Source organism: Gossypium raimondii, chromosome 2 (assembly GCF_025698545.1).
Source record: "Gossypium raimondii isolate GPD5lz chromosome 2, ASM2569854v1, whole genome shotgun sequence".
In the NCBI taxonomy this organism is placed as follows: domain Eukaryota; kingdom Viridiplantae; phylum Streptophyta; class Magnoliopsida; order Malvales; family Malvaceae; genus Gossypium; species Gossypium raimondii.
The window spans coordinates 38500662-38572750 of NC_068566.1; the positions used below are offsets into that span (position 1 = coordinate 38500662).

General features: G+C 33.0%; 2 protein-coding genes across 6 annotated transcripts in view; one reads left to right on the forward strand and one right to left on the reverse strand.

Annotated features, from left to right (window-relative positions):
* Positions 1 to 29657: 29657 nt before the first annotated feature.
* LOC105788671 (protein ROOT INITIATION DEFECTIVE 3) lies at positions 29658 to 33562 on the reverse strand. 2 transcript variants are annotated; one of them, XM_012615658.2, is made up of 8 exons: positions 32993 to 33562; positions 32118 to 32231; positions 31704 to 31837; positions 31470 to 31614; positions 31171 to 31373; positions 30873 to 30994; positions 30527 to 30748; positions 29658 to 30002 (listed from the first exon to the last, which is right to left on the reverse strand). In XM_012615658.2, the coding sequence occupies exons 1-8, from the start codon at positions 33227 to 33229 to the stop codon at positions 29839 to 29841; spliced, it is 1341 nt and encodes a 446-aa protein (XP_012471112.1). In that variant the 5' UTR covers positions 33230 to 33562; the 3' UTR covers positions 29658 to 29838. The 2 variants fall into 2 exon arrangements, with proteins under 2 accessions (XP_012471112.1, XP_012471111.1); XM_012615657.2 differs by having other exon boundaries at positions 30519 to 30748; positions 32993 to 33555.
* A 31661-nt stretch (positions 33563 to 65223) lies between these two features.
* Positions 65224 to 72089, forward strand: part of LOC105788673 (hypothetical protein) — an 8968-nt gene continuing 2102 nt past the window's right edge. The window contains exons 1-15 of one of the 4 annotated variants that reach the window (XM_012615662.2): positions 65224 to 65560; positions 65901 to 66129; positions 66404 to 66527; positions 67354 to 67410; positions 68541 to 68732; positions 68816 to 68893; positions 69432 to 69614; positions 69714 to 69794; positions 70278 to 70343; positions 70416 to 70508; positions 70791 to 70916; positions 71343 to 71456; positions 71613 to 71708; positions 71794 to 71891; positions 71969 to 72089. The exon at positions 71969 to 72089 is cut by the window's right edge and continues 328 nt beyond it. In XM_012615662.2, the coding sequence (XP_012471116.1) occupies positions 65455 to 65560; positions 65901 to 66129; positions 66404 to 66527; positions 67354 to 67410; positions 68541 to 68732; positions 68816 to 68893; positions 69432 to 69614; positions 69714 to 69794; positions 70278 to 70343; positions 70416 to 70508; positions 70791 to 70916; positions 71343 to 71456; positions 71613 to 71708; positions 71794 to 71891; positions 71969 to 72089 (1764 nt within the window). In that variant the 5' untranslated portion in view covers positions 65224 to 65454. Of the gene's footprint in view, positions 65561 to 65900; positions 66130 to 66403; positions 66528 to 67353; positions 67411 to 68540; positions 68733 to 68815; positions 68894 to 69431; positions 69615 to 69713; positions 69795 to 70277; positions 70344 to 70415; positions 70509 to 70790; positions 70917 to 71342; positions 71457 to 71612; positions 71709 to 71793; positions 71892 to 71968 lie in introns of those variants that run through there. The other 3 variants (XM_052627477.1, XM_012615661.2, XM_012615663.2) reach the window with 3 other exon arrangements.

Consider the following 72089-nt stretch of genomic DNA (forward strand, 5'->3'; position numbering starts at 1 on the left):
GGGTCTTGATGTTAATAAGTATAATATAGTTACAATATTAAATGATAAGGTCGTTAATATAAATCTAAGAGATACAAAGTTTTAAGTTTTAATATAGGAAATTTTTAAAAAAATGAATTTAAGTTGATTGAGTCTTAGTTCGATGGGTATCGGTATTGTTCTAAGTGCAAGAGGACGTGGGTTCGAGTGCGCTGAAGTGCATTATCCTCCTATTTAAGGGTTAGAGAGAAATTATGAATAGTTCTAAGCAATCTATAAAAACAGATATAATAAAAAATTATAATTAATGTTTAAAAAAATGAGTTAAATTTGATTGCTTTGGGTGTTGTTATTTCTTTTGTTTTTGTTTTACTTAGTTGTCTTAATTATTGGATGAGCAACATTTACCAAACTAGATTTAAGTTTCAACGAATTTCTCATATAATAAACACTTATTTTATATATCTCAACTAAAAATAAAATAATCTTATTTTATTTTTATATATTCTAAAATTTACAAATAGAATTAAAAATTGATACACATATCATATTTTTAAATAAAAATAATATTTAACATTTTAAACTTTATATAATTTAGAAAATTATCTTCAATGAATTTGGACATTATGCTGTCCAGGTTCACAGTGATTCTAGACAATATCATGTCCAAATTCATTTTGGACTTTAACTTTAAATGATTTTTATTAATTTTAATTTTTTGAACTTTTTGAAATTTATTTAATATTTTTATAAAAAAATTTTTTACAAATTTATAGCTTTTAAAATTTTTTAAATTTTAATTAAAAATTAAGTTTGAAATAAATGAAATGGACAACCATTTATCCAGTTCATTCTAGTAAAAAATAAAAAAAATATTTCTTTTAAATTTTTCTATTTCTTAAAAAAATTAATTTTTTGCTAGTGTGGTAGCTAGCGTGGCACTGCCACGTCAACAACTGTCGCTGACATAGAGTTTTATGTCAATGTTATTAATGGCCACATCAGTGTTGTAACAATCAAAGATGGAAAGCGTTAGTCAAAGGGCTTAACTGAGGCAATTTGAGAATTTGAGGGTTTAATTGAATTTTTTTTACGGAGAGAATTGATTTTTTTCGTGAAAATTCAAGGGTTTATATACCCCTTTTGCCTAATATTTAAAAATATACATTATGAGTTGATTGAATCATAGCTCGGTTAGCATTGCAAGAGGACATGAGTTCAAGTACGCTAAAACACTTTTATATTCTTATTTAAGGGTTGAGGAGGGATTAAGCTTAGCTTTAAGAATTGTATCAATATTAGAGGTGCTCATGGGCTGGGTCGGGTCTAAGCATGATATTAACATACTATACGTTTGCCCAAGCTTGGCCCAACCCAAAATATGGGCTTAAAATTTACCGAAACTCGCCCATATTTACAAAGACTGACCCAAGCCTATTTTAAGCCTGTCCATATTATTTTTTAAAAAATATTTATTTTATTTTATTATTTAATAATTTTATACATTTTTTATTTATTGAAATTTTTTTATATATAACATTATTTTAATGTTTACATTAGATTAGTATTATATATTTAGTATATGTTTATTTTTTTAATGTGTTCTAAATTACATAATATATAAAAATAACATAATATAAAATATTATAAACTAAAAAATGGATCTGGTTGGGTCAGGCTCGGGTCTTGAATGTTCAAGCCTGAGCCTGGTCAATATTTTAAACAAGCCTAATTTTTTGCCCAGATCCATTTTTTAGGCCTAATATTTTTGCCCAAACCCTCTCAAATTTCGAGCGAACCTTCAAGCCTGGACAAGTAACTCGACCCATCAACATATATTGATTCGATATATACATTATTAAAAAATGATGTAAAAGCTTTTTAAGTAAATAATTGTCTTAAAAAAAGAGTGAAAATTGTAGTTATATACATAAGTAATTATCTTTGAAGACTATATTTTATTAGAAAAGTGAATAATCTTTTAAAAGAGTTATTACTATTTAGTCTATATTTTATTGTCTTTTTCTTGAGATAGAATCCATCCACACACTACTTTATTAGTAATTATCTTTAAAAAAAAAAAGTGGGAAGTTGTAGCTATTTTATGGATAATATCTTTAAAAAGTGAACATTATTTTAAAGGAGAAAAAATTTGAAGTACATAAATATCCTGACTTTATTATAATTTATCGATTTTGTTGTCTTTTCTTTGACTAAGTTTGTATCACTTGATTTATGTTTATTAGTATATATAATTAGGTTGAAAGAGAGTGGGAAGTTGTAGTTATATACATGGACAGTATTGTTAAATTTAACTACATAAATATTTCTGTTATGAATATCTTATTAAGTAGATGTTCATCAAGATCAATATAAGGTCTGTTTGATTGCTAGTAAAATATTTTCCGTAAAATGATTTCGGAAAATGTTTTACTTTTCTGTAAATGATTTCTTGGAAAATATTTTACGGTGTTTGATTGAATCATGTAAAATATTTTCTATTGTTTGTGATTTCGAAAATATTTTTCAAAAATTGTTTTACATATATTGATATATATTAATAATTTTTATATTTTAAATTATTTTTACATATATTGCAATGATTTATTTATAATAATACTCAATTATTAAGCCACAATATTAATCGTTATAAATTGAAAAAATTTAATATCAAATAAATTATTTGTAATTGTGTTAAAAAAGTATTGAATAATTAAAAAACAAGTTCTTGGAAAATCGATAAATAGAAGTAATTTTCTACCGGAAATGAAGGAAGGAATGAAGGAGGCGATAGAGAGGAGAGCACGGAAAATGTCTTACGAAAATTGAAAGGGTAAGACATTTTCCCTAAAATGTAACCCATTTTCCCTTGTTTTGGAGTTCATTTTCCAAATGGAAAATATTTTCCGCCAATCAAACGCTGGAAAAGTTGGAAATGATTTTCCGGAAAATCAATTCCTTCAATCAAACAGACCCTAAGCTTTGTAAATATTTTGATTGATCAATAAAATACATTCTCTATTGCTTCCCATATTTTCTTTGTTCTTTTTCCCTCTATCTCTATTTTACAACACGTTATCAGCATGATTTTGCTCAAAGTGATAGTTCTTTTTATCAATGATCAAATTTATTCTCCGTGATTTTCTTTTATTTAATATTTCATATTTGATTATTTTAGCTAATTCATGATCAATTATAATTATTTTGATTACCTTATTTTATTTTTATGTTATTAAGGATGGTGAAGGATTTGATATCGCTATCTATATGAAATTGTGAAATAAGATCTATTCTCAAGTTTGCTATTGATAAATTTTGATTGGATTCAAAGTCCACTATTGGAGTTTAAATTTGCTTACTTGTTGATGAAATCAATAAGACTTCGTTGAACAAGAAAGGTACATCAACTTAATTAGATCTCTATCTTTACACTTTCTCTCCATAATAGCATCTTTAGATATTAAATTAATTTGATATATGGTTTAAATATTTGAGATGATTTTATTTTAAGCTTTAGTTCCATGGGTTACTTATGGTTTCAAACATCTTATTAGTTCATGATTGACTTCTTTATCTCGCTATAGTAGGTTTTATAATTAAATAATGTATTTGGTTAAAAACATATTAGTATGTAAATTTGTGTAGATAAAACTATGAAATTTATGATTATTCGATTTGATTTAGTTCGTATATAAATTACGTTTCTTTAATGTCTCTTATTATTTTGGTTATACAATTTGAAAATCTTCAATACTCATACATGCGTAGTTCTAAATGCAATTTTCGAGGAATGTCTAAATTGATTTTTGGGTTGGTTCTAATATTGAATTTCAAGTTTAATTGTTGTCATTTGTAATTCTTGAATTATTTTGGTTGAAAACATTTTATAAACTTAAAAATGAGAATAACTATATTAATTTGACCATTTGCATTTCTATAAATCTCATTTGTATTAACCAATTGTTGTTTGATAAGAAGCATTAAAACAACTCATGTGGTTTGATTTTATAAATGCCTTATATTTTTTTACTATACAACCCTGAGAAATTTGTTATTTTCATAAAGTTGTCAGGGGTGTCAGAAAGTGCATTCCTGGGATTCTGTTCTCATAAAACGGACTCATAAATATTTTTAATAAATATTTACGAAGCTAGTTGTATAGTTAATTAGGTTCCAGTTAAGCGAATTTGCTTGAATTAGGAATTATTATAATATAAGGACTAAATCGCGTATAGAGTACAAGTTGAATTATAAATTAAAAATCAATTGAGGGATTAAAGTAGTAATTATACCTTTATATTGGGTAGTGGACGGCATTAATGGGGTATTTATATATATAATAGTTAATATATATGATATAGATTATGAATTATAAAATGGAATTAATATGTATAAAGATTATAATAATAAAAGAAAGAATAAAAAAAATTAGAAAGACATGCAAAAGTTTGAGAAAGAAGAGAAGAAGCTTTAACGTACAACCTAAGGGCTTTTAGGTTTCAAACTTCAATTGGTTAGTTAATTTAGTCATTTTTCTTGTAATTTTATATTTTTGGAATCTCGATGTTTAGTACTACCTGACCCATGTTGTAATTTTGCCATTGATTAAGATTTTAAATGTTGTTAGTATTAAATAGTTTTAGTATTAGGGATTAAATTGATAGATTTTAAGCTAGAAATGAAAAAGGATTAAATTGTAAAACAAATTGTAAATTTTATGTATTAGGGACTAAATTATGAAAAATTCAAAATTTAGGGTTTTAATCGAAAATAGAGAGTTAAATTTAGTTTAAAGTGAAATTTGTATGAAAATATAGGGTTAATTGTGAAGAATAAAAATTAGTCTTGATTTAGGGACTAAATTGGAATTTAGGCAAATATTGAGTAAAAATTGAAATATTCAATATGAAATTGAATTGTGTTGTATTGATGAATTTTAATTGTTTTAATTGCGTAACTAACGTCGTACCAAAATCCTTGACTAAAAAGGGGAAGGATAAGATCGACGTCGAATAGCTCGGAATCCACAGTTTGTATTTCTATAATCAGAACTTAGTTGTTAATTGTTGTAATTCAATTTAATGCATTTGGTAAGTGTTTGAGGTGAGCATTTGACATTTTGATAGTTGATTGAAATGGATTGAATTGGTATATAAATTATGAATGTATTGATTATTGATTGAAATGAATGTATGTGCAAATGTGAAAATTGGATATTGATTATTTTAGATTTAATTGAATTCATGTGTATATGTGATTATATGAAAACTTGATTTTGGATATTAGTTGTATTTGAAATGTGAAATTAAACTCTATTAATTGTATCGGGCTGAGTCGAATATAGATAGCATGCCATAGGATAGGAAGAGTTCAGAGATTTCTTCGACTTCGAGTCGATGAGGCACTGGGTGCCAATTTGCTTCGGTTTAATCGATGAGACATTAGGTGTCAATGTATATAGTGCTGGGCGCAGTTATTACTTCAGATTTATCCGATGAGGCACTGGGTACCAAACTGGTGTGTTGGTTGGGTCCGTGTATCCATCCGAGTCCGAGTCTTGTTAATAGGGGTAATAAAATAAAACGGTTCTATAATTTATATTGGATGATATTGTATGTGAATTAAAAATGGAATAGTGATTTGAAAAATAAAAATGACATATGTTATGACTAAATGAGATACATGAGTTATGTACTCATGAATTGAGTATTGAATGGCTAATGCCCATGTATAATAAATGTGGTTTGATATGTGAATAGCTATTTATATAGTAATTGTATGAATTGGGACATTGTTAACCAAATGATATATGATAGCATGTGTAAATTGAATATAGTATGAAATGATGTGCTAATATGTATGAATTCAAAAGGTTGGCATATGATAGTTGTGATCTTAGTCATTAATATGCCTTTATAATTCAATTGTGCATCTGTATTCTGTTGTCTTTAAATGTTCGGATTGTAGAAATATCACTGAGTTTTACTTAGCGTACGATTTTGTTTTTCCGTACGCAGGCTAGGTACTTCACATTTGATCGCCAATTCAACATCCAGCAACGATTTCGAACTCAAATGTGGTGATGTTTATCATTTGTGTTAGCATGTACCTAGGATGTCTAGTTGATAGTTATTTTATGGATGGATTGTAAATAAAGCTATAAGTGTAATGTTGGTTGGTGTATATGTAATCATGTGTTTGTGTTTGATGCTATAATATGGTATGTTGAATTGAACCAAGATAGGTTAGGTGTTTGTGAATTTTAGTTGATGTTTAAGTGGTTATGAACTAGGCTAAATGGAGTGATTTTGGTATTTTTATAATTTGGATTTGAATGATGCATTAATGATATATTTTGATGATATACATGTGGTACCAATGAAGGTACATTGGTTAGACACTTAGGATGATTGTTTTGACATGTTTTGAGTGTGTTTGATCGTGTTTGGAATAGGTTAAACGAATGGTTTTTGAGTTGCTTAATGCCCAAGCAAGTAGGAAATGGTAAACTTGTTGTTTAAGGCACATTTTAGGTCCACACGGCCAGACACACGGGCGTGTGACTTGGTCGTGTGAGACACACGGCTAGCACACGGGCATGCGAGGCCATTTCAAAGGGTACACGGGTGTGTGGCTTGGCCATGTGACCCAAGCCAATGAGTTACACGGGTTGGGACACAACCGTGTGTCCCGTACTTCGAATGCCCACACTGCCAGACACACGACCCCTGTGTATTATAATGTTATTAGTTAGTTTATATGTCGATTATGATTAAATCAATTGTTTGATATGTTAGTAATGCTTGTGACCCTAAACCTCGGTGGAGAGGGGTTAGGGGTGTTACACCTTGAAGCGAATAATGTCTATATAATCTTACTGGTAAGGAATATGATATATACTTACATTATTGTCCGAATTTTTTTTGCACATTCTTTGAAGTGAATGTTTGCAATAAATATAAAAAATTGTATAATCACTTTTGATTATTAATGTCAATTTGAACATTTGATGATTTGAAGATTTTGACATATTCCTTGAAGTGAATATTGCAAATAATTGTTTGCAAATTATATTTCTTTTATTGAGTTAATAACATTATGGACTTCATATTGATGTAGACATTCCCGAAGTAAATGTTATAATATTGCTTATATGTGAAAACAAAATAAAAGAATGACATTAAAATTATCAATTATTAAAATTTATATTGACATTATTAGTACAATTAAAAATATGTTAAAGTAAACTAGAAGTTTCTTGATACAAATACATTTACTATTTAGCGTGACCGGTTAGACTATCCTGGATTATATATGATGCAAAGAAATAATTGAGAATTCACATAAACATTTATTAAAGAACCAGAATATTCTTTAATTTAAAGAATTTTCATGTGTTGCTATTTCTCAGTGATAGTTGATTATTACAAACTCACTGGCTAAAGTAGAGATTTAATGTCTTGCATTTCTGAAATGAATATGGGTCTATTCATCCACCATGTGGATGATTTTGATATTATATGATTTTGGTAGATGCATCTATAAAATAATCACATGCGTTATCAACTCGCAACCTGTTGTTTGCGAGATTGCTTGTTTAAATGATTAATTTCAGATTATGCAATTAAAACAATTCATCTTGCTAATGTTGGTCAGTTTATATCCCAAGCTTTCAATAATTATTGTATGTCAATTAAGATCAAAGTTGAATCTCTTGTAACTCATGTTCACACATAAAACGATTTAGCTGAATTGTTTATCAAATGCCTCCAATTAATAGCTAAACTATTACTTATGAGAACAAAACTTCTATTTCAGCATGAGATTGCATTGATTTGCAGGTTGTATGCATCAAGCTAATAAATTATAAATATTCCACATTACAATTGATTTTTGGTCAAGAACCAAATATTTCCCATCTTACAATTTTTGGATGTGCAGTGTATGTTTCAACTACTCCACCACAACGCACAAAGATGGGTCAGCATAAAAGATTGAGAATGTATATTTATATGAGTCTCCTTATATTATTAAATATTTTTGAGCTATTAATTTGAGATTTAGTTATGACATGAGTTGTCAATTTTCCCAACATTAGGGGGTAAGAATAAAAAGTTGGATTAATAAAGTACTTGAAAAGAATTATCAATGTCTAATATCCTCGTACAAAACAATATGAACCAGAAGTTCAATAGATAATTCATTTTACAAATTAACTGCCAGATAGGGTAAATTGTTAGTGTAAAAGAAAGTAATCCACACCTGAAACGTGGAAGACCAATCGGTTCCAAAGATAAAAATTCTCATAAAAGAAAAGGAGCAAACATTCAAGATGGTCATATAGTGGATGTGGAGGTTCCACATATGATAATATGTTTGTCACATCATATTTAGAAATAGCATAACTTAACTTGATGAATTTAATAGTTATCATTCAATGAGAACTGAAATTTTAAAACTTGAAAAATATAAAGACTAAAAATTATCAAATTAAAGAATATGAATTAAATTCATAACTTTCATAAAGTACAAAGACTAATTGAAAATCTTAACCGAAAATCTTAACCGAAAATCTTAAAAAAATTAAATAGGAACAAATATATATATATATATGCATATATATAGTGATTGATCAAGTTTATTGTCATTTCACTCATAGACACCAAATCTATAGTAAAATTATATTTTAAAAAAAGTCCCAAAAATTTGTTACAATTGGAGGTGTTCATGGGCCGTGTTCGGTCGAGTTCGAGGTGGACCTAAGCATGAGATTAACATACTTAATGCTTGCTCAAATCCGGCTCGAAATTTAGGCCTAAAATTTTGCCCAAACACGCTCATATTTGCAAAATAAGAACCCAAACCCATTTTAGGCTTGTCCATATTATTTTTAATTTTTTTTAAATACATATTTGTATTATTTTATTTTAATATTTAATACTTTTATACATTTTTTATTTATTGAAAATTTTTATATAGTCATCTTAACATTTTTTTAATGTTTACATTAGAGTTGTATTATATATTTAGTAGATGTTTATTTTTTTAATGTGTTCTAAGTTACATAATATATACTAATAACATAATATAAAATATTATAAACTTAAAACGGGTCGGGACGGGTCAAGTTGGGCTCAGGCCTTGAATGTGCAATCCCAAGCTTGACCCATATTTTAAACGGGCCTAATTTTTTTTACACAAGCCCATTTTTCGGGCTTAATATTTTTGCCTGAACTCTCCCGAAATTTTAGGCAAGCCTTCGAGCTTGAGCGAGTAGCCCGAGTCATGAACAGGTCTAATTACAATATACTTATCAAATTAGAATAAATATTTATTTTTTAGAAAAAAAAAGACTATCATTACAAACAACCATTATTTAGAAAAGCTATTTATTTTAATTTGAAATATATTGAAAATTCATTAAAAAATAATTTAAATTAAGTATATTAGAAAAAGGAGTGATTAGTGTATATATTAGAATTCCAGAATGGGAAGGTATGTTGGAAGATAAGACGCTTTTGAATGGATATCCATACATAAATTCATGAGAATCTAATCCACTTGGTGTATAGAGGCCTCCAGAAGGGATCATCAAATTTTCACTTCTGACCTGTAATCGCACATTCCTTCACTAATTACCTCGTTTCCCATGACCCAAACCCCATCCACACCGAAGATGCTCTTTTCCATATCAAGCAACTTCTCTTTCTCTTTTTAATTTACTTTCCACCTCCATCATGTAAAACCCTACACCCAAACATCTAACTCATCACACTTGCTTGTCCTCCAACTATATTTGGTAATTCATGAATGCATCCTGTTTTTCATATTATCCTATTTGTATCATGGAAGTTTCTGTACTAAAAATCGGATTATATTTTGTCCACTTTACTAAACAAATAGGCAAATTAGTTCTTATACATTATATCAAAGAGCAAATTGATCTTTCTGCTAAAAATTTTATCCATTTTTGTTGTTAAAAGCTTATCTCTATATATTAGCATAAGGTACATGTGAAATGGCATGTGTCACTGTCGGATTATTTTGTTAGCCGCACCACTTTTTAACAATGTAAATAGATGAAATTTTTAACCGAGATGACTAATTTGCTCTTTGATCTAACGTATACGAATTAATTTGCTCAGATTTTTTAGTAGAGGAAGCAAAATGCAATCTGACTTTTAGTACAAAACCTCCATAATACTTTTACCTTTTTCATATTTTTGGCATCGTGTTTATATTTTTCGTCAATTTGGCCATTGTTCTTTTTTTAAAAGCTAAATTTGGCTATTAACCTTTCAAAAAAGAATCACGTCGCTTTTTTAAACAAAAATGATGACAAACATTAATTTTTAACGTTATTGGTGTGGCAATTTGCATGACAGTCTATATACACATCATACTAACAAAGCATCATTTATCTTATACATAATGTCAATAAATAATTTAAAAATTATAAAAATAAATCAAATTCAAAATTCAAAAAAATTAGCATGGAGCATACGTGGATTGTCATGTAGGTTGTCATATCTAAAAATTTAACATATTAGTTAGAATTCTCGTTAAAAAATTTTATTTCGATTCTTTTAAGAACTTTTTTAAAAGATCGAAAATCAAATTTAACTAAATAAAATTAACAAAAAAAAAACATAAACATTAGGCGTAATCAAATTTATGAAAAAAAACATAATCAAAATTTGGTAGCACGTTGGTAACGTGTAAGTGGAGTGTGTAAAAAGAGCAATGTTGGTTGTCTTTTGTTAGATTGAATTTCAGAAAGATTTTGGTTGGAATATAGTTTTAGGATTGGCTGGTTAACACTCAAACGTCATCCATTCCTATCTCATTACTTTGGACAAATAAAGGATTCAATAAAGCAAGTGATTTCAATATTTATTTATTTTTATTTTTATTTCAATATTCATTACGACCAATTTTTTTTAAATAAAGAAAGAGGCTAATTTTCGGATTTTATTATAGAGCAAATTATTTCATAAGTTTTTGGTTTTGGTACCATACATAAAATTTGCAAAAAGATATTATAGGTTGGAATTATTTTCATTTTGGTCTTTCACCGTTACTTTGGGTTAAGTAATGTTATCGTACACTCATTTTAGCCACCCGGCTTTAACTAAAATACAAGTTCTTATTTTTAGTAAATGTTGTTCAGGTTGCTCGGTAGCGGCATTAAGGATAATTTTCTACTAGGGGATTAAAATTTGAGATTTATATGAATGAATTTTCATTAAGTTGGATTTTTAAATATTCAAATTTTGAATTTGGTAGCTTAATTTTGTAAATGTTGTGTAATTTGACTGAATAGAATGTGACAAGTTTTTCTATTTATGTGATTCTAACTAGGTTTGTGGAAATCTTAAAGATGAGCTAAGTTGTTCAAAAGAAGGAATTTGAATAGGATTAATTTGTGACTTTTGGTTCAGTTTAAGGAGTTTTAGGTAAGTGACTTTGGTATTTTTAGCACCCCAAAAACCAGCTTAATCTTTTCTAAATTTACTCTATGCTTAAAAGTTAAAAATTGGTTAAATGCGCGGTAAAAGTAACCGAAAATTTACTAATTAGGGGAGTATGTACATTCCATAGGTTTGATATTTTTTTATGACAAGAAGTAAATAAACTGAAAACGTTATACTAACCCAACGAAACAAACTCAAATTTGAGAGATAATCGAAATAATCGGTCCAACACTTCCCTCACCTCCACCTCCAACTTTTACTACATCTTCTATCATCTCATTCATTTTTTTCTTTCACTTGTAAGTTAATAGACCCCCAATTAAGTCCACCTGCATCAACATCTCGTCTTCTACCATTGTTTCCAAAAAGACAAGTACATCACAACTAAGGGACTGATGTTTAAATTATTTAACATTTGAGGATTGGAAGAAATGAAGCCCCAATTTAGGTTTTCAATTTTAGGGATTTTTTTTTTAAAATTAATTATTGAATTGGGTTTGGGTTTGATTTTTTATATTTGGGTTGGGTTTTTAGTTTATATTTAATTTTTTGGTTGGGTACTTGGTTGGACTAGATTTATATTGGGTTGGGTTGGATTGGATATAATTACAAAACTATAAAAATGTTTAAAAATTGATTTGTTCTATTATTTTGGTTTAAGTTTTCAAAACTCAACTAAGTAAATCAATATAACTAACCGAATTAAGCTAAAACTGATTTAACCAATTTTTTTTTATTTCTTTGATTTGGTTTAATCGATTTAACTGATATTTTGCACACCCATAATAAGTATAATTATATACATGTAATTATACATACATACATACATACATACATACATAAATACAAAATATTTCCATAGCAGAGCTGATGCTAGGAGGAGATATAATTGTTCTGAGGCTCTAAAGATTCATAGGGATGATTGGTGCTATGATGCGGAAATCATTAAGGAAGAAGCTAATCGCTTCTTTCTCCACCTTGTTTCGATGGACGGCTCATTGTTGGTTCACAATGTTTTTTATGGTTATTTCTTCAGTATTATGCGAGCGGACCTTGACATGCTTACAATGGAGGTCACTAAAGAGGAGGTGAAGCATGCTTTATTTAGTATGGCTCCTCTTAAGGCATCTAGTGTCGATGGTCTGCATGCTCAGTTTTTCCAAAGTTAATGGGAATTGGTAGGGGAGCTTGTTTTCGCCATGGTCAAGAATGCGTTCCTCTCAAGGGTGGTGGATCTAAGACTTAATAAAAACTATTAGTTTTAATCTCAAATGCGCTGAATCCGGAGTGTTTCAGCCATTCCTGACTAATCAGTCTATGTACTAGCTTGTACAAAGTGATCACCGAGACTATTGTCAATTGTCTCCAAAGGATCATGCCTTATATTGTTACCCCGGAACAAGTTAGTTTTGTTGCGGGAAGACACATTACAGATAACATTCTTATAGAGCAGGAAGTTGTCCATTCGATGTGGGTTTTGTAAGAGGAAAGTTAGATGGATGGCTATAAAAGTTGATTTGGAAAAAGCATAAGGTAGGGTCAATTGGAACTAAATGAAGGACACTTTGGAAGATGTTGGATTTCCCAACAGATAAGTTATGCATATCATAAATTGTATTTCTTCCTTGTCCATGCAGATTATCTGGGATGGCTCATTAACAGATTCCTTTAAACTGACGATGAGAATCAGGCAGGGGGATCCATTCTCTCTATACTTGTTTGTGTTGGGTATGGAACGTCTTGGGAATATGATCCAAAATGCGGTGGTGGAAGGGAGGTGGAAACCTATACAGATGGGAAAGGATAGTCCTAGTTTGTCACACCTATTCTTTGTAGTTGATTTAGTCATTTTTTTTATCACGCTTCTATGGACCAAGCTTTATTGGTGAGAAGTATTCTGAATGATTTTTGCATGTTGTCTGGACTTAAGATGAATGCTAGGAAAACTCAGATTTTTTTCTCATAACACTGCTGATGATTTGGCTGTGAATATTAGTCGCACTCTTGGATTCCAACGCGTCAATGATTTGGGTCTCTATCTAGGCATTCCGCTTTTCTATCAACGTGTTATTGGAGTACTTTCCAGTTTATAATTGATAAGGTTAAGAGTCGGTTAAATGGGTGGGACGTGAAGCTTTTGTCTATGGCGGTACAAGTTTCCCTTGCTAAATCAGTTTTATTGGTGATCCCTAATTATTTCATGCAAACGACATTAATTACTGTTTGAGTTTGTTATTATGAAATTGAGTGGCTTGCTTGTAGTTTTGTTTGGGGCTCATTCCCTAGCACTCACAAGGCACATTTGGTTAAGTGGGATTCTTTATGCCAACCTTTAAATGGGTTCCGAAAATTGGATAATCAAAATTGGTCATTGCTGAATTTTGCATTTAATGTTCTCATCAACAATGATAAACTTTGGGTCAAAGTTTTGAAAGGAAAGTATAAAATAGGAAATGATTGTTAGACATCTATTGAACGGTCTTGTTGTTCGTTTGTTTGGTGGCCTATAGTGAAGGTGTGAAGTCAACTCTATAACTACATTGCTTAGTCAATTATTAAATGGGGCGCAGGTTCGGTTCTGGTATGATGCTTGGGTGTCGGATTTGCAGCCTCTAGTCACATACTGTAATCGGGAGATGGATCATATAAAAGACGTTAGGGTTCAAGACATGGTATCCTAGTGGAAATATGAATTGGGACCTTATTGCTACTTTTTTAAGTTATGATATCCTCTTACGCGTTGTAGGAGTAAGACCATCGAATGGCCAAGTTGGGGAAGACACGTGCATTTGGAGAGGTTCAAATACGGAACAATGTTTTGTTTTGAAAGCCTACACAACTTTCACTGAGAGTAAATAGGGACCTTTGAATAGTACTTGGAAATCTCTTTGGGGGCTCAGGATTCCACCGTAGGTTAAACAATTCCTATGGTTGGTAATGAAGGATCAAATTCTTACGACTAGTGAACGAGGGTTGTCCGGTGATGATATTTGTCGACTTTGCGGTAGAAAGAACGAAACTACGTTGCATTTACTCAAAGATTTCCAATGTCTGAGGACGGTCTAGCATTTTCTAATCCCAAACAATAAATTTGCCAAGTTCTTTTCCCTCCCTCCTTGAGACTGATTAACCTTGAATTTCATAAATGATTTTGCTGTTGTGTTTGAGATGGTGGATTGGGAGTCTCTTTTTGCAATCCTTTAGTTGAATTTCATATTTGGTGATGGTAACTTTTGTGTTGATAGCATCTTAATGCACGAATGGACTTGGGCGAAACATGTTAAAAAAACCCTAAACTCTAACACCCGTAAATTTATTAGACCATAAAATCAATAATAAATTAAAATTGTATACAACTGATTTCTTGATAAAGAAATACGAAAAAAAATAGATAAAAAAAAAAAGAAAGGTTGAGTGATGTTAGAGAAAGTTGAAATAAGAAGAATGTTGTGATATATTAATTTGAGCCAGGGACTAAATTATAAAGATGTGAAAAGCTTTAGGATTCAAGTATGATAATCCAAAATTTGAAGGGTTGAAATGTAAAAATGAGAAAAATTGAAGGACCAAAAGAGAAAATAACCCAACTTCTTATGACATGAAATTGGTGTGTAGGACCAAATTGAATAAGTACAAAAGTACGAGGGAATAAATTGTAATTTTACCAAAAGTGAGAAGTGATTTGATGATGAATTTTTGTAGAAACATGAAGGTTAAAATGGTCATTACCCAAAATAGATAATTATATGGTGTAATAATTAAAGAAGAAAGTTGATGAAATATGATTGGTTGTATCTATTATGAAACATGAAGAAAATTCTTCATGCCTCCAACGTCACTTATATATCTACAAAGGGATTTTCATTTCTTTACAACTTGGTCCCTTACCATAAAATCTCAGTTTTCTCCCAAATTCCTTGAAAATTCTCATTGCCACCCAAAAGGAGAAGTGAAGTAAATATACTAGAGAGTTAGAATATCATCTTGAAAGAAAGAAATTGAAAGTGGAAGTGGAGAAAGTTGTGGAAAAAGTGAGGAGATTAAAGAAACAAGGTAAGTACTTCAAGAATTTTACTTTATTTAATTTTAATCAAAGTATAGGTTATGCTAAATAGTTGAATTATTTATGAATAAGCTAATCTTATATAATGAATTGATTTGATATATTGAAATAATAGTAAAAGGACTAAATTGTAAATTGTAAGAAAATTAATGTGTGAAATAAAGTATTACGATAGAGAGCTTAAATAAATGTTAATTGTTAGAGAATTAATTACAAAGTGATGTTAAGGTGAAATTATAGTAAATAATGAATTTTCATGATGCTAAGGACTAAATTGTAAACTTTGTGAAACTTAGAATTAAAATATTTGAAGTGAAGTGCATAGGATCGGATATGTGATGTGAGAAATTATAATGAATAATTTGATTAAAGTGTTAATGAAAAGAGGAATTAGAAGGACAATTATAATAATTACCGAGTTTTTTAATGTTAAGGACTAGATTGAAAAATAATTAGAAACGACTACAATTATTAAAAACATGAGAACGTGATTTTTAGTATAAGTATTTATTATGTTTTAATGTGTTCATAAAGTGAGAAAGAAGAAAATGTAATGAAAATATTGTAAACTATGAAAAGAAAGTGATATGAATTATAGTATATAAAGTGAAGATGTACTTAAGTTTTCATGTAAGTTTTAAGAGACTAAATAGAATAACAATAAAAAGTATAAGAATATAATAGTTTGATAGTGAAATAAGAGTTAAATGTTGATATAAGTGATAATAAGTAAAATTTTATTAAAACAATTTAGAATGACAGAGTCCAACTTTGAAAATACACACAAAAAAATTGTATAAATCGATTTAGAGGTTGAATTAAATATGGCATTAAAGCTTATTAAATCTAGTTTAGCATAAAAATAGTGTAAGTAAAGGAATAGTAAATCATGAGATATATTATTTTTTACGAGATAAGGTCGAATGATTTGATTCTCTTGTTTTGACTTTGAAAAATTATTTTAAATTGTAAAAATATTTATGAGATAAAATTTATATGTTTAAAATATCGATGAGTCTACTTTTAAGGAAACAAACGAAAACATTATACAAGTCATGTCTTGAAAGATAATTAATTTTAGTGAAGAAGGGTAAAAGTTGCCTAGCAACAAAACAGAGGAAACTAAAACAATTTCTTGTATTAATTTGCATAAGAGGAAATTTTAAAATTTTTAAGATAAAAGATCATTGAGACTAGATTCAAAACAACAAACATGTCTTAATTTGAAACACTGTAGATCAAGACATAAATAATTTAGTGATTGTTACTCAAGTGGATAATTTTGCTAAATCTATGTGAATAGTAAATTTAAAATTAATGTTGCATATAGGCATACAATACAAAAGTCATAAATTCTCGTCTAATTACGTGTACATAAAATATGAGAAATGGAGAGAAAGAGGAGGAGGAAAAATAGTAAAAGAGTGTGATGCTAAGAAATTATTAAAATGATAGAATTATTAACACATAAGAATAGTTTAAATGAATTGTTAAGACATTAAGTGAATAATTGTAATATGATGCATTAATGGATTTATATGTAAAACTTTGACACTTGTATTAATCTCATATATTTGATCTAGAAACATATGGTATAGAAATTGAAAATAGTTACATGTGGATGATATGTAGAGTAAAATTGGTAGAATTGTGGTATATAAATTTGATTGTAAGTGATAAGAAATGATAGAATGGAAATCAATTGAACACAGAATCGACGTCGCGAGGACAAGTTCACCATGTCGCGATGAGCAAAGACAGTGAGTGACTTCGCAATGTGGAATCCCCAACATTGCGACGACTGCTCGAGGTTTTGTAAACTTTGTAATTTAGTCCCTATTCAATTACAAATTGTTAAGAGAGATGTCGGAAGCTCAAATTAAATTTAGATAAGTTTTTAAATTGAGTTGTAAACATTAATTAATATTAATAGTGTAATTAAAATAACAAATGAATTGAATTTAATAATAGTTACTTCGACAAGGAATGTAACACCTTGGGGAAATGGTAATTTTGACCATTTTACCTCACTCTAAAAAAATTACTCTATTAATTCTAAAAATTTAAAAACAAACTCATGATATGAGAAATTCTTGAACTTCTAATAAATTCAATAGATCAAAATTTCTAACTCCACCATCATGAATGAAGTCCCAATAATCTAATAGTAGAGAAATCAGAAAAATTCAAGGTGTTACACATATCTTATACAAATCCTTATATCCAGTACCAAACGTGATATATATTTCTATTGACATGTCAATTACATCATGACTAAGTACCACTAATATGCTAAGGTTACTAACAATTTCTCATATCATTTATAAATATTTGTAGAGTGTGCCTCGCATTTCGGATGAAATAGAGTCGACGTCGAAATAAGAGTTGACATCCCGACGACACACCATGTCCCAACGAGAAGAACCTGTCGTCTCAATGAGCCAAACGTGACGTCACGACGTGGCGACATGTTCCCCATTTGACCAGGTTTCTTCTCCTAGTTAAACTTTGCTATCTTTTACCAGTTAAACTCTGATTACTTCAGGGATATTTTAGTATAATTAGAACTCTAATATTAGCCTATTTAAAGAGACCATTGTGTCATTGTTTTGTAAGACAATTAAAGATGTAGTACTACTGAGCTTTTTATTTGGGGGTGACAAGATGTAATCGCGTATAAGTTTTGGTGAGAGTTTTGTGATAGCTATGGAGAGAATTTTGTTCCCCAATTAAGACTTTGTTTTCAGGGTTTGAGTGTATAAGTTTAGTACATTTAGGTTTATTTTCTCCATATTGTACTTTTATTTGTTTACTCATTCAGTGAAAAGCAGAAGCATCCTTTCTCCGCGGTTTTTATCCTCTTCGAAAAAGTTTTCCACGTAAAATTTGTATATTCGAACTTCTTCACCTTTCTTGTTCATTGTTTATAAGGGTTGATCCCGAACAATCTCAATCAACATAACATATATTCATTCCATTTATGATATCATTATCCACATCGATTCATAATATAGAGCAAACATACATATATGTACCATTCGTACTCAATCATTAATATCAGAGAGTAAATCTCAATAATTTATTTGTTATTTCACAATCCATGTTCTCTACTCAAGATTCAAGATCACTCATTTAATCACTACTTCATTTAGCATTTTCACTAATATACACATTTTGAATTTTCATATCTATCTTTCACGTATCACAATCGATTTTTCTCTACTAACCAATTCATACCTCAAACATCTTTATTACTAAACATTTAACTATTTATTATTCCTGTTAGAGTTGTGTGACCCAAATTCTAAAAGATTGATTGCAAGTCAAGTTAAACAAAATATATATTCTTTCTAGAAGATTTAGTATTTATGAGTATAATATATTTAGCATTTATTAACATAACATATTTGACTTTGATTAGAATTACGTTTTTTCAACCTATAAATAGATGTAGTCGAAACTCCTCTTATAATCATTTGAATTTGACATAGTAAATTTTCTTCTCCACTGCTCGTGGTTTTTTTCCCGAAAGAGTTTTCACGTAAAAATCTGTGTGTTCTTTATTTCTCTTTTCTTTGCGATATATTGTCAATACCGACATTTTATTTTTACAAATTGGTATCAGAGCTTTCGGGTTGTTCATTTCGATCACGGTAATAGCGTCTTTGAAGTATGAAATTTCGTTGTTAGATCGCAACACTAGATTTGTGTTGTGATAGATTAAGATGCAAGCAGTTCTTGCGCATATAGATCTAGATGATGCCCTACTAGGGATAAATAAGATGCCTTCGACATTAACAGATGAAGAGAAGAAGCGTAAAGATCGAAAGGCGTTAACAAAATTACATCTGCATTTGTCTAACAAAATTTTACAGGATGTGATGAAGGAGAAGATCGCCACTGCATTATGGAAGAGGCTGGAACAAATATGTATGTCGAAAACTCTAACCAACAAGTTGCATATGAAGCAGTGTCTTTATGCTCATCGTTTGGAGGAAGGAGCGTCTGTGCACGAACACTTAACAGTGTTTAAATAAATTCTCTCAAACTTGGAAGCCATGGAGGTTTAGTATGATAAGGAAGATCTAGGGTTGATTCTACTTTGTTCGTTTCCTCCGTCTTATTCAACCTTTAGAGACATGATTTTATATAGCTGTGAGTCTCTCACAATTGATAAGGTTTATGATTCTTTAACCTCGTATGATAAGATGAAGCATCTTGTGGTTAAACCCGACTCTAAGGGAGAGAGTCTTATTGTTAGTGGGAGAGAAGAATAGAATGCTGATGATGATCGTGGAAGGACACAGGAACGAAATCCTCGCGGTAAATCTAAAGGTAGATCGAAGTCTTCAAACAGAGGTAAAACTTGTAACTTCTGTAAGAATAAATGACACATTAAATCTGAGTGCTATAAGATACAGAACAAGATCAAAAGGGAGGCTGCGAATCAAAAGGGAAAATACTACAGCAGTGGTGAACTTCTAGTCGCTTCTGTCAACAATTCTAAAGTGAGCAATGAGTGGATCTTTGATTTAGGATGTACCTTCCACATGAGTCCCAATCGGGATTGGTTTACAACTTACAAAACAGTGTCTGCAGGTGTTGGAGCAATTAAAGTTAAGGTGTTTGACGAAGTTGTTGAGTACTCTTGATTTAATTTTGTTCCAGAATTGAAGAGAAATTTAATTTTGTTGAGTACTCTTGATTCAAAATGGTACATATACACAGCTGAAAGTAGGGTTTTTAAGATTTCCAAAGGTTCCCTCATTGTGATGAAAGGGCAAAGAAAGACTGTCAAGTTATATGTTTTGCAAGGTTTTACTATTGCTGGTGATGCAGTTGACACTTCTTCTTTCTTGTCAGATTATGATATTACTAAACTTTGGCATATGCACCTAGGGCATATGAGTGAGAATGACATGGCAAAATTGAGCAAAAGAGGACTTCTTGATGGGCAAGGAATTTGCAAACTAAAATTTTGTGAGCACAGCGTTTTTGGGAAGCAAAAAAGAGTTCAATTCACTAGAGGAATCCATAACACGAAGGGAACGTTAGAGTATATTCATTATGATCTGTGGGGGCTGTCCAGAGTGCCTTCAAGAGGTGGAGCTAATTATATGCTAACTTTTATTGATGATATTTCCAGAAAAGTTTGGGCGTTCTTATTAGAAAAGCGGTGTGTTTTTCGCATTTAAGTCTTGGAAAATTATGATTAAAAAACAAACTGGAAAACAAATAAAATACCTCCGCGCAGACAATGGCTTAGAGTTCTGTTCTGATGAGTTTAATAAACTGTGCAAGTCAGAAGGGATCGTGACACACTTGATAGTTTGTCATACTCCACAGCAAAACGGCGTTGCAAAACGAATGAACAAAATGATCATGGAGAAGGTTCGATGAATGTTGTCAAATGCCAACTTTCCAAAGTCGTTTTGGGTCGAATCAGCCTCTACTGCATGTTTTTTGATCAACCGATCACCATCCGTTGCCATTGAGAAAAAGAATCCACAAAAGGTATGGTCTGGTAATCCTGCTGACTATTCTAATTTAAAGATCTATGGGTATCCTGCGTATGCTCATGTTGATAATGGAAAATTAGAACCGAGATCCATTAAATGTGTTTTTCTTGGTTATAAAGCTGGTGTAAAAGGGTATAAGTTATGGTGTCCTGAAAATAGAAAAGTTGTGATTAGCAAAAATGTTGTTTTTAATGAAACTGCTATGCTACCTAACTTATCTCTTAAAGACTCTTCCAATAAAGAAAATCAAAAGCAGGTGGAGCATCAAATTAATCCAGAATCTACAACAAAGTCGACTCCTCAAGCCAGTACAAAAATTCATAATAGAGTTACTTTTTTACCACAATACTCTATCGCCAAAAACAAAACTAGAAGAGAAATTAAACCTTCAAAGAAGTATGCCGAGGTTGATTTAGTTGCTTATGCTTTAAATGTGGCTGAAAATATAGATACAAACCAAGAGCCATCTAATTATTCTAAGGTGGTTAGCTATGAAGACTAAGAAAAATGGATGTTTGCTATGTAAGAGGAGATGGAATCACTCCACAAAAATAGAACATGGGATCTTGTGAAACTTTCTAAAGGTAAAAAGACTGTTCATTGCAAATGGGTGTTTAAAAAGAAAGAAGGGACTCCAAGAGTTGAAGAACCTAGATATAAAGCAAGCCTTGTTACAAAAGGTTACAGTCAAATTTTAAAAGTGGACTTCACAGATGTGTTCTCCCCAGTTGTGAAGTATAGTTCAATTCGAGTTTTGTTTGGTATTGTGGACATGCATGATTTGAAGCTTGAGCAGTTAGATGTAAAAACTACATTTTTGCATGGAGATCTTGAAGAGGATATTTACATGCAACAACCAGAGGGTTTTACAGTCTCAGAAAAAGAGGACTATGTTTGCTTGCTGAAAAAGTCCCTTTACAGTTTGAAGCAGTCACCAAGACAGTGGTACAAAAAGTTTGATTCCTTTATAACTTCTCATTATTTCAAAAGAAGTAGTTTTGACAGTTGTGTTTACTTTAAGAAAAATAGTGATGGTTCTTTTGTGTATCTACTCATTTATGTTGATGACATGTTGATAGCAGCAAAAGATAAAGGAGAGATAAGAAAGGTCAAATCCCAACTAAGTGAAGAATTTGAGATGAAAGATTTGGGACCAGAAAAGAAGATACTTGGTATGAAGATTCTCAAAGATAGAAAATCAAGTAAATTGCACCTAAGTTAGAAGAGGTACATTGAGAAAATTCTTTGCAGGTTCAATATGCAAAGTGCTAAGCCTATTAGTACTCCTTTAGCAGCCCATTTCAGACTTTCATTGGCTTTGTTTCCATAATCAGATGATGAGATTGAGTACATGTCACATGTTCCATACTCTAGTGCAGTGGGATCTCTCATGTATGCTATGGTTTGTTCACGTCCAGATTTATCATATGCTGTCAGTGCAGTTAGCAAATACATGACGAATCCCAGTAAAGAACATTGGAAAGCAGTTCAGTGGATTTTAATATACTTACGAGGTACTACTGATGTTTGCTTACAGTTTGGAAGAACTAGAGATGAAGTCATTGGATATGTTGATGCTGATTTTGCTGGAGACTTTGATAAAAGAAGATCTCTCACAGGTTATGTCTTTACAATCAGAGGTTGTGCAATTAGTTGGAAAGCCACTTTGCAAACTACAGTTACTTTGTCTACCACTAAAACTGAGTATATAGCGATTACTGAGGCTTGTAAAGAAGCTATTTGGTTGAAGGGACTATTTAGTGAACTCAATGAACACCTTCAAATTAGTACAATATTTTGTGACAATCAGAGTGTCATCTTCCTTACAAAAGATCAAATGTTTCATGATAGAACAAAACACATTGATGTTCGGTATCATTTTGTTCGTGATATTATTGCTCGTGGTGGTATTGTTGTAAACAAAATTTGTACTCATGAAAATCCTGCAGATATGGTGACTAAGTCACTTCCTATAACCAAGTTTGAGCATTGCTTAGACTTGGTTGGTGTTCATTGTTGAAGTTAAACCCTTAAGAGGTTTTATGGAAGAGGTGAAAAACTTGTTCGTTGAGAATTTGTGTCAAAGTGGAGATTGTTAAAGTTGTGTGACCCAAATTCTAAGAGATTGCTTGCAAGTCAAGTTAAACAAAATATATCTTCTTTCTAGAAGATTTAGTATTTATGAGTATAATATATTTAGCATTTATCAACATAATATATTTAACTTTAATTAGAATTAGGTTTTTTCAACCTATAAATAGATGTAGTCGAAACTCCTCTTGTAATCATTCGAATTTGACATAGTGAATTTTCTTCTCCTCTACCCGTGGTTTCTTTTCCCAAAAGGATTTCTACGTAAAAATCTGTGTGTTCTTTATTTCTCTTTTCTTTGCGATATATTATCATTACCGACATTCTATTTTTTTACAATTTCAACTAAATTTAGACATTAGGTGTATTTCTACTTTCTTATTTAATCGACCATTTAAACACAACACAATGAAATTCCATGGAGTATTTACACTTAAGTTTGACACAAGATAACTTCTTCCTACTCAAATTTCAACTATTATTACAAGTCTTGTCTAATCGTATACATAAAATTAAAGATTAAGATCCACTTGAAGATTTAGAAATTAGACTCAATTACCTTTCTCTTGTAAAAATTTCAGAATTTAATAGTGAGTACAAAAAGTGCAACAATTTTTCAAAGTCAAAATAAGATTGTTGTTAGGTAGTTTCAAGTTACCTTTACTAAAATATTTGTATGTATCAATGCCAAATTAGAATACAACTTCCATTTGTTTCTTTAAAACTAAATTAAATAAAAATTTTCAACCATGTAGGATTCTAACTCAAATTATACAAATTTTGATAAATTTTAAAGTTGCAATCATTGCTCTTATGTCACCATAGACCAAATTCTTACTCTTATAAAAACTAATTACTAACATCATGATTCACTTGTTTAAAGTTCTAAATCAATTATCATTTGCTACAAATCCTTTATTCCTTTTTATGGGATTTAATAAGTAAAAATTCAAGAAGAAATTTCTTACTTTTCTCCTCTTATTCAATTCAAATCTATCGACCTCTCATTTATCAGTTCACCCTTTTCATTAAACCTTTATAATTATTAAGATTTTCATAACTATGGTAGTATAAGCTCAATAAAATTTATATCTTTTCATTTCATATACATATCATCACACTTAAGTACATTATATCAATTCATAGTATTTTCCATTGCTTGTCTTCTAGTAATTTTTTTCTCAAATCCTACTACTTGTTAATGATTTCATTTCTCAAAACCATTCAACCCATTGGTAATGCACAAGTCCTATATCATTTTGTCACTTCTAAAAGCATTAGTGATACGAGTCTCAAAGGCCCAACCCAAGCCCAAACAAGAAGACAAACCATGCTTACTTGAAAATCAGGTCAAATTGTCAAAGTGACCCAATTTGTAAAGTTTTATTTTTTTTAAATACTTAGTTTAAATTTTCATGTAAATATTCAATCCAAGAGGCCCAATTAAAAGCCCTTGGCCGAATTTCCATTTAAAATTAAAATAATTAGGAGTTTGTTTAGTTTTAGTTTTCTAATTAGATTAGGAAAATATTTGAAAAACCTATATAAAGGCTTGGACAGCCACCGTGTTAGAAACTTCTCAATTATATCAAAAATTTCAGATTTGTTTAAGTGCAGAATTCTCTTTGAGTTTTTCTCCAAGGATTCTCTCTTGGGTTTTCTTTAGAAGTTGTTTTAACAATCTTTTGATTGTGGGAGCCATCTTCAGCCTTCTTCTTGCCATTGATATTCTTTGGAGGGGAGATTAGAGCCGTTTGAAGGGAGTTGTGAGATCTTTCGGGATTTCAAGGCTTCTCAGGACTTATCTTTTAATTTCTTGCTGTCAATTCTTTCTTTATTTCTGCTTGTGCCGAATCTTTATCTAATTTATTTGATGTTCTTATTGTGTTTTCAGCCATTTTTTTCTATCTTAAAGAATCAGCCAAAAATCCCCAATTTCTAGGGTTCTTGCCGATTCATCCTTACTCTTTTGGGGTGAAATTAGATTGCCGAAATTTGGGGGAAACTATCTTGGTGTTCAATTGGGCAGAATCGTAATCTCATTTAGGGTTTCAAGAACCCTTATTAACACTTATTTCTATTCTCAATTTGATTCTTTGCTGTTTTGGGGATTTTATTCAGATCTGGAAATTCAAAGTTCTAATCTTTTAATTTTCTATTTCGTTTCAGATCTAATTGTTTAGGGTTTTCGTAGGAGTTTCCCGTGACTTGGCAACTCGATCTTGGTCCGCGCGCAACCCCCGTATCATTTGGTATTAGATTTTGGGCGTTTTGGGTGTTCTTGGTTGATTTCTAAACTATCTCTATTTTTTAAAACTACAAACAACAGTTTTACCCAGAAAAATTTTTCGAAAAAAATCCATTTGAGTGGGTAAACGTTGTCCGATTGATCTGAAATTTTACATACATATTTGTGGCACTGTGATTGAATATATAAAAAAAATTCCCCTCAAAAAAGTCAGTCGAAAAATTCAAAAGAATTGAAAAAGATGAAATTCAATAAAAATTAAAAAAATATTCAGCGGGTTGAGTTTGGTGACCAAACTTTCCAGATCAAAAATTCAATATTTAAGGACATTCCAAATTTAATTTTGTGATTTTTGGAGATCGGGAACACCTCGAACGAAGTTGTCAAGTTACTCCGCAGTTTTTCGGGTTTTCTGGTTTTAGCAATTTTTATTGATTCTTAGCTGTAGGTTTTCATTTGTTTGCTTTTTATTCTCCCTTTACAATATCTAACACCTTCTTGTTTCTTGTGTTACTAGGATTTAAACGTGTGCACAATCCTTCCTTGGTGCAACACGAATCAACTGGTGTTTCGTCAGTCTTTGGCATCCTAGTGCAAATTAGGATTCTTTGGTAGTCCGGTTCATACACTCTCTAATTGGTTGATATAAACTCTACTAAAGCACTCACAAGACTGAATTCTACCTCATTGAGAATTTGATTTTTCTTTTTGAGTGATTAACAGTGAGGTTTGCTAACTTTTATTTTTGAGTGTTGAGTGTTTAGTTTTTGCAGATTTTTGAAAATGTCCAAAGGTGATAATAATGATGACACATTTAAAAAATTCCAACAACAGTTGGAAGAACAGGCTGCTGCACTTCGAGCGTTGACTGCTACTATCAATGAGGTGCGGTTGAATCAAGAGCCTCAATATCGAGATCCAATTAAAGACAATGTGGATAACCAGCCTCCTGCTCATAGGCGCGCTCCTCGGCGTGTCCCTAGAACTGATTATGATCTTCATGATTGTGGACAACCCTCTTTGGAAAAACCAAACAGCGAGCAGCAACGAGAACATCTCTTTCATACTCACTGCCATGTACAAGGTAAGCTTTGTAGAGTTATTATTGATGGTGAAAGTTGCTCGAACGTAGCCAGCACGACGATGGTGGAAAAACTTTGCTTAACCACTACCAAGCATCCACGACCTTATCAACTACAAGGGCTTAGCAACGAATGCCAATTTAAGGTCACTCAACAAGTGCGCATCGCCTTTTCTATCGGTAAGTATCAAGACGAAGTCGTGTGCGACATAGTACCTATTCAAGCCTGCCTTTGTTGCTAGGAGAACCATGGCAACTAAATCGAAAGGTCACTCACGATGGTCGTACCAATAGGTATTCTTTCAAGCATCAAGGAAGGAAAATCACCTTAGTGCCGCTCACTCCGGAACAAGTCCATGAGGACCAAATCAAACTGAAAAATTCTGTTGTTAAAACAAGTGAGAAAAAAGAAAAAGAGAATGAAAAAGAGCAAAAAGAGATTGAGTGTGGAAAGGAATGTGAAACAGAAAAGAAAAGTGAAAAAGAAATTGAAGAAAGAAGAGAAAATAAGTTAGAAAAAGAAACAAAAGAAAAAGACAAGGAAAGGGTAGTGAGGAATGTTTCCACTAACCAAGATATGAATTTTTCTTGTGTTGCTACTTTTCAGGTTCCCGAAAGACCGAAAGATAACTTTCAACTTCAATACCTCTCAAATGAAAGACGCTTTCATACAATCAACATAGGCAAAGATGAAATCCAACCACATGAGCCCGAAGGTAAGCGAGGTAAGGAAATTTTAGCAACCAAGTCCCGTGCAGATTTGAAAATAATTGATAAAACTTTTGGTGACTTAGTTCTTAAAAGATCCCTCATTTTGATCCAATTAATTGTTATTCTTTGATTGTGGTTGATAAAGTCATTCGAAAGGAAGCGTGAGTTGTTATTCTCTTAATTTGCCTTGTGTAAAATCCTCGAATTTGTGCAAATCTATTTTGGCAAATACTTTCTATTATTTTGATACTTGGTTTTGAATAAGGTAACGAGCTTTGCCAAGTTTGTTTTCAATTTATATTCGTGCCTTAAACAATTTCTATGGTTATACATAAAGTTTGAGTTCCATTTGACAAAGGTTAACTCAACAACGGAGCTTCGACTACACTATACCCCCGATGAACGAAGGTTTGTATTAAATGAAAAAGGTAAAATCGACCCTTATTCTTACGCTTATAAAGGTAAGATGCTTGAAACTTTTGAAACACCTTTGTACTCATGGATAGTGACAAAGATCGTGTTGATGATTTAATTTTTGTAAAACACTTAGATCGAAACGTGCTTGACTATCCTATTTTATTTATTGATTATCTATCTGTTTTAATGATTGATAAAAAGATTATTGTTTTTGATGCATGTGTGAGTGAATCCATAGTCCGTCGATTAATGCATGGTATGATTGTGCAACTCTGTGAACTGTGTGAATCTTTTCAAATACCTGCTTATGACGATTATGTTTACCATTTGATTTATTACTCGCAATTTATTCATGGTTTGTGGAAACAATTTGAGACGACTGAATGCCTTAAAACATGTCCATCTTTGTTTCGAATATTTGACGAGGCATTGGCGAGTAAATTAGCTTGTTTGCATGGTAATCTGAATCTGTCAATTCGCATGCGTTATACTTGTTTTGTTATGCTTATGATTGGGCTACAAGTTTGTTTGCGTTGCTATTTACTAACTCATGGCTATTCTTTTCAGTGGATTCAATTGCCATTAGTCCCATTCGATCGAGGAAAGTCAAGTCCATTTGATTTTTCAGATTCGAGGACGAATCTTTTTGAGGAAGGGGGAATGATACGAGTCTCAAAGGCCCAACCTAAGCCCAAACAAGAAGACAAACCATGCTTACTTGAAAATCAGGCCAAATTGTCAAAGTGACCCAATTTGTAAAGTTTTATTATTTTTAAATACTTAGTTTAAATTTTCATGTAAATATTTAGTCCAAGAGGCCCAATTAAAAGCCCTTGGCCGAATTTCCATTTAAAATTAAAATAATTAGGAGTTTGTTTAGTTTTAGTTTTCTAATTAGATTAGGAAAATATTTGAAAAGCCTATATAAAGGCTTGACCAGCCACCGTGTTAGAAACTTCTCAATTATATCAAAAATTTCAGATTTGTTTAACTGCAGAATTCTCTTTGAGTTTTTCTCCAAGGATTCTCTCCTGGGTTTTCTTTAGAAGTTGTTTTAACAATCTTTTGATTGTGGGAGCCATCTTCAGCCTTTTTCTTGCCATTGATATTCTTTGGAGGGGAGATTAGAGTCGTTTGAAGGGAGTTGTTAGATCTTTCGGGATTTCAAGGCTTCTCAGGACTTATCTTTTAATTTCTTGCTATCAATTCTTTCTTTATTTCTGCTTGTGCCGAATCTTTATCTAATTTATTTGCTGTTCTTATTGTGTTTCCAGCCTTTTTTTTCTATCTTAAAGAATCAGCCAAAAATCCCCAATTTCTAGGGTTCTTGTCGATTCATCCTTACTCTTTTGGGGTGAAATTAGATTGCCGAAATTTGGGGAAAACTATCTTGGTGTTCAATTGGGCAGAATCGCAATCTCCTTTAAGGTTTCAAGAACCCTTATTAACACTTATTTCTATTCTCAATTTGATTCTTTCTTTGTTTTGGGATTTTATTTGAGATCTGAAATTCAAAGTTCTAATCTTTTAATTTTCTGTTTCGTTTCAGATCTGATTGTTTAGGGTTTTCGTAGGAGTTTCCCGTGACTTGACAACTCGATCTTGGTCCGCGCGCAACCCCGTATCAATTAGACATTTTCAAAAAATACACAAACATAAATATTTTACAGAAAAAAGGAATTCAAGAGTGCACATAATTTATGAAGCTCAAAATTATCACTACTTACTAATCTCCCCTTTTTTTATTTTTCCAATTTTTTAAAACTCTTTCTTTTTCAAATATATACATAAACACAATAATTTCATACTAAAATGAGACATAAAATATAATATGAACCCAAATTTTCTTCCTTAATCTTTTTCATGCTTTCTTAACTTTCTTTGCATTTTCTTCCTCAAATCTTAGCTCTCTAAGGCTCAAACTAAGCTTATAAGGGTCTATAAAGTGGAATTTCTCATGGTTTTTTAAGGATTAAGCTAAGGTTTCAAGTGAGGGATTATCTGAAGAAGAAAATATATGAAATGAGAGACTTTCTTTCCGATGCTGTTTGCACCAGGAAAATGGGGGTTACTATTGATACTTAATCCATGGCAAAATTTGATTAAAAAAAGTACAGTAAAAAGATGGTTTTAAAGGGGGAAGGGATACATCTCCATTTGATAATCACAAAATTTGAAATTACTGAGATTGCTCCGTAGGAGTTTGATTTTGAGACTGGATTTTGTGTCTTTTTTTCTTTGGGGATGAATCTGGTTCATACGGGTTGCATAGCAACCGGCACTGCATCATATCCAGCAAACGACATTGCAAATGCTTGCTTATCTCCATTACATGCTTTGTCATGCTTGTTACCCATAGTCGATCGTCTATGTTTTTCTCCAATTTCGTTTGCAGCATAGCAGGTGTTTGTTCTTCTTGCTGCCCATGAAAAACCAAAACACACATAATCTATCCTTAGTCATCATCAGATCAAATCACGGATATAACATGACATGGACCATCAAATCAGTAGTTTTGACAGCTAACCACTCTTGTAATGTCACCTATGTTACCCGAACTATTTTTCCCTATATTACTTGTGTCCGACACACACTTGGACATAGATATGAGGGTACGATCTTCTAAGCATCTAGAAAAACTTGGAAAAAAATGAGCTTTGGATCCCATACACCCATATAAAGCAAGACTGGCAACTGTAGTGTGAATATCATCAAATCTACCACAAACCATGTTTTTCACTACTTTTAACAAGCAACAACACTTGTCACCTATGTTACCCAAACGTTTTTTTTTAAAACCTGTATTTGACACCTATGTGCGGCACATATTTGAAGATGGATATAAGGGAATGAATAATGATCCCCCAAGTATCTTTATGTGCCAAAAAGAGAGAGAGAGAGAGAGAGAGAGAGAGAGAGAGAGAGAGAGAGAGACCTCTGAACCTGATATTAAATGGTCTAGCAAATTGTTTCCAAGGAAATGAGTGGGAGGTGGCTTGCTGTGGGAAGCTGGAAAAGAAAGGAATGTAGCCATCCCCTTCCCCGGGTTGGAAGGCTGAGGATACTTTTGGAGCAAAGACACCTGGAATTGATGAGTAACTCTTTGATGGTTTGAGATGGGAAACAATGAGGACTGCTTAATCACAACCATATTAGTCACTGCACCTGTTTGACAATTGAAACCGACATATAACTGGTGCTAAAATGAAGTAGCAGGAAAATATGGTTGAAAGATACCACTTCTTCAAAAGGCAGAAGGAGAAAAAGAAATGAAATGTTTAACATTTACCTTTTCTATTGTTGAATCTTCTAAGGACCACCCGGTTAATTGTATCCCATAGGCAGAATGTAAAATCCTCTGATGCAGATATCAGATGAAATCCACTAAAAGTCAATGCAGTTATAGATTCACTGCAAATAAGATTCCATTATTTAAGTCTCTCCATAGAATTTATATTTACATAGGTAAAATGCGGTGAGTATTACTACAAGAACAACTCTAATGCCATGTCAACAGAAGCCTTCAACAAAATTTTAACTATCCTGGAGAATTTAAGAAATTTCAAGCACCATACATTACACATTACTTGTGTACTTTTAGCACAAATGCTTGATCTTCCGTAGTAATGAAACAATCCTCAACTGCTCCAATGTCAAGCACATTAACAAATATATTTCCATCTACACTACCAGAAAAAAGGAGCCGCTCTAGCGGATGAAGAGCGATGGCTGTCACTGACATTGGATAAACTAATGTTTGTAAATGCCTTCCAGAAACTAGTTCCCAAACCTGCTAATACAGATTTTATCATCCTCTAATAAAAAAAGTTGCAATGCAGCAGAAAAAATAAATCGATTCTTGAATAGTAATGTCATGTTGACTAACCTTGCATGTTCCATCGAGAGAGCTTGATATAAAAATGGAACGTGCACCTGCGGACATAGTTACTAACCCAGTTATGGAAGATCTATGTTCTGATGAGTAATAGAGCAATGAAGGTGAGCTTCCAGAATCTTCCACATCTACCAAACTTCAATCAAATTGGTTAGATTGAGGCATCAAATGTTAAAATTATTTACTGGAGCCATCAGCCAGCAGGCAAAAAGCATAAAATTTTACCTAATCATAGACCAAACAGAGATGATTCCATCGGTACAACCAAAAATAAGAAGTGAATCATCATCAGAGAAGACCATACACTTCAGTGATTTATGATGAGCATGCCATGTTCTCAGCAATCTTCCACTAGTAACCTGATCAATTTCATCATGTCATAAAAGTGCTGAGATAGTGCTTTCATTTGCCTTGACACTATAGCTTTTAGGTTTTAGCACTGAAATTAAAGAATTGATCGATACATACAAACAACCAACAGCATTTGCAGGTGGTCTAGACGATGACTATGTTTGTTCAAGGCACTATAGCTACTGAAATAAAAGTTCCATGAGTTGTATTCATCAGATGAAATGGAGGATTGGTTCTTCACTGATTCGCCCTTGTGGACAAAGAGGACAGATGAGAATGGTTACTTACCTCCCAAAGATAAGCATTCCCGGAAGGAGCTCCACCCGCAATATATAAGCCATCTTTTGTGCAAGAAATGGGGCCCATTGCCTCCAATGTGTAGCTCCGCAATGGTGACTGAGGCTGGAGATAAGAGGGGATAAAAAGGATGTAAGAAGAAGTTTCTTATGGTATAACAGAGTTTGATTCTAGTACTAGTTCTTTTAGCATTTTTTTGAAGATATACAACAGCTTATGCACGGGGATATTTAAGGGACATTCAGAAATGATACAGACTGAGCAGAACAAAGCCCTTTAATCACTAATGGTTTAATAAATTAGCTGTCTAGCTATTTACCGGCAATCTACAGCTACTCAGACTCGGGTACGTAGCCGACATGGACATATTCAATTTTTAATCTTTTTTCCAAGCACATGAATGGTCTCCCCATACTCATGGCTAAAAATGTGTCACATACAAGTATGGACAGGGAGATGTATACTTCAAGCGAAATGAAAAACCGGAGCAACATTGATCTACAGAATATCAGTTGCTTTCATCAAATTTCTAACACGGACTTATGTATGTATACATGAATTGCAATACTAGAAACAATGTCAAATTCCATTTTATGTTTCTATTAGGAAAAGCAGGAAAGGGGGGGTTAAATTCAACGATCAGGCAAAACAAAGGAAAGGTCAATTTAACTTGGGATTTGGGATTAAAAACAGGAAAATAGAGCAGTCACTGTGAGCACGAGTGAAGTTTGCATGTCACGCGTACTCACACATAAAGGCATAAATGAAGAATCAAAATCTATCAATTGTAGAAAAATAAATCCTCCATATCTCAAATAACTGTATGATGCCATTTCCAAAGACAAAGTTTGAGATCAGCTTAGTACCTTGTTCAATGGCCAAATAAAGATAGACCCACCACCAAAAGAGCCATGCCTGTTGCTTTGAGAAGCTACAATGAACTGGTTTCTCAAACAAAACAGCCCATGAGGAGCGGCAGCACAGGTGGGGATATGAAGGAGTTGTTCCCCAGTTTCCAAGTCCCACACGGTTATCCCAATACCCGTACTCTTATCACTACAAACCACTAATGCCTCCTTATTCATCTTTTCGCCCATCTCCATTAATAATATAAAGGACTATCAACAGACATAAATGTATAAATACATGTATATATGGATATGTATAGAGGGGGAGATTGCAGAGGTTTGCGTTTAGAAAGGCAAGGGGTGGAAGATGCTTGGCTTTAACAAAAATGTGAAGAAGAGACAAAGTTAGTTTTGGGGGCAATTTTTTATTTTTGTTTTTTGGCACCTTCCCGTAAAGGAATTGGATTGATGCAGGTGTTGTCCATGCAATGTGTCAGGTGTTGGATTTACATTGATTGGGTGTATAGTTTTGGGTATTTTTGTCAGAATTTGAAAACCAAGTTAGGACAATGAGGAAGAGATGAATGTTCTAGAAGCACAAATTGCTCATTGTTTGGTTTCATTTTTGAATCGTCAGATGTCCCTTACTTATGTTAAATTTTTTTGGTCGGAAAACATATCAATGTCATTAAAAGCTGACAAACAACAGTGGTTACAAAAGATAGGTCCGAACAAAAGACCAAAGGTTCAAAAGATAATAGCTATAAAACAGATCAAAAACATCCAGGAAGGCAAATCAAAGAGGTGGAATCCAGGGAGGAAGGTAACCTCATCGGATGAAACAACCATGAGAGTGAGTCATGCGTAAGTTTCGACTCCACAAGTGGTCGAGAAAACACCACGCAACAACATCCATTTGACATACACCAGAGCCAAGACAAAAGAAAACAAAAACAATAAAGCATGGCTAAAACAGAGTCAAAGAGATCAGGACGTGTCATTCTCTAGTTCTTGAACAACAGAACAAGGAATCAGTTTCAGACCGGACGGTAGGAGTCCACCTCCTCGATACAAGGCTTAGAAGACACTATAGCAAGGGCTTCACACCATCCCATGGCTGTTGAAAATTCCTCGAGCTCCATGGTTGGTCGGATAATATGCAGATGGTATGAGGACTCCTTGTAGCCAATCTAGAAATTTTTAGCAAGCACAACATTACGAATTTTTTCTTGTTTAACTTTATATTTTAAAACAATCAGTTTTCTTTAACTGGAGTATGCTTCTTTTTTCCTTAGTTTTCGCCATGGAAAGTATCCCTCCATTCTTAGTAAGTTTCGAGAAACCCATATTCGGGTTCAGCTGTTTTGGACTTTCTATAGCGGATCAATGATGGTATCCAATCCAATCAGGCCAACGAAGCCATAAATTTCAAGATGAGTTTAGATGGACTGTACGTTTATTTACGGTTAGTGTAAAAACAACGGTGGTCGTGAGATTAGATACCATAGCGATACTATAGCATGGGACAAAAAAATAGGCTAAACGCACTTCACTGCACCCATTCGTCCATCCAAACTCATCCTAAGACTTCCACATTAGTAGTTTTGAACTTAAATTTCTCAAGGATGGGCTCCAAGACCATACTTGGCCTTTTGTGGCCATGTGAGAAATCTAGGCCCAACGAAGTTCTTATGCGTATGAAGTGAGGGTTACCTATACCACCCCTCGTCATCCAAGGTAGACGGAGATGCTATCAAAATATATACGAACAAGAAATTTTAGAATTATTTAAAAATTCAAATTTTAAATTTTTTTTATAAAATAACCAAATCAAGTTTAGGGCAATTAAAAGACTTTAAAAATAATTTAAAATATTTAAAAGTGGTTCAAGCATGATCGAAGGTGTTTAGGACCCAAATCAGATCTCAAAAAGTCAAAACAATTCAAAGCAATGTAGTGGTCAGGGCGAAGCACTAGGGTATTGGTACATCTAGGGAGTTGTGTCAATGTAACTACTTGACACTATAACATTTTGTTCACTGTCTGACTTGTTGCGATATCATAGGGTCAAGTATCATTACTAAGGGCCCCTGGAGCAAAAATTAAACCTCTAACTCACTTGTTTTGATACATGGAAGCTTGGTATCAGAAATTCGACACAGAGAACTCAAAAATCAAGCTTAAAACACTACAAACACTTTCTAATACACCTCCAAACTTGGAATACATAGATCATGCTTAAAAATTATTCAAATACATGCAAAAATCATCCTCAAAACATGTTGGAACACAGTAAATTTAAAGTTCGATTTTACTGCAAGTGCACAGGTCAATTGTAATATTTATATGTTACAATAGAACACTGAAGTATTTCAAGGATCAAACTCGAATGAGTGGCGATTTAATAATTTCTATTACAAAATACATGTAAGAAAGGAGTCTAATTAGCTACTCAGTAATTGTTATAGTATGACAAAGTATAAACAGATATTTTTAACACTAATTTCTAAATTATCTATCCTAAGGACTAAATGGTAAAGATTGTAAAAGTACTAAAAATTCACAAATAACTAACAATCGGGTGTTGGTTACCTTTGATGTGGTTCATTAATCTTTGAACTAAGCTCCTAAACTGCTTGAACTCCCAAAATAGCTCCATTTTACCTCTCGGTCTCAATTTTATCAAGTTAGACAAATTAATTCAGATTACCTCTCGATCTTACCGGTTAACCTAGGACTAATGAATTGGTGCCCAACAAGATCTCCTCTCAGTCTCACTTTCCTAGATGCTCCATTAAGTTCATCAATCCAAAGTTTTTAGGCTCATTCAATTAATCCAATTTATTGCAATTTAGTCTCTTTGCTAAAAATCAACTTATCCACATCTCTATTAACCAACCCCTTCGAAGTTTAGTTATCCATGTTAAAAACTGAGTAAACAAACATAAAAATCAAAACTTTAATAGTCAAAAACATAAACCCTAAGGAAAACATAAAAGTTAAGATGTTTACTCTTTAAAACTTACAAGAAAGATAAATGGAAGCATCTAACAGTGAAATCTAAAGCTCGGAATATAAAAGGAACAACCTTTAACTGATTAAACATAAAAAAAAACTGAAATGCATCAAACTTAAAGCTGAAAATGTCATTACAAGAAAATGGAAAAGGATTAAAGTTGTAAATAAACCTAGTTACAATAATAATTAACCTAACTAACAACCATTAACACTAAGAAGAATAATAAAATGTGTAGGAAAAGTAAACCCTAAGCTATGGAAAAAAAAACTACTCTAAACCTAAACTAAAAGATGAAAGAAAACCTACACTAAATAGCTTTCTAAACCTAAACTACAGCCTCATCTTTTTCTCTCAGCCAAGAGTGACTTTAATATATGATTTCTAACCCAAAAATGTTGCCTAAAGTGCCTTTAAACATTGGCTTTTGATTGGTGCTTTGGGTGGACAAACTCTGCCATTGATGTCATTTTTCTGTCCCCACATAGTAGGGGTATCGCGATATCCTAATCAGTCCACTCAAGGGGTGTTGTCATAAGCTTGGTCCCAAATCTTCTCCATTTTGAGTCTGTCGATGGTATTGCAATATCCTAGCTTCAGTAGCGTGATACCACTGCTTGTGGATTGAATTCCACTCCATTTAGGTCACCTACATGTCTTTATAACACTCAAACAAACGTTAGGGTCCCTAATAGCACAATTGGACATTTTGGATCATAAAATAGCACAAAATGGCATAAAATGCATTAAGCCTTTATTAAAACAAAAACAAAACAAAAAATTAAGCAAAAAATACGAAAATACCTTGAAAACAAGCTCATTAAGTGCAATGGAAGCCTAATTTGACATGTCAAGTTGTGGTAGATCATCCACCATACATCATTGGTTCGCAACAGAATGTACAAGTGTACACAGTCATTATTAAGTAATAAGTAAGTAGAAGAGTTATCGTCTCTACATGGACTGTATTTGTTAATCAAATAATTACAAAATTATGAACTTACAAGTTGGTAAAGAAAACACAATAATTTAGGGTGATAGATGTTAAAATTAATTAATTAACTAGATGCAAATTAACCCTAAATGCAAATAAGATGAAATAAAATGCAAAGTGATGGTTTAACAACAATTTCACAAGTTTAAAAACAATAACATGATTAAGCTAGAATAATTACAACACTTGACTCAATTCAGTCTTATCATGTTTAACAATGTTCCGGAAAAAAATCCATGGCAACTCGATCATTCATTAACTTGGAATTTGATATAAGTTCTTTTGAAGTCTTATACTTAGAAAAACATATATATATTTCTATATTCATATTTAACTAAGGTTCTTTATAATTTATGTGAAGTAACATGGATAGATTAGGTTTGAAACAATTTAATCACACAAATCTAAAGTTATGCAAGGTAATAGAGCTCTCTCGAGTTATTACGAACCTTTAATTTAATCATATCAGGATCTAAATTAAGCAAGCACCTTTCAATTATCGTATCCATTAATCGCCATCTAATTAGGATTGATCAACTAATTCTAATGCATTCAAACATGTTTTAATGTATGAAATACATAAATGATTTTAATTGAAAGCATGATCAACTGAGGAACAGAACATTACAAACATGAATCAAATGAATTCTATCAAATTATTGCAATCATTCCAGCTAAAACAAAATTAAGTCATTATCGTTAATGGAAAAACAATTAAATAATTTGCAAACATATTTGAATAACTAAGAACAAAAATAAAGAAGAAGGAACTTTTGATGATTTTGGCGATTTTCCAAAGACCGATCGTGGTGACTTCCTCCAATTCTCGTTATTACTCATTTGCAAACTGCTCCTCAAGGAGGCCGACCAAGAGAGCTTTTCTCAAGGGAAATGTTAGCTAAAGGGAAGTGGGGAAATGGATGGCTTATGTGTGAAAGAGAGGAAAGAAATATGAGAGAAATATGATAGAAATGTGAATTAGGGGATGAATGAAATGGGGGATGGGTGGTGGTATTTATACTAGAGGGACGACTTGGGAGTTTGCCAAAAATAGTATGGAAATCCCTTAGATTTCTCCCTTGCTTGGTCAGCCATAAAGTGTGGAGAGAGGGTTGAGTGGCTGCTTGATTTTATATATGAATCATGCAAAGGGTTGGATGGTTTTCAAAGGTTAAGTTGGAGGTTGATTTCTGATTCTTTTACACATGTAAGGATCTTTAATTCAAATGTTCCAAAGCTAATTTGGGTTGATTTTCATGCCTTAGCCGATTTGGGCTCTTCTCCTCCTTGTTGGACGATTTTGACAACCCAACTAGCTAGCAGACTAGCCTTTCTCAGCAACTAACTTTCAACTGGGCTTGATTAATTTTTCTGGTTCAAAATTGTTGTGTCCACATCGAGTGGATATTAGCTCATTTCCATGTGTGTCATGGCTCCCATATTTATTTAATTCAGTGGTCCAACCAACAAATTGAGCAGACAAAAATTACATGTAACATAAAATAATAAAATTATGTAAAATTAATACTTAATTTTATAAAATTACAAACTTTACTAAAATTATGCCCAATGTCTAAATATGAACTAAAATGACTCAATTAGCTGTCCATATACTCAAAATTTATAAGTAAAAGGTGTTTGAAAAACCTATATATTTTAGACGTATCAATCACATACATGAGATCATTGAAAACACATTAATTCTTCAAGAATTCATTCAAGATTAGTTTAATTTTCATCCAAGTATTGCCCATATAAAAAAAAGAGCTATGCTTGCATTCTTAGCAAGTATTCATAAAATAAAAAAGTTCAAACTACTCAAACAAGCTTCCAACCTCCATGAATAAAGATAAATCTTCAGGTACTAATGGTATATGAAACTAACACATGTAAAAATGCTTGATACCCTAAGTACATGCCAAGATTTACATATATGCTAATTTCATACTCTCGAAGTCTTGACAATAATGTGAGATCCAAAGTCAAATCAGGCTTTAAGAACTCAAAATAAAATCTACGCACAAAAAACAATAAACAGTACGTAAGCATAAAATGCCTAGTAAGTTTAAACGGAAAAAAACTATACTCAGATTCCCTTGGTGTGGGCATACCACTCATACATTATGATAACAAGATTATAAATTAACATAGAATAAAGACATGGTAAAATTAAAATCCTACAAATAAGATTGATTTGACAAGAAACACATAGCTCAAATATGTACAATCAAAATTAGTATGACATTCTTATTCCTTATTACAAGATATCAAAGCATGTTTCATAATTAATCCATATAAAGCATACTTGTCACAGGTCGCAAATCAAAGCCCGTGATGAATGAACATAGAACGTCCCATGGAGGTTAACTAATTAAATAGGGCTCATTTGACCCACTTGAACTAGTTCGATTCGTGGAACATTTGGAGAAGCCTATCTACTTAAAGCCTTGGTGGCATAGTGGAACACTCCAGTAAAATTAGAGTTACCATAGTGAATATTATAAATCCTAAGGGATAAGATTGTATAGATTTTAAATCCCTTAAAACTTTCATCTTATAAACATGCTTTAATCTTGATCGTTGATGTAATTTAAACTGTACCGTTGGATCTTGAGGAGCTCAACAATAAATAAAGGTCATCCACCTCATTTGTAACCATCCCATTCATAGTTATTGAGTATATTTGAGAGCATTTACTCAAACACCTTGTGTGCATTGCTTTCTTGTGGCTTTTCTGTTCGATTTGAGTTCCTTTGTCTTTTGAGTTGCTTCTGCTTTATTTTGATGCCTTAAAGAATTTCCCTTGAAGAATTCTCACTTTTGAGAGACAGACTGACTTAGGCAGATTTGAAGCAAATGAATCACCAAGGCTGCGCGATTTTCTAGACTAAATTTGTAGCTTATAAACAAGTTTCATAACTAATCCATATAAAGCGTACTTGCACATTCATAAAGTTACATTCTTAATAAACATATTAAGTTTCACTAGTATATTATAAACGAAATTTCAACATTCTTTCCCAATGTAACCTTGGAAGGATAAGACTCGAACATATAGGAATCCACCAAACACTAAAGAACTCGTAAGGGCTTACTTCACTAGTACACTAAAAGGCATTTAAGTGCAAAGCAACCAAACACCCAATAGGTCTCCAAAAAAATTGTATAAACCAATTGGTCTACAAAGAATGCCTAACCAAGGGGATCACATATTAGAACTCCATATAATATCATAACTCCACATCATATCAGAACTCCACATCATATTAGAACTCCATACTAAATGTGCATATGCCCTTATTTGGCATTTGTTCTACTGAAATTCGGTGTAGCAAATTAAACTAGTTTTCACAATTAAGGAGCCTGAATATAAGCATTTTCATTACAATTTAGTTAAGTTTCTTTAGTTTTACTTACATTCAATAAAATGTGAAAATTAAGTCTTTTATTGAACCTAAGGGCCGAATGAGGCCTAAGGGAGAGCTAATGTACTTTTTTGAGTGTGCAAAAGACCATTAGAAGGCGTACTAAATGAATACTGGTCGCTATGTTGCAACATGAATGACTTAATGTCGCAACATAGGGAACATAATAAAGAAAATTTAAGTCTTCCTTTAATGTCACAACATAAACTGAGGGTGTCACAACATGGATTAAGGGTGTCGCGACACAGGTCCTAGCGTGTTGTGACATCGACTCTGTGACGAGAATAAAACACAAAGTAGGGGCATTTTGGTCTGCACAATCAAACTTAAAGCTCAAGAATGATAACTAACCTATGGTTAAGGACGACGGTTACCTAAAGTCTATAAATAGGCTCCTTTGGAACACATTATAGACAATATTCAATTAGCTGAGATTCTCTCTTTAGATTTAATTTCGTTTTCTCTATTTTTCAGAGTTTTGTTTATTTTGTTTTTTATTTTCTTTCAAGAGATCTGAGTTGTAAAGGAAATCAACTCTTATGGATCCGCATTCATTATCAATATCGATTAGGCTTTTCTTGAACTCTCTACTATTCATTCATTATGATTAATTGTTATATCTACTTCATGTTGTTTATGAAAGCTATGTGGAACTAATCCTTTTATGGGGATTAGTGAGTGGAAGCATGAACTTTTAACTGTTTTGTAGGGTTATTCAATGGATCAATTGTTTGAGAAAGGAAGAACGAGAAACAAACCCTAGGCCTAAAAACCCTAAAAAGTTATCAAGGTGAGAATTAACCCAAAATTGGTATCACGCATTCGTGAACACCTTGACCCCAAACCAGTCTAAATTGTGAGGTTGGAAGATAAGTAGTTCTTGCTGACTCGATATATTAGTGGAAGATTGGAAGATCCTGTTAGGGTAGTAATTAATTGATTGACGAAGAACCAATAAGATAGTTGATTGAGATTGCTAAAGTGAGCTAATCACCCATATTCAAATTTGATTCACTTTATTTCTCTATATCTCTTGCAATTTTAATTCTTCTATGTTATTTTATTTTATTAATTTAAAAACCTTAAAAAAATCTCTTATTTTACTATCATACTATAACTTATTTAAAAGTATTAATTAGGTCTAAGTGTTTAGGTTAAGATTGATTTAGTACTCACCTCCCTTGTGTACGATCCTCGGAGTACTCACTTCGTTGTAAAATCTATATTACAACTCAACCCGTATACTTGCAGATACCACATTGTAATTCTCCATTTTATTGTATTATTCACACTCTAAACGTTAGCATGTCCAGAGACGGTCAGCATGTCAACCATATCCCAACCTTTCTACTAAGTTTACATTGGTCATATATGATATTCAACTATTCATATATATATGTACATTACTTACCAATCATAACAAAGGTATTCATAGTCTTTCATAAACAAACATATTTCCAATTCACATCCAAAGTAATTCATATCACTTTCACATGACCAAAACATCAAGTCTCATATTACATCATAACTTCACATATTTCATACCAAAATCATTTCAAGACACAATTATGCATTTAATCATAATTCTCTTACATTTATTTTCCAAACTCATTAATGATAATAAATATACTCCTTTGAACATATCAAAACAACCATTCATTAAGTATCATAAATATCATGTCAAAATGTCAAATGCGCTCAGTTCAAATATTCCTTAGCATATTTAATCATTTAACTCTTGCTCTAAACAAGAAAGTATTGTAAGTTCCTTGAGAACATACATTCAAAAGCATCAAAATAAAAGGAGAGCTCTTCTAATGGTTTTACTCTATCATTTTTTCTTTCCCTTTGCTAGAATCTTCTATAGCTAGTTTTTTTTCTCCATAATTCATACAAAGAAAAATAAATACATATCAACGACACATGGAGCTAATGTTAAATGAACATTTTAATGGCTCAACAACCAAATATCAACTTATAAATGTGAAATGAGATGATGAAATGTCAAAAATCCAATAGCTCTTACATTTCTCACAAGTTTCTCACACTGACTACCAAACCCTAGATGAGTAGGTGATGAAGATGATGATGAGTAGAGATTCAAATATGGTTTCTAGAAAATGAGTTTACGAGAAAAAATATGAAAAATTATGAAAGTTTGAAGAGAGAAGGGTGGAAAATGACAAAGGAAATAAATGGAAAACTTCTCCTTTTCAATTGAAGAGAAAATGATGAAAGTTTGAAGAAAATAGGTGAAAAATGACGACAACACACAAGGAGATAAGGGGCACTACTAGAAAAGGAGGTTATGGTAATAAGAGCTTTTATTTTATCTCTTAGCTTTGCCATTTTTCTTCCATAAAAAATCCACTATCAATTTCTAAATTTTTTTGAATATTTTAAAAATTTTATAACGCCTTTTTTAGTTTTTTACAAAATTTTAAATAGTTTTAATGGTTTTCTATATTTTAGATTTTTAAAAAGTTTTATTTAAAAAAGTTAATGGTTGACGAGGCGACATACAAATGAACCAAATAAAAGATGTGAAAATTGAAAAATAATAATTATAATACATTTTCTATTCGTTTTGGGATGATTTGACAAAAATAGAAGTTCAAGTGTTAAAAGAGGTGAAAATTAAATGAATGATAAAATGACTTTTTTTTATAAAATTGGAGGGCTAAATAAGTCATTATAATAAAAAAGAATTTTTTTCTAAAATTTTAAAATTTAAAATATATATTAAAATTTTTTTTCAACAACCACATCATCGCCTTGTATGGAATGACCTTTCCATTTCCAAATCATCATTGTCCCTTAGTAATGGATCCTTATTTTTTACCTTCTTCGTAGCCTGCTATAATTCAGTCGACAGTGGGGAGCTTAACCGTTCATGGCTAATAAGAGAGATCACATTGAGTTCCATAATTGATTTAATTTGTTGAAATTGGGGTTCAATTTTGTTGGGGGTTGACCCTATAATCAACGAAATAGAAAAGGTAGAGAAGATCGAACACAAATTTTATGTGGAAAACTCTTTCGAAGAGGATAAAAAACCACAGGCAAAGGAGCCTTCAGCTTTTCACTAAATAAGAAAATAAACGAGAGTAAAATATGGAGAAAATAAACATAAATGTACTAAATGTACAAGCCCAAACCCCAAAAACAAAACCCTAACTTTCATTAAGTTCTCTCAAGAGGGGTACAAAATTCTCTCTATAGTTACCATGAAAAATTTCACCAAAATTCATCTGCTACTCCCAAAAGAAAGCCCTGCAGTACTACATCTTTAATTGCCTCTTAATTGACCTTTCAAAATAGGGATACAAGTGTAACACCCTTTACCCAGTCTGGTTGCTAGACCTGAGTTACGGGTTATTACAATAGTCAACAAAATAGTTACATGCAACTTTAATTCAATAATTCGTTTAAACATTCAATAAATCCCATACATTCACTTAAATTATGCTTTGCAAACAAAATCAGGTTTAAATCGAGCTTGCCAAAGCTTTAAAATCTATTTGGAATCAAACTGGGACTAAATTGAAACAAACAAAAATTATGACAGGTAATTCACAGTCAAACATGGCAATTTTTTTTCATATCAATCATTAAATATAATATATAGTCATATCTAAGCCTCAAACGAGCTTACGTGAGCTCTAGAATGAACTTGGAAACAAACATGGATCAAATTAAAATATTTTCAAAAGTTAAAGACAAACATGCAAAACAAGGGTCACATAGTCGTGTCTCCAGACCGTGTAACTCACTGTACCCGTGTGGCAACTTCTAAATACATTTCATTAGTCACACGACCTATCACACAACCATGTCATAACTCGTGTGTCTTACACGACCGTGTCGCACGGTTGTGTCTCAACTTGTGTGTAAGTGTTACATGGCTGTATGGTTAAACCGTGTAACAAACTGTAACCGTGTGGCGTATGAGATACACGGTCTAGAGGCACGACCGTGTGGGCTATATTGAAAACATTTTTTACAATGCACACGGTCGTGCCTCTAGACCGTGTATCTCATACGATTGTGTGGCAGGCTGTGTGGGACAAAGAAAATTAGACCATTAAACCAATTTTTCAAGCCAACCATTCCAATACTTCAAAACATATTTAATGCACATTCACTACCTGCTCAAGACATACAAAAATTCATAACATAACATGCCAAATCTTTTCAATTCAAGGAGGCCATTTATACTTCATCAAACATAACTTTTGTGTCATCTAAATACTCCATCTATGTGTGTTCAAGCATAACTTGCCAAAGTGCCAAATTGCACCTGTTAAACATCTTACTTATATACATTCATTAGCAACTGAAGCATTGAATTTATCATTATACGTCATCATATTCTCATTCCATAATCATATTTATCATATTTGCCCAATCATTTCACATTCAAAATTTTGCCATTCATGACTTCATTTGTAGCTTGTCATCACGCATCTTCCACACTTAAATGCATAACATGCACACTTCAAAAACCAGACATCATTTAAATACAAGATCATATACATCCCGATATTCACTTATACAATATGAACCCTATATGTCGAAACCGTTTTTTTGAAAAAACAAAAATTTAGTTGTCGACTTATTAAAATGAAAAAATTAGAGTCGCCACCGATCTCTTAATGAGGTGTGATCGGATCACCTTGAAAACGATTTTAGGTCTACGAATTTTGAGAAAATAGGTTCGGGAGTCGGTTACGCACGAATAAGGGTTAGCACCCTCGTAACATCCAGAATTGGTACCGAATTGATTGTTTAATGTCTTAGTGTCGAGAATTTGAAAAGATTTTAAAATACGATCCTTTGAAAAGAAAATTTGAATAAAATGAATTAGATGATGAGACTCGCTTATTTCAAAGAAATAAACTGTCACACTCAGTAAGTTAGAACGCAACATTTTAAATCCTCAAAATTAAGTTTATCTTTTGACTTTTAAAACCTGTGCATTTTGAAAAGGATATCTGATTATTTGGGTCAAATGAGAAAATCAAAACCCAGTAAGTTAAGGTTCGATTTCACAAAATTCCTAAATATCGAATATTGCCTTTATTTTTATTTGTTAGAAGAATCCTCGTCTCGAGAAAATAATATGTCATATCCAATGAGTTAGGACACAATGTATCGAATTCCCGAGAATGAGTTTTTTATTTGTGTGTTTTGATTAAAGAATAATCTCGATTATTTAGATTCGACGGGAAAAATTGGAACCCAATACGTTAGGGCTCAATTCTTTCGAAGATCCCAAATACCGAACTTTGCGTTATCTTGGAAGATTTTGAATAAATTGGTTTTGACACTTAAACGATATTAGACGTGACCTTTTAAATGAATAAAGTGTGATGGAGTGATAACGTACAATGCGGAAAGATAATTCAAGATTAAAATGTACACTAATGGATAATGAATAATCAATAAATATATTTAAACAAGCATAGCAATAATTATCTCAACCATATATCATACAAATACCAACATTGACAAGTAATAGGAAGCTAATTGAAACCAAGCGCTTTTCCATAAACATAAATAAAACATACAAATTTAAAAATAATTTAAGAAATAAATAGCATGAAAGAATGGGAAAGATCATTAATAAACCCTATGCGAAAATAAATTTAAAGCAAATAATATATATATATATATATGAGAGTTTCAAAAGGAAATTCAAAAATAGAGTTAAAACATATGAAATATAACATCCAAAATAATATATACTTAACCTAAATAAGTATTACATACTAAATAAAAATAATATAAAACCAACAACATCATGTATGTGAGGTAAAAATAATTTTAATGAAAGTTATATATGTATAAAATATATATGTATATAGTTTAAAATTAAATAATATATATTACATATATACATATATAATAAAAACAGTCTAAAAATTATAGTAAATAATAAAGTAATACACATATATAGCTAAATATAATCAAATATAATAATAATAACAATAATAAATAGTAAAATAATAATAATAATAATAATAATTAAGTGATTAGAAAACGCAAGAGGGACTAAACTGCAGTCAAAACATAAATAACGGGCCACAAATGTAGTTTAAAAAACAAGGAAGGTCTAAACTGCAATTCACGAATTACAAGGGGGGCCAGATTGGAAATTATTCCATTCCCCAAAACGCAGCGCAGTGACATGGACCGAAATGAGACAATATCAAAATGCAGGGCAAAACATTAAAAAAAAATAAAAAGGACCGATTTAAAACCCATGCAAGAGTAGAAGGCCCTTTTGCGCAATATACCCAGGTGTTGGAAAACACGCGAATCCTCCTCGGGTCGGGTCACCGCGTGGGTCGGAGGCTTCTGAACGGCGTCGTTTTTAAAGCTACTGAAGCATAAAACGGCGTCGTTTCCTTCACATATATAAACTAAAATAAAACCTAAACAGATCAGCCTTCTATCATTTTTTTCTAAAAAGAAACTAAAGAACCCTAAAGGTTCTCTGCGCCGCTCCATGCCCAGGCTAAGCAGAGGCCATTTGTCTTCCAACCGACTCCGATTACAACGGAGGAGAAGGAAAGTCGGCCACCAGGTAAGCTTTGACCCTCTAACTCCTCTTTCTTTTTTTTATACACAAATAATAATAAAGAAACAAGCAGAAAAGGAAAAAAAATGCAAAGAGAAAAAGAAGGAAAGAACACCTTCAAAACTCAGTCTATTGCTTTTTTTATTCTTTTTGTGTATTGATATTGCGCGTAACCCTTACAAATTCTGGAAAATGGCTTTATATAGCCGAAGATAAAACGAAATAAAAATTACAACAAAATATATTTCGCTCTTTTTTATTTGCTGCTGTTTTCTGTTCGTTTTTGCTTGTTTTCTTGTGTGCAGGTATGTCCGCATGCGAGGCGGTGGGCGTGGGCGTGGCACGTGGCGGTGGCGCGCGTGCGAGGAAGGCCCCAGTGGTTCTTGTTGAAGGCTCGTTGTGGCTGCTAGGGTTTCGGCGTTTGGGGAATGTTTTGGGCTAGGTTAGGCTGGATTAGGCTTTGGGCTAGGCTAGTGTTTGGGTTGTTTAGGTATTGGACTTGCTGATGTAATTTGGGTTTATTATTTTTTTGGCTTGTAACTATGGCCTGATGGACTTTTAATAATTTTTTTGTTTTTATTTATAAAATTGGGCCGAGCAAATTGGGTATTATAGCTACCCCTCTTTGCTCGTTGTTGAGTAACAGGAATGGAGTAAAGACTTTGAAAATGGCCAATTTGCCCGGTCGTGCTGGACTTTGGTAGTCTCATTCCAACCTACTGCATCTTCAGAGGTATAAGAATTGGTGCTTCGATCCTCTCCACTGCAATGTCGGGGAGATAGGATTTGTACCTTTAGCTTCTCAAAAGAACAAAATTTGCTATCTTTATCCTGCTCCACTGCAACTTCAAGGAGATAAGACTTGTAGCTTCAACTTGTTCTGCTGCAACTTTAAAGATAAGTCTGACGCGATTTGCTCTACCGCAACTCCAGAGAAATAAGATTCGCTATTGTAGCTTCAACCTATTTGACTGCAACGTTGGGGAAGTAAGATTCGCCGTCTTCGATCTGCTCCACTACTGCTTAGGGAGACAGGATCTACAATCTTTAACCTATTCCACTGCTGTTTAGGGAGATAGGACATACAATCTTCCACCTATTCATTACTGTTCAGGGAGATAGGACTTACAATCCTCCACCTATTCCACTGCTGGTTAGGGAGATAGGACTTGCAATCTTCAACCTATTCCACTACTGGTCAGGGAGATAGGACTTGCAATCTTTAACCTATTCCACTGCTGGTCAGGGAAATAGGACTTACAATCTTCAACCTATTTCACTGCTGGTCAGGGAGATAGGATTTGTACCTTGTAGCTTCTCAAAAGAACAAAATTTGCTATCTTTAGCCTGCTCCACTGCAACTTTAGAGAGATAAGACTTGTAGCTTCAACTTGTTCTGCTGCAACTTTAAAGATAAGTCTGATGCGATCTACTCTACTGCAACTCCAGAGAAATAAGATTTGTTGTTGTAGCTTCAATCTATTTGACTGCAATGTTGGGGAAGTAAGATTCGCCGTCTTCGATCTACTCCACTACAGCCTAGGGAGACAGAATCTACAATCTTCAACCTATTCAACTGTTGTTCAGGGAGATAGGACATACAATCTTCCACCTATTCCACTGCTGTTCAGGGAGATAGGACTTACAATCTTCCACCTATTCCACTGCTAGCCAGGAAGATAGGACTTACAATCTTCAACCTATTCCACTGTTGGTCAGGGAGATAGGACTTACAATCTTCCACCTATTCCACTGCTAGCCAGGAAGATAGGACTTACAATCTTCAACCTATTCCACTGTTGGTCAGGGAGATAGGACTTGCAAACTTTAACCTATTTCACTACTGGTCAGGGAGATAGGACTTGCAATCTTTAACCTATTCCACTGCTGGTCAGGGAGATAAGACTTGCAATCGAACCTATTCCACTGCTGGTCAGGGAGATAGGACTTACAATCTTCAACCTATTTCACTGCTGGTCAGGGAGATAGGATTTGTAATTTTCAACCTATTCCAACTGCTGTTCAAGGAGATAGGAATTGTAATCTTCAACCTATTCCACTACTGTTCAGGGAGATAGGACTTGTGGTTTTACCGATCTGTTCTCTGAGGAACATGACATGTATAATCCACTTTATGAACCTAATTATGCCTAGTGATTAGGATGTTATGATCAGAATGAGTCAAATGCTCCTAACTAGGTATGTATGAATGATGTTTGCATGAATGCAGAATGTCATTTTTTTTAAAATGATCTTTCTTTATCACTTAGGTTATCATTACTCAAAGTTGATTAAAGTTTTATCACTGACGTACTATAACGCCTTCGCTCAGCCGGCATCTCCAAAGAAACACTTAATCAGATTGCCCCCACTGTGAACTTCAAAGTTAATTCCACTAGGACGCAAAATTTATGCCATCTTTCTCGCGCTGTGACCCAAGGGTAGAAAAATCTGGCTTTTTCTCAATCCTCTTCTATCATAATTCAAGGATACAGAATGTAAAGCTCTTTGGTCTTTTACCCCATTCCCAGGGTGTCATACCAAATGCTCATGCACCACTGAAGGATTTTATTTTCTAAGGAAACCTCTTCTTATTGCTTGGTGAACATTACTTGTTTGTTCATTGAAGCTCTGACATATTGTCATTTTGTTCAATCAATGTTTTGGCGACAAAATCCAAAAGGATAGTCTTCTTAGATATTTCAACCTTTAAACTTGGTGCGTTCTAAACAATAGTCCTGTTTCAGGCTTCCGTATTATTTAAAAAATTCTAGAGTAATATGCAAAACTTCCATTGTGAAAGTTCTATTAGTCCATTAATCATTATTCTAATGCAACACGCTTGCAAAAAAAGCATAGCGATGGATAAGAATAAAGTTGGCTCTGAGCATAGCTCGAAAGGAATAAATTACCAAAAATAGTAAATAAGGATAACAAAGAAATTGATTGGGAATGTGTATCTTGAAAAAGAATGAAATATTCCAAGAACAACAAATTCAATATAAATAGTATGAAAATTGGGTGTCCTAGATATCGCAGCTTGAACTTTTCTGTACAAACTTTCTAAAGACCATTCTGAGTTTGACATGTGTTTAAGAGATCTACAATGCTTTGTCGATGCCCCAAGATGTTGCCTACCCTTTCCTATTGATTCAGGTATAACAAGATCACCTCATGCCCCAATATGATCAAAATTCGAGTTGCACTGATCACCTCATGCCCCAATATGATCAAAATTCGAGTTGTACTGATCACCTCATGCCCCATTTCGATCAATATTTGAGCCGCCATTTTCGGGTTTTCAACTCAAATCCCCTTTGGCCTAAGGCGCCATTTGCGGGTTTTCCCCTTAGCCTCTCTATTTTTACTTTTTCATTTTTCATTTTTCATTTTTCATTTTTTCATTTTTCACATTTTTTTCCGACTCAAAGTGCCCGTTGCGGGTTTTCACCTTGGTCCTTTCTTCTTCTTTAAATGAAGTATTTCTTGACTGGATCTGAGTTTATAGGATTAGAAATGTCACTCAGGATCAGTGCTCCTCTGAAAAAGGTCTTCTTTACAACATAGGGACATTCTCGATTTAACATTCATTTCCCTCTAAAATCCTTTTGTTAAGGAAGGATCTTTTCCAGCATGGAATTCTCTGAGACGGCCCTGTTTATTATGGGCTCGTATCATTTGTTTCTGGTACATCCGACCCTGATGAATAGCTTTTAACCCTTTTCCTAGGTTCAACTGATCACATCGCGATTGGATCCATTCTGCTTCATCCAACTCTAGCTTAACTAATACCCGGAGAGGGGATTTCAATAGGTAAAACTACCTCAATCCCGTAAACCAAAGAGAAAGGTGCTGCCCCAGTACAGATGTTCGACAAGCAAGGAGGGAAAATAGTAATTTCTCATGCCAGTCCTTGCAGGTCTCAGTCATTTTTCCTTCAATTTTCTTGACATTCATCTCTAGGCACTTCGGTGACGAATCGTGGTGTCTGATTTTGACTTGATTACGGACCTTAGCTATCGTGCTGTTGTTCAGGCTCAATGCATTATCCAATATAATCCTCTCTGTCAGTCTATATTGTCATGTGATGACATTGGTGTATGGAGCAACCTCTACTCATTTGATGAAGTAATTGATATCCTAAAAAATAAGATGATGCACATTAGAAGCCTTCGGCGATATTGGCAAAACGTCATCCATGCCCCACTTTGCTCAAAATTTGAGTCACCCCTTTTTGGTTTTCAACTCAAATCCACATTTGGTCAAAGCGCCCTTTGCGGGTTTTCGCCTTGATCTCTCCTTTTTCTTTTCTTTTTCTTTTTCATTTCATCATTTTTTATTTTCATTTTAATTATTTTTTCTCTTTTTTTTGATTTTTGATTTTGATTTCTTTTTTTTCTTTTTTATTGAATCTGAACTCATAGGATTAGGCAAGTTCTTGTTATCCCTTCCGATCAGAATCAATGTTTTTATAGATAAAGTCTTCCACCTAAGATCTTCCACTTTCATCTTGTATGTGAAAAATCTTCTTTGGTATCAGATTTCTTTCATAGAGCCTTTTGGGGCGCAACTACGATAGAAAACTTTGGATCTTCCTCTTTAATCATGATAAAATCCAACAAAAACTTGAAGAGATGGAAACTTGACTTCAAATGGGCAAAGCTATGATGAGTCAACGAGAAAGGCATTGCCCTGGCAAAGAATTGCATCGTTCATACTGCAAATTTCTGACATCGTGCTGTTGTGCAGATTTCATTATCAGCGGTTAACCCGGGCATATCCTGGTATGATCATACAAAGACATCTTTGAACTCTAGAGGTAACTCAACAAGGTCTTGCTTCGTCTTTGCGGTTAGGTCAATTCTAATCTTCACTAAGCTCACAATTTCTAATGATTTCTTATGAGATAAGATCTGTCTATCCTCTTGTTCTACCATCCTCAACAAGTCCAGAGATAAGCTACGATCTATGTCATTTTCAAAGTCATGAGATCCCTCTAAACACATGCCTCGATCAAAAGGAAAATCCGAGTCTGTAGCAGCGTCATTCATGTAATTGATATCTGGGGACCCATAATAAGTACCAAAGAATATACAAAAGAATGTATAATTTTATGAATAATTATTTGTACCATATGATTATGAATGAATGAATGATGTGGAAGGAAATCCAAAAGAATGAAAGAATAATTTTTCAAAAAGACTGAAAGAATATTGGTTCAAAAATGGTTACAAGGATGCATTTCGTTAAAATAACAACGTTCAGACATAAGCCTATTTCACAAAGAAGTTCTTATTACTTTTAAGCTAAAAGCGACAAGTGCGTTCTAAATATTACTCTAAGTAAGCTCTAAATATTATAGGAATTTCTTCCGCAGTCTAATTATTTAGAACACCTCCAAGTTGATAAGGGCGAATATCTAACAAGGACCCTTTTCAGTTGTCTTCATGCAAGGCATTGATGTGAACGCTTCCTAACACTTATTCATACATTGTATTCACCCCATTATCCATGTGATTGGGTAGTGGATTTTCTACACTGGATGAATCATCAAATTTGATAACGCCCATATTGATAAGCCTTTCGACCACTTTTTTAAAGGCAATGCAATTTTGTATGGAATGCCCCGTAATTCCTGCATGATAATCGCATTGTGCATTCACGTCGTACCATTTGGGGTACGGAGGTTGTGGGGGTTTTGAGTAGAAAGGGGCAACAACGTGCGCATCGAATAAGCTTTGATACAGCTCCTTATACGACACCGAAATAGGCGTGAACTGAGGCCTTTCTGTATTTGTCTTCTTGTAAGGTTTTCGCCTTAAAGAGCTCTGATGACTGGTGGTTTCTGTCTTTGGCCTGCCCACAGTGATTGGTTTTGAGTGGCCCTTGTTATATCTACCTGTATTATCCCCTTTATTCCCCTTCTTCCTTGGGGCCTTTGTAGTATCTGGGTACTCTACCCTCGCCTGTTTTATTTATGCTGGATTAGCAACAAGATTAGCTAAATTATTCCTCAGATTGGATCCTGGGCCTGTCAGGCAATTCACTGGTGTTGATGTACCAGTCTGATATTGTTGGGGTCTGATAGTAAAGAGTGTCCCTTGTGGACGCCTATCTGGCTGGACTTGGACATTTATCGGAGTACAATCTGGGGAATAGGTAAGATCCTCATTATCAGCCCCAAAGTGGACCACCGAGTCTTTCACTTCTTCTGACTCTCCAGCTAACAATCGGTTGAACTGGCTCATCATAGTTCTCTGTAATTCTAGCATCTGATCTCTCATTTCCTATTGAAATTTGGTCAATTGCTCCTGCATCTGTATTTGCATTCGCTCTAATTTCTCCAACCTTTGGTCCATTTCTCTAGTATTTGCTTGGATACCGTAAGGGTGTTTGGTTGATTGGTTATCTAGATTAGCTAAAATAAATTTACTCAATTAGACTTTTTTAATGGATTTTAATGCATATGATGTCATGTAATGCAAATGCATGAAATGAATGCCTAAAGAGACGTTGATTCTGATTCAATTACATTTAGAAAACTTTTCTAGAAGACAAATTTCTTTACATAAAACGGATATATATACGACATCGCCCTCATATCCCAAGAGACAACATCGATCGTTTCCTTCATCTGTATGTTTAAGATAGATCTTGCAGGTTTCCAATGGATGTCTCTACTAGCTCCTTTTGTTTGATCTTGGTCGCGATCCATTGTTTGCCTATCCTCGTAATGTTCATCGACTTCTTTAAGGAAGTTGGAATGTCGAAGGCTCTTAGATAATCATCTTGAATCCTCGGGCCATGAAGTAAAGTCACGAACTTTTCCATTGCCCTTCTTGTGTTTCTTAGAATATATTCAGGTAGTCGTATTATTTTCCACTTTATTAAGAAATCCGTATTCCATGATAAGCTTTCTAATTTAGTAATCGGACTTGAATCAATATCTCTTTTCTAAGATGCAAATGCAATGCAATCATAATCAAAACAAAACAACATGAGTTAGTACAAAACAGAAGCAAACAAGGAAAACAAAAGTACCTAGTCGGGTGACCACTAGGGGTTTGGAGGGGCTCTACCTAGGATGGTTTCCTAAGGTCTTCTATATGCGGTTTGGTTCTAAAGACAAGGTACCCGAACCAGCATATTCCTCGATCCTCACCCATTATAGGCTCATATGGACCGAGTTCGGTTCAGGGGAATACATTTCCCTATGGCTGCACGGAGATGAAAATCTCACGAAGACATAGGTACAAATGTATCCCGAAAGTGATCCACTATCCTGCACGGAGGTGAAAACCTCACGAAGGAATAGTTTCACATTTCCACTTAAAGGGTAAGACTAAACAGTCTTTATGCAATATGATGCCAAAATATAGAACTCAATCCATAGTAATCAATCACAAACAATGCAATGAGAGGATCGTAAATTTTCAAATCAAATTTTCAATTTTCAATAATAAGACAAAAAACAATCAATTTTACGGCTTGACTCTCTAATTTCCCCAATGGAGTCGCCAAGCTGTCGAAACCATTTTTTTGAAAAAACAAAAATTTAGTTGTCGACTTATTAAAATGAAAAAATTGGAGTCGCCACCGATCTTTTAATGAGGTGTGATCGGATCACCTTGAAAATGATTTTAGGTCTACGAATTTTGAGAAAATAGGTTCGGGAGTCGGTTATGCACGAGGAAGGGTTAGCACCCTTGTACCCCCAGAATTGGTACCGAATTGATTGTTTAATGTCTTAGTGTCGAGATGAAAAGATTTTAAAATACGATCTTTTGAAAAGAAAATTTGAATAAAATGAATTAGATGATGAGACTCGCTTATTTCAAAGAAATAAATTGTCACACTCAGTAAGTTAGAGTGCAACATTTTAAATCCTCAAAATTAAGTTTATCTTTTGACTTTTAAAACCTATGCATTTTGAAAAGGATATCTGATTATTTGGGTCAAATGAGAAAATCAAAACCCAGTAAGTTAGGGTTCGATTTCACAAAATTCCTAAATATCGAATATTGCCTTTATTTTTATTTGTTAGAAGAATCCTCGTCTAGAGAAAATAATATGTCATATCCAATGAGTTAGGACACAATGTATCGAATTCCCAAGAATGAGTTTTTTATTTGTGTGTTTTGATTAAAGAATAATATCGATTATTTAGATTCGACGGGAAAAATTGGAACCCAATACGTTAGGGCTCAATTCTTTCAAAGATCCCAAATACCGAACTTTGAGTTATCTTGGAGGTTTTTGAATAAATTGGTTTTGACACTTAAACGATATTAGACGTGACCTTTTAAACGAATAAAGAGTGGTGGAGTGATAACGTACAATGCGGAAAGATAATTCAAGATTAAAATGTACACTAATGGATAATGAATAATCAATAAATAAATTTAAACAAGCATGGCAATAATTATCTCAACCATATATCATACAAATACCAACATTGACAAGTAATAGGAAACTAATTGAAACCAATCAATTTTACATAAACATAAAAAAAATACAAATTTAAAAATAATTTAAGAAATAAATAGCATGAAAGAATGGGAAAGATCATTAATAAACACTATGCGAAAATAAATTTAAAGCAAATAATATATATATATATATAAATATATATGAGAGTTTCAAAAGGAAATTTAAAAATAGAGTTAAAAACATATGAAATATAACATACAAAATAATATATACTTGACCTAAATAAGTATTACATACTAAATAAAAAATATAAAACCAAAAACATCATGTATGTGAGGTAAAAATAATTTTAATGAAAGTTATATATGTATAAAATATATATGTATATAGTTTAAAATTAAATAATATATATTACATATGAACATATATAATAAAAACAGTAAAAAATTATAGTAAATAATAAAGTAATACATATATATATATAGCTAAATATAATCAAATATAATAATAACAATAATAAATAGTAAATAATAATAATAATAGCAAATAATAATGATAAAAATAATTAAGTGATTAGAAAACGCAAGAGGGACTAAACTGCAGTCAAAACAGAAATAGCGGGCCACAAATGTAGTTTAAAATAACATGGAGGGTCTAAACTACAATTCACGAATTACAATGGGGCCAGATTGGAAATTATTCCATTCCCCAAAACGCAGCGCAGTGACACGGACCGAAATGAGACAATATCAAAATGCAGGGCAAAAAATTAAAAAAATAAAAAAAAGGACCGATTTAAAAACCATGCAAGAGTAGAAGGCCCTTTTGCGCAATATACCCAAGTGTTGGGAAACACGCGAATCCTCCCCGGGTCAGGTTATCGTGCGGGTCGGAGGCTTCTGAACGGCGTCGTTTTTAAAGCTACTGAAGCATAAAACGGCGTCGTTTCCTTCACATATATAAACTAAAATAAAACCTAAACAGATCAGCCTCCTATCATTTTTTTCTAAAAAGAAACTGAAGAACCGTAAAGGTTCTCTGCGCCGCTCCATGCCCAGGCTAACCAGAGGGCATTTGTCTTCCAACCGACTCCGATTACAACGGAGTAGAAGGAAAGTCGGCCACCAGGTAAGCTTTGACCCTCTAACTCTCTTTCTTTCTTTTTTATACACAAATAATAATAAAGAAAAAAGCAGAAAAGGAAAAAAATGCAGAGAGAAAGAAGGAAAGAACACCTTCAAAACTCAGTCTATTGCTTTTTTGATTCTTTTTGTGTATTGATATTGTGCGTAACCCTTACAAATTCTGGAAAATGGCTTTATATTGCCGAAGATAAAAATTACAACAAAATATATTTCGCTCTTTTTTATTTGTTGCTGTTTTCTGTTCGTTTTTGCTTGTTTGCTTGTGTGTAGGTACGGCCGTACGGAGCAGTGGACGTGGAGGCGTGGCATGTGGCGGTGGCGCACGTGCGAGGGAAGGCCCTGGTGGCTGCGGCACTGAAGGCTCGTTGTGGCTGCTAGGGTTTCGGCGTTTGGGGAATGTTTTGGGCTAGGTTGGGCTGGATTAGGCTTTGGGCTAGGCTAGTGTTTGGGTTGTTTAGGTATTGGGCTTGCTGATGTAATTTGGGTTTATTATTTTTTGGGCTTGTAACTATGGCCTGATGGACTTTTAATAATTTTTTGTTTTTATTTATAAAATTGGGCCGGGCAAATTGGGTATTACACTATATACATGCCACTTAACCAGGTTAGGAACAATAGAAAATATACCGAATCAAGGTTGGATAGTGTGGGTCCCGAGTTGATCCGATTGACGTGTTTTGGAATAAGACCTAAACAGAGACAAGAAAACAAAACAAGATAATCATTACTATTACTTAGTAATTTCGTATGAAATTTACTTAACTTGCCTTGACATTAAATTAACTTAAGCAATTAGAACATGTTGGTATTGAACCTGAGATCCCTTGACATCCTTATGCTTTCATATACATTTCAACAAAACAACCAATAAGTTAATTTGTTTACATATCAAGCACTTATAATACTGAATCACATGTACTTATCTAAGATCTCAATATAACATCATTTATGATATCCAGATCATACTCAATTCATAAGCATATAATTAAATTCATGTTCAGATTACAGTCAAATCATGTTCAATCTTTTGACAATTTATAACTCAAGTCATTTTGTTCCATTATCAGTCACAACTTAAACAATATAACTCACCTCAGTTCATATTTAAATAAATGAACTATCTACTATACTGTTCCCTGCTATCACAATTTCACAACAACAGGTGAGTTTATCACACATGAATCATATAACATTTATGTCATTCCACTCTCATTTATCTAATTCAGAATCGGTATTCAACATTATTCAAACAATTTCATAGTAAGAATATTAGGAGCCCGATGAACTATACCAAACATAACTCGAACACATGGTTACCTATACCACACCAGGGAGCATTGTAATGCTAACAGGGGCACTGAAGTGCAAATCCCATACAAGCGCGCGTTCAAACCTTATTGGTATGCAAATCGTATCCTAATCGTTTATTACATTCAAATGGGCATTTATACAGGATTCTGAACATTTAAAAAACAAGAGCACTTCTATGTTTTCAAAATACATATCATAACCAAGTTACAATCATTTTGTATCTCACATGAATCATATTCCTCAAGAATACATGGTTTACAATTATATCCTTAATCTTTTCTCACCTTTAGTACTAATTATAAATGTTTCAAAATTTCAAACATCAGAGCTATATACGTTTTCATGATTCAAATACATTTCAAACCATGTAATGTCATCATGTACATCTCGTACATTTATATAACAACTTTACGTTTAGTCAATGCCACACATCTATTCATATTTATCATATATTTCATATTTTCACGATTAAATCCATTCGATGCCAATATTTTATGTATATAACATTTCAAACTAACAGTAAAGCAAAATAATACAACATATCAAGAATTAATAAAGTAAGTCCATACGAACTTACCTAACTAAACCAACAACAAATATGACACCGGGACTATTTCACAATTTTTCTTTTTTGCAATTAAGCTCTAATTGGTTTAATATTTGATCTATATGATAATTAAGTTCAATTTATCAATTAAAATACTTTAAAACACTCAAATACATGCATATTAAAATTAATTTCATTTTACAATTTTTTGAAATTTTACATTTTATTCAATTTAGTCCTTAAAACCTAAACTAACATAACTTTCACATTTGACCTCCGATTTTTAAACCTATTTTAAATTAATCCATGTACAGCCCTCCATTATCAATAATTAAAGAAATTTCATATCAATTTTGAAATATTTACACTTTAGTCCCTATATTCAAAACTAATAATTTTACTTTACAAATTAGTCCTTTTACATTTCCACACTTAATATCTAACCATTTAACATAAAAAAACTCAAGAATTCATCAATATAAACTTTTATAAACTTTTAAATTTTTAAAAACGAAGGCACGGTATCAAAAACATAAAAATTATGAAAAACAAGCTTGAATAGAACTTACATGCAAAAAGGAAAAGTTGGCCAAAACTTCCTAGCTCTTAACAATTGTGGTTTTGGTTGGGAAGAAAAAGAAATGAAGATGATGGCTTTGCATGTTTATTTTATGTTTTAATTAAACTTTAACTTATGTTTTCTTTAAAATTTAATTAAAATTTTAACTAATACTAAGCTAAGGAATGGGTCCAATGTCCAACATCATTAGAAATGGTCTATTGGCCATCTAAACCCTCAATTAATTACCTTTTAAGCCTTTTAGCTAATAAAAATAAAAGTGATTAATATTTACAATTTTACGATTTAGTCTTTATACCTTAATTAGTCACTAAATCGACAAAAATTACTTATCAAAATTTAATTCACCTATACAAAATCTCTATAAATTTTTAATAAAAATATTTATGAGCTCGGTTTATGGAAACGAGGTCTCAATACCTCTATTTTCAAAGCCACTAACTTTTGAATTGATATACTTGTACCTTAACTAACTTTCCAAATAACCAAAAATATTGGACCAAAATTCAATATAATATTGTAATGACCTCATAAATATTAATAAATAATATCTACTGACTGGATCATCAAAAAATGGAGTTTCGAAACTACTATTTTCGGTACCACTAAAAATTGGGTTGTTACAATAAGACCCCTTTAAATAAGCTAAGATTTGAGGTCTAATCATACTAAAATCTCTCGAAATTAATCATAGTTTAATTGGAAAAAGATAGTAGATTTTAACTGGGAGAAGAAACTAGATTTACGTGGGAAACATGTCACGACGTCGCAACGTCCCCATTCGCGTCGTCATGACGTCATCTATCGTCGCAATGTCGGAAAGCTTCTTATCGTGACATCACTGTATCTTCGGCCGAAAATATGAGGCACACCCCATAATTTTATCGCTTCAACCTTACTGTCTTTGAGTTTAAGTTATTTGAGCCAAATATAGATGGGGTGGGGTTGTTCTATGGGCACTTCGCACTAATAGTTATTCTTGCCTTTGGAAGGGATTAGTCATGTATGGGAGATGGTATAGGATGGGGTTGTTTGAAATGTTGGTAATGACATGATAGTTGATTTTTGAAGGGATTGTTGAATTTCAGATTGTAGTTCGCTTTTGAACCATTGTTTACGGCTGGAGACTATTTCGAACAATCATGTGTTTGTTGTCAAGTTGACCAATGTGTATGGCGAGTTGGATTGGACTCAACTTCAACTATTGTTGCTTGATGGGATCTTACGATGAATTTTACAAAGCAACCCCCGATGGTAGGAGATGTTAATGATTTTCCCATATGACATTGGGATAAACATTTTTTTTTCACCACAAGGTCGACTTATGCCTTTTTGAGTGCTACCATCACAACTTTGTCACCTAGTCGATGGAGAATCGTGTTGAAATTGGCCTGTCCATAATGAGTTAAAGCCTTCCTTTGGTTAATAGCTTAGAACAAGCTATTAACAAATGAAGTGAGAGTTCGAAGATGACCGCCTATAAACGAGTAGTTATCGTTTATAGAATAAATATAACACAAAAAATACCAGAAGTATAATTGTACAACGAAATACCAGAAGTATTTCGAGGATAATACCCAAGGGATGATGGAATAAATAATAAAAATATTTTCACAATAACAAGTCTAAGTAGTAGTAATTATTTCCTATATTACGATTAACCATAAAATATATTAAAAGGAATAAAAATAAATAAGTAACAAAAAAATAATGAGTAATAAACAAACGAACTAAATCGATAAACCAATCATGAGGATTAACTTGCTTCAAGGTTTGTAACTAACTTTGGATTAGAGTTTTGAGATGGACTAGTAATTGATTAACTAATTATTACCTCTCGACTTCTAATTAACTAATTGATTGGTTGATACTTGATTATCTTTTGACCTCACTTTCTCAAACAATATAAATTGTGATTTACTCGGTTCAACTTATCTTTCGACCTCGTCTAGCCTATGATAACTTATTAGGGTTGTCAAGCCTAATGGTTTAAGAACACATAATTTATACCAACTAATCCTTCTCAAAAAACTCCGAATCCTTTGTTAATCATATCCCTATCCACTCGTTAATCTCCCCTAAGTGATTTAGCGACTCATGTTATTCATAATCTCAACTTTGACCATTCGAAGAAGAAAAGAGATTTGAATAATCGTGGATTTAATACCGAATGAGGAACGGAGTGGCAAATCTCTCGATTGAAATAAAGAAATAAAATGAATGCAAAGGAAAATATAAATTGAATACTTGAATTAAATAAACAAGTCATTAAATCAAAACTAATTCAAGAATAAAAACAACAAAGTATTTAAAAAGTCGAAAAGAAAAGAAAATAAACTAAAACTAATTCTAAACTGTAAGGGTTTTTGAAGGCGACTAGGATGATTTAGTTACATTCAACCCTTAATGTCTTATTTATAGAGGTGTTGGCAGACCAAATTTGGTATTCGACACGTCCTAGGTCTTCGAATAAGTTTAATTTTATGGACAAAAATATCCCCAAAATACTTGGGTAGCATGTCAGCCTTGTGTCGCGCCACACCCCTTGTGTGGCACTACATGACATGCAACTTCAGCTTAATGTAGTTTTTTTGGTGCTTTGATGTCTTGAGAAGCTTGTGCAGCACTCGACCTTTACTTCCACGTCAATCGGGCCTTTATATCTCTATCCTACACACTCAATTGAACAAATTAGCACAACCTAAGGCCTATGTTGGCCTACTGGGTCACAAACCTACAAAATGTGTTAAAAACACTTATTTTTATTAACTTTTAATCCTAAGGCCTAATTACTGAAAATATAAATTAAAATCCTAAATTTCTTAGAAAATAAACTCGTTAAGTGCGAAATTGACCCAAATTGACTACTACATTTGACAACAGGTTAGAAGACACCTTGTGGTTGATCCTCATTGTGAAACCTGAGGAAGTGAAGTTGAGACCATTAGCCATGTGTTGCGGTTTTGTCTTCCTACTATGTTACTTTGGCTGCAGCCTATATGAATTGATAAGCTACATGAATTTATAAGTTCATTGATGGAGGAATGGTTGTTTACTAATTTTCCGAATTTTGAACAGTTCGTTATGGACCCATACAATTAGGAGTGTTTGTTTGGGGCATTAAGTTGATGCATTTGGAAGCAACAAAATAAGATGATCTTTAATCAGAAGTATACTGGTCAGGAGAGCGTTGGTTATATAGCTCGTTGATTATGTGGCGATCGGGTTGTTGCTTCATAGGACTAGTGTATGTCCCATGGGAAACAAAAAGGCCATGCAATCACAGTTTTATCTGTTGCGCTAAGCCAAATGTGGTTGGCTTAAGGTGAACATTGATGGGGTGAGGAGTTTGCATGTTGACTGTGTAGTTGCTAGAGGCTTGGTCAGGGACCACGATAGATATTAGCGAATCGAATTTGCTCAGAATATTGGGATTTGTTTGGTATTAGAAGCTTAGATGTGGGGCACTTGTAATGGTTTGCAATTGGCATGAGAGATGAGTGTAACACCCAAATGGTCGGACGAATGACCCTTCAAGAATTCAAACTTTAAAATAAGTATGAGTAATTTAATAATCAATTAAAAATTCCACAAGGTTTTTCTGTTAAAGCATAATATATGAAACGAGTTTCTGATAAAATTCATATCTTATAATAAAAAGTCCAACAATATATGAGAATTTAATTACAATTTGAACTTGATTTGAAGAGTTCTAATAAAAACAAAAAATAGAGATTTAAACCACGCGATACCTCAGTATCTACACATGTTACAAAAATAGAAACATCATACTCACACAAGTTTGGATGTCCTGGCTTAGTTCTTTAATTCTTCCCAAACTACAATTTAGTATTACCTGAAATGTATTACCTGAAATGAAGAAAAGAAACATGGTAAGTTCATGAGAAACTTACTGAGCTCTAAAATAAGTTACTTTAAATTTTAAGATTTGCCAAGATTCTTGCTTAGCTTAAACTTGCGAGATCATTTTCCACAGCTTATATTTGAGCATAAATCACATAGTGGCATAGTACAATGTGCATAAGAACTCCCCCTGTGAAAGATCGTGAGGCATATAGTCTCTTCGTACAGACTTGTTGCATAATATCTTCATATAGCCCACTGAAATGAGAGAGAGTCATTTCAGATTAACTTGGCGGACAATCCTGCGAACTCTTTAATGCAGATTCTAAATGTGGACTCGTACATGCAAACTCAGAAGAATATTCATGGATACAACAAGTCATACATATGTATTCATAGAAGAACTTTGCAATCATGGCGGATTCATACAAGCGAACTTTGTTGTGGACTTCATTTGGTAAAATATCACATTTAACTTTAACATGAAACTTATCGAATAAGTCTGGCGGACTTTCATATCATTCATAACTTTCATATGCCACGACCATAGACTTGCTTACATATATGTGGCTTAAAGACTTAGACTCCACAGAGTCTCATACGTACATAGAACCCACATTGGGTTATCTTATTCATTTGCGCATATATCTCTGAACAATCCAATTGAACCTCCACAAAGTTGAAAGACATGCATATACATTCTCCATACTATCCGCTTGAACCTCCGCAAACATGAAGACAACCACAACATGAAAACACAGTACTGATATACATATATTTAAAACAACCATAAAAAGTTTGAGTTTAGAAACTCACCAACAAAATACCCTGATTGACCCAACTTACACTTGCTTAGCCTTCCCTTTATCACTTGGACCTTATCTTTCTTAGTTGGCTAAATATAAAAATTATATAAAGATCAAAACGAAGGTATACATATGTAAGAAACTTTAATCCATATGCATGCAGAAGAATTATAGCTAGTATCTACTACTTTAACATCACAGTTCAAAATGAATCATACTGAAATCCCTAAACTTTCCTTTCTTTTACTTAAATTGAAAGGTACGTAAGATCTAGAAAGATTATCAAATTGTTAAGTTCTCAAATATTTATGCTAACACCTTAGATTCTTCCTTTTATGCAACCCGTTTCTTAGTTTTCCTTCCTTATAGAATGAACCAGAGAAGAAAAAGACAGAAGAGTGATAGAAAAATGAATATTAGCATGAAACCCTTCCTATATATAGTCTTTCCACCACCGCTTCCCTTAATCCCAAGATAGTCAATCTTATTAATACCCTTAATCATAATGTTTCCCACTAACAGAGACTCTAGTTCTAATTTGACGGAACTAAATTTAAAACCTAACTATTTACCTAACAGCACGTAAAGTTCACACAATTATACTTGAACCCGCTTAAACATAAAATTTTTTAATTAAGTACTTAAAATTTCAATTTTGCGAAACCTTTAATATTTCTAGGTGTGACAATGGGTGCAAGGAAAGTCATTTTAGAAATAGATAGTTTGGAAGTTGTTACACTTCTGCAACGGCCTTTGGCTGATATCTTGAGTTTGGCCACAGTTCGTGATGCTTACTGCCTATTAAAAAGGCAATGGGAGGTTCAAGTTGTGCATGTATACAAGGAAAGAAACACAGTTGCCGATGCTTTGACCAATTATGCTTTAAAATGCCCTCTCAGATTTCACTATTTCATGCAACTACTAATTGAAGTTTTGCACATCCTGTATGATGATATGATCGATCCTGGCTAGCCAAGACGGGTGACTGTACAGTCAAGGGCGTAGCTAAGAGGGCTGGCAGGGGTCTTGACCTCCCTAAAATGAAAAACTTTATTTTTCCATTTAGGCTCTTTAAAACTTTTAAAAATTTAAATTAGTGAAGGTAAAATTGCACTTTTCCCCTCTAAAATGATAAAATTTTGATTTAATCCTTTAAAAAAATATAAAGATATAAACTCTTAAAATAGTGAAATTATATTTTTACTATTATAAAAATTACAATTTAATTTGGCCTCCTAACAAAATTTTCTAACTTCACTCTTGTGTAGTTAAGGTTATACTATTTCTTTCTTACCAAAAAAACCATATAATTGATTAATAACCACATCATTCATAACATGGAAAAAGGACAAACACATGCAGCGTTTCCTTTTTCTTGTTTTTTTTTTTTTCATTTAGTTATTTACCGAAGAGTAGTCTAAATACCAAAATCGAACAAATAAAAGTTTAATCAAAATCTCTGTAGTTGAAAATTTATCCACACGTGTGGGGGAGAGCACACACGGGAGATATTTGTCTTGTTTTTGAAAAATGATAAGCATGATATTTCTCGACCTTACAAAAATCAGCGCATTGTTTACTCAATCAATTTCCCGCTTCCAGAAAAAGGCTCAATCATCTCTTTTGCTTCCTCTCGTTCGTTAATCCCTTTAACATAAATGCACAATCTTTAGGGTTTAATCTCCTCTTTTCGATTTTCCCAGACCTTAAGAAGTTGATGCAGTTGGGGTTTTGGGAGGTTTATCTTTAGCTTTCACGCCACTTAAAGCACACCAAAAAATGGCAGCTTCCACTTCCCTATCGCTGTGTCCGTACATATTATGTCGCAAGGCCGGTCCTAGAAATCGTTACATTTCTTGCTCCGTCGGCTCTCCTACTTCCATAAGTACTTCTTCCTTTTTTTTTTCTTCTTATAATTCTGTTTGATTACCGAGAAGGTGAAGTAAAAATGAGATTCTTAAGCTTTTACGTTTTTGTTTCTTTTAAGCTAGATGGGATGTTAGAATGGTTTTTGAGTGCTTTTTAAGTGCTCGAAATAAGGCGAAATGGAGGAGTTTTGGAGTTCATTGGTTAATTCTTTTTAGAAGTAGTGGAACGTAGGATAGAGAAATAAATTGAAAATTTTAGTCCAGTCTTTTATAGGCTCTTGAATTGGATGAATAGCTTATGGAGATTGTTTTCTTCAGTTATATTGATGGTTTCTTAACTGCTTTCTCATGTTTTAGGTACACGAAGAACTAAAGTGCCACGTAAAAGTTCAGGAAGATTAGATGGGGCTAGAAAAAGTATGGAAGACTCTGTCCAACGCAAGATGGAGCAGTTTTATGAAGGAACAGCTGGGCCGCCACTTCGGGTCCTTCCGATTGGTGGCTTGGGTGAAATTGGGATGAATTGCATGCTTGTTGGGCATTATGACCGCTATATTCTAATTGATGCTGGTGTTATGTTTCCAGAGTAAGTCTTGCGCATTTCATTTCTAGGGGGATTTTAGACTAAATACTTTTATGTGTAATTTGTGCTTATAGTAGAGAAAGTTGGTTATGTATTCTAATTTCTGTTACTTTTAAAGAAATTTCCTAATATCAGAAGACAGCCTAATTTTGACTAAGTTGTTGATCTTTTATTTGTGCAAATATATGTCAAATATGCTGCTGCAGATATGGCTACTTTTCTTTCTTTGCTTTTCTTTATTATATTAATGTTGTGGTTTACTTTGACATCATTTCAGCTATGATGAACTTGGAGTCCAAAAGATTATACCAGATACTACATTTATTAAGAAATGGAGCCACAAAATTGAAGCAGTTGTGATTACACACGGCCATGAAGATCACATTGGTGCGTTGCCTTGGGTAAATTCTTGTCTGTCTAGCCTGTTAGTCTTTTATGCTTACCTTTTACTCACCTATTAAATAGTTCCTAATAGGGCATCAAGACTTCTTATCACTTTCCTTTTATAGTGAAGTAAGATGCATGTTATGCTGTATAAGCCTTTGTTGGTGCCTTACGCTTCCTGTGTTCTTGCTACCATGAAGTTGTTTTGTCCATTTTCAATGAAAGGTGAATCTATACAAGTTGTTGCTCAAGGAGTAATACGTTACCTGTATTATGAGACACCTTCCTGACTCAGTTTCTTGACCTTTGCCACTGGGCAGGGGAAATGTTCTCAGAATTTTGTCTGGTTCTTTTCATTTACGTTACAGAGCATCGCTGCTTTGTGCACGGTACTGTGGTCGTTAGTTTTAGATCCCTCAGTAAAAATAGGAAAGTAATTAAGAATAACAAACACTAGCTATGTCTATGCTGGGTTAGAATCTTTCAGCATAATGTATTGGATTTGTTGAAAAGACTGAAATTCTGTCTTTTTTTTTGTTGTAGACAGGAAGTACAAGAGATAGAGATAAAAGAAAGGAAAAAACTCTACCTAAAAATAAGTGATCTAATACCTAAACTTTATGAACAAGATATTTTCAAGAAACGGAAAGATAATAATACACAACATTTTTTGCAGGATTGATTAGGGTTTTTCAAATACTAAATAACTATTAAGTTGCTTTACTTGGAAATTGGTATGGTAATGTAAATGTTATTATTGATGGTTCTAGGGTCTAGGACTGTGTTCATGTTGCATTTTTTTTCTTTAACATTATTTTACGAGTTTTCTTTCCGTTTGAGCAGGTTATCCCAGCATTGGATCCCCATACTCCCATATATGCATCATCCTTTACAATGGAGGTACTTTCTATGGATGCAAAAGATTTATGATATGTGGCACATGCTTTGTTTGAACCTTACTATGTCTCATTTCTTATGACATCCCTAGAAGTATTGGCAAAAATCACTGTTTTTATGGATGCAGATGTTAAGGTTCTAAAATCTCTAATAAGCATGACCTTTATTAGAGATTAAGAGAATGAATCCTTAAAATCTACCTTTTAATATTTGTGAAACTTTGTCTTGGTAGCTCAGTAGCTATTGGAAGTTTATACCTCTTAGGCTTCTTTTGGATTCTATCACACCCATGGTAAGATGGCATCTTAAGGGGACATGCCTCTTTATTCCTTTACATTGGCATCCAAGTTCTCTTTGGATAACATGAGGTGAACTGCGTTGAAACAAACGCAGCCCAAAATTCTTATTGGCACTTTATGCTCCATTGAACAAAAGCTCCTCCTAGTGGAGGGTGTTGTTACATGTATAACCCTTCTGGGCTATTTGATTCAAAGAAATTTTGAGTCAATTATTTTATTCAATTAGATAATAATAAAATTATTATTATAAAATAATTATAAATGGATTTATTTACATAAAAATTCAATAAGCATACCGGTTTTATGATTATGAAACTAATATAAAATTATCTAAAATAAATAATTACTTAAACAATAAATATAACATATGGTTTCATATAGTTTTATTAACTTTTAATAAAATTATTATTTGACTTTAATATGATCTTTCTAATTATTTGCTATTTATTAATTTCATAAATATTAAATAAGCTAAATTTCCTTATATATAATTACAATATCGAGTGTCTTTAATGGTCATTTTACATTTTCACTATAATTCACTTCACTTTCATCACTGCGATTGGACCCAGACTCATATATTATCACTGATTTTAATCTCACCGCTGCAGTATCCTATCTCATTGTTACAGTAACAAAAATTACCTCCATCACAGTTTTTCAATTTTAGCAAAGCTAATCTCACCACCCATCCAAATGGACTCTTAAAGTTGTTGAGAGTTTATACCTCTCAATTAACTATATTATTGAGTGTGCAAAATGAGAACTTACTGTCTCATCTTTATTGCCTCTTGCTAAAATGGAGTGTTGACACTCTTGCATTCACGTCAACAGCTGATTAAAAAGCGTTTGAAGGAGAACGGGATTTTTGTTCCGTCTAGACTTAAAGTATTTAAAATTAGGAGGAGATTTAAGGCTGGGCCATTTGAAATAGAGCCTCTCAGGGTGACCCATTCTATTCCTGATTGTTGTGGACTAGTTCTTCGCTGTGCTGATGGTACAATTCTTCACACTGGGGATTGGAAGGTCGGTTTTCCTCCTTGTCTATGCATTTTCTTCTCTTGTTACACTAAAACTTTCAGGCCACTTAAACTGTTAAGAGTTGACAGATTGATGAATCGCCATTGGATGGGAAAACTTTCGATCGGCAATTTTTAGAGGAACTCTCAAAGGAAGGAGTAACACTGGTATGAATCCTGAATCTATTCTTCTAACTTCCATGAGAGGTTTTTTAGAGCAGATTACAGGGGTTACTATTACGGAGTGGCGGTGAGGGCTTGTTAAAGGTTCATAAGGGACTTGGACATGATCTATTAGTTGCATCTTCAATTTTCTGTGACAAAACCAAATACAGGAGTATAATTATTTCAGTGATTTGACTCTTGATCGGGGCATGTCTTCTTAGACTATTTTAATCAACTAAGATGATTGTTTAGAATATGATATTGCTTGGTATTTGGTACTTTGTGATTTGTTTTGTTGCAATTCAAAGATGGACACTGGCAGCTGACACCTTGCGTTGCTTATGTCTGTTCTTTGGCTTCCTAGGTTATTTTAATAATCTCTTGTGCATTAATTAAATCCACAAAAAAGTAAAGAGATATCTGTTGTCTAGATTTGTCTGGATCTTTTAAGATACAATTCATCTGATGCAAATTGAGCTCGTCACTTCTTTCAAAACTGTTCCAATGAATGTGTAATTCAGTAAATTCATATTGTTTACAGATGATGAGTGACTCAACCAATGTATTGTCACCTGGAAGGACAATTAGTGAAAGTGCAGTAGCGGATGCATTGTCGAGACATATTTCAGGTGCTAAAGGAAGAATTATTACTACCCAGTTTGCTTCAAACATACACCGGCTTGGAAGCATAAAGGCTGCTGCAGATGTAACTGGTAGAAAGTTGGTATGTTTTGCCTGACTGCAAAGCTATCTTGTGAATCTAGTTGTCTGAATGATAGGGATGTCAGTTTTGACAGCTGAGATGTTGTGCACCTTGAACTAGGTATTTATTGGCATGTCATTGAGGACATATCTAGATGCTGCTTGGAAGGATGGAAAAGCTCCAATTGATCCATCAACTCTGGTATTCATTCTTTTGTGACACAACTTTCTTTTTTTTACCTATATAGTGTTACTCTTTTACTTTTCTTGTAAGTTCTAAGTTTGTTGTTATCAAATTAAGCTACTCAGTTGCTAAACTGCCCTTTTGTACAAATTATGCAGTTCTTGTTTAAGCTTATTTAGTGTGAAGTAAACCTTTAAATAAATGATGGGATTTGTAATTGGTATCCTCTTTTGCGATTCATACCTTTAAGACATAACTTCCAATATCCCATAAAGATTACTTTTTGTCTCTTAGCGATGTTTATGTTAGCTCTTCTTTTAGCTTTAAGCACATCCTACTTGAATTTGGATATCTTCATACTGCTTTTATTCATTTCAATCTTACATTTTCCAAAAGAAAAAAAGAAAAAACGAAACTGTGTTAACTGAAACTCTCGTATCATGTACAACTGATTGTTTATCTTGTATCATTTGCTCTCTGCTCTTTTCATTACGATTTTAGGTGAAAGCAGAAGATATTGATGCCTATGCTCCAAAGGATTTGATAATCGTCACAACTGGATCCCAAGTAAGTTAACCTCTCTGGCTCTGATGAACTACACATTTAGCTGGCCTGTGACTAAGTGCTCTATTGTGTCAGGCAGAGCCACGTGCTGCCTTGAATCTTGCATCATATGGAAGTAGTCATTCCTTTAAACTGAACAAGGAAGATGTGATTCTGTATTCAGCTAAGGTAATGATAATGTACTATATGCATTCATTTCTAACTGAAGAATTCTTTGAGCTCTTAATGACTGAATGTTTGCTGATGAAAAAAAATTAGCAGTGTGGTCAAACTTTTATTGTTCTATCTAGGTACTATTTCCTATGCTATGGGATAGGGTGTTTTTTTGTTTGTTTGTTTGACAATATACGGGATAGTTTTGGTATATTGATTATTATTTACTATAGGTTTTCTAAATCTTGCCCCAAAGTAATTGATTTGTTAAGATATCATTTTTAATCTTAATATCAGGTAATCCCTGGTAATGAATCTCGGGTGATGAAGATGCTAAACCGCATATCAGAGATTGGATCAACTATAGTGATGGGTAAGAATGAGGGGCTGCACACTTCTGGTCATGGATATCGTGGAGAACTGGTAAGATGAGTCAACACTGTTTTGCATGATTTCATTTTAAAAAGTTTTTTTTGTCACTTTCTTGTTCCTTTAACAAACAAAATACCAAAGGATAAGGAAACAGCATGACATTTAAAACTCAGGATGGCATGTTATACATTGTTGATGCATTTAATTGTAGGGCCTCTGGCTGCAAGATAGCATGAATTTATATTTCTTTCTTAAAAAAAAGAATTATTTTGTTCCTTCAGTAACTGTTAAATAAAGGGGGTTTACTAAGAATTTGTTTTTGAGTTAAAAAAGAAAAATCTGGATGTGAATTGGACGTACTATGGATGTGATTTGAGTCGACCAAATAAAAAATCTTAGATTTTGATTGTGATGTTCTTTTTCTCCTGTTGTCTTTACTTGCATGTAAAACACAGTCTCAATGGTTTTATTTTGAAGGAGGAAGTACTTCAAATTGTGAAGCCGCAACATTTTTTACCTATACATGGAGAGCTTTTGTTTCTAAAGGAGCATGAGCTACTTGGAAAATCAACTGGCATTCGGCACACCACTGTAAGTTGCTATTATTTCTAGTTAGGAACTTTTTTTCTGATTCTCTCAATTTAAGTTGATTTTTGATTCGTCATAGGGGTTGCTTCAACATTATCTATCATGGTAGAATATGTACATTATATGAAAATCGTAATATAATTCTTATCATTGTATCAGGTTATAAAGAATGGAGAGATGCTTGGGGTTTCTCATTTGAGGAATAGAAGAGTTCTGTCTAATGGTTTCAGTTCCCTTGGGAAGGAGAATTTGCAGGTTTGAAATCCTCAAAAAGCATTCATCATTTTTCTTAAAAAAGTTAATTGAGAAGGATCTTCATGAATTTAGTCTTAAATTGCAGCTAATGTACAGTGATGGTGATAAAGCATTTGGCACATCAACCGAACTTTGTGTTGATGAGAGACTAAGAATTGCGTCTGATGGCATTATAGTGGTCAGGTAGATAAGTTTATATGCTTAAATGAAGTCTATGTATGTTTCATATTTGTTGACATATTAATATATCCGTTTTGCAGCATGGAAATTTTACGCCCTCAAAAGATAGATGGCATGGTTGAAAATACCTTAAAAGGGAAGATAAAAATAACTACTCGCTGCTTATGGTTAGACAAGGGGAAGCTTTTAGATACACTCCAT

Excerpts from the sequence above, each read along its gene's own strand:
- LOC105788671 (XM_012615657.2), bottom strand. The coding sequence starts at position 33,229 with ATGGAGATGGGCGAAAAGATGAATAAGGAGGCATTAGTGGTTTGTAGT. Across the intron at positions 32,232-32,992 it reads TTATTTGGCCATTGAACAAG|CCTCAGTCACCATTGCGGAG; the intron begins GTACTAAGCTGA and ends TCTTATCTCCAG. Across the intron at positions 31,615-31,703 it reads TCTGTTTGGTCTATGATTAG|TTTGGTAGATGTGGAAGATT; the intron begins GTAAAATTTTAT and ends ATTTGATTGAAG.